Source organism: Amblyraja radiata, chromosome 5, assembly GCF_010909765.2.
Source record: "Amblyraja radiata isolate CabotCenter1 chromosome 5, sAmbRad1.1.pri, whole genome shotgun sequence".
Taxonomy (NCBI): domain Eukaryota; kingdom Metazoa; phylum Chordata; class Chondrichthyes; order Rajiformes; family Rajidae; genus Amblyraja; species Amblyraja radiata.
Genome location: NC_045960.1, coordinates 20,884,628 through 20,956,195, shown reverse-complemented (window position 1 = coordinate 20,956,195; position 71,568 = coordinate 20,884,628). Strand labels below are relative to the sequence as shown.

At 48.8% G+C, this 71,568-nt stretch overlaps 2 protein-coding genes across 5 annotated transcripts; one reads left to right on the top strand and one right to left on the bottom strand.

Moving 5' to 3' along the window:
• Window positions 1-20,172: 20,172 nt before the first annotated feature.
• On the top strand, window positions 20,173-49,328 carry LOC116973055 (inositol-trisphosphate 3-kinase B-like). 4 transcript variants are annotated; one of them, XM_033020702.1, is made up of 9 exons: window positions 20,173-21,373; window positions 21,454-22,314; window positions 22,492-22,911; window positions 44,465-44,564; window positions 44,970-45,183; window positions 45,579-45,783; window positions 46,830-46,931; window positions 47,628-47,699; window positions 48,628-49,328. In XM_033020702.1, the coding sequence occupies exons 2-9, from the start codon at window positions 21,955-21,957 to the stop codon at window positions 48,832-48,834; spliced, it is 1,680 nt and encodes a 559-aa protein (XP_032876593.1). In that variant the 5' UTR covers window positions 20,173-21,373; window positions 21,454-21,954; the 3' UTR covers window positions 48,835-49,328. The 4 variants fall into 4 exon arrangements, with proteins under 4 accessions (XP_032876593.1, XP_032876595.1, XP_032876592.1 ...); XM_033020704.1 differs by having other exon boundaries at window positions 20,173-21,446; window positions 21,530-22,314; XM_033020701.1 differs by having other exon boundaries at window positions 20,173-21,446; window positions 21,500-22,314.
• Window positions 49,329-51,765: 2,437 nt separating this feature from the next.
• On the bottom strand, window positions 51,766-59,465 carry stum (stum, mechanosensory transduction mediator homolog). Its single transcript, XM_033020700.1, has 3 exons — window positions 58,317-59,465; window positions 55,674-55,853; window positions 51,766-54,324 (listed from the first exon to the last, which is right to left on the bottom strand). Exons 1-3 carry the CDS (start codon window positions 58,957-58,959, stop codon window positions 54,263-54,265), a joined length of 885 nt encoding a protein of 294 aa, XP_032876591.1. The 5' UTR covers window positions 58,960-59,465; the 3' UTR covers window positions 51,766-54,262.
• Window positions 59,466-71,568: the final 12,103 nt, after the last annotated feature.

Sequence of the window (71,568 nt, the reverse complement as noted above, 5' to 3'; positions counted from 1 at the left end):
ATGCTTTTGGTCTAGAGACATAGCACAGAAACAGGCCCTTCGGCCCACCGAGTCCATCAATCACCCGTCCACACTAGTTCTATGTTATTAAACTTTCTCATCCAGTCCCTACACACTTGGGGAATTTACAGAGGCCAATTATCCTACAAACCCGCATGTGTTTGAGTGTGGGAGAATCAGGAGGAAACCCAAGCGATCACAGAGAGAATGTGCAAACTCCACACAGGCAGCACCCTTGGTCAGGATCAAAAGTTTAAAGAAGATGTGCGGTGCAAGTGCTTTTGCACAGAGAGTAGTGAGATGCTGGAACACGCTGCTGGGGGTGGTGGTGAAGGCATTTAGTGGCATTTCAGAGGCTTTTGGATCGGCACACAGATATGCAGTGAATGGAGGGATATGGATCACGGGCAGGCAGATAAGAGATGGTCTTGACATCATGTTTAGCACAGACATTGTAGGCCGAAGGGCCTCTTCCTGTGCTGTACTGTGGTATGCTCTATGATATAGGCCAGACTCCTAGGATCATACAAAACTGGGACTACATGCCCTGGAATCTAAAGGATCTGATTCAACACATTAAGACAACGACTGCCAACTTCTTTTACTTAACATTGACTCTATTCAAACACAGCAAAATAATTGCAAGGCCAAGAAATGGGGCAACCAACACAAAAGCAACTCATTACAAGTGTGTGACACAGATCTAGTTACACTCCTTGTGTTGTACCTAAGCAGATGAACTTAAAACTATATTCCTTCTTCAGCCTGCACATTCCATGTCTCCTATCTTTATCTCCTAATCTTACATTTGTTGTCTTTCCATCTCTGGCTTTTGTCCAATCATCTACAAATCAAAAAGCCCCCTCACCTGTATCCACCTATCAGTTAAAAAGACACAAAGTGCTGGAGTAACGTAGCGGGTCAGGCACATCTCTGGGGAACACGGATAGGTGATGTTTCGGGACGGGACCCTTCTTCAGACTGTATCCACCTATCACTCGCCACTGAAGAAGTGTCCCAACCCGAAACACATATCATTGTTCTCCAGAGCTGCTGCCTGACCCACTGAGTTACTCTAACACTTTCTTTTTTTGTAAAACACCATCTGCAGTTCCGTGCGTCTCTATCACGTGCCAGGCTTTGTACCGGCTTCTCCTCTCTTCCAGCTTTCCCCCTCCCCATGTATCTCCCCCCCCCCCCTCCCCCCCAGCTCCACCTACTACAATCAGACTGAAAAAAGGTCCCAACCTGAAATGTCACCTGTCCATAAACTTCAGAGATGCTGCTTGACCTGCTGGGTTCCTGGAGCACTTTATGGGGTTTTTTGTGTAAACCAACATCTGCAATTCCTTGTGTCCAACTTAAAACTGGTTGAGTAGTATGCAAGAGCTGTTTTAATGGTGATATCAACTCACCAGCTAAGTCAAACAAATCCACATGAAATCAATGATAGACAGTAACTCAGCAGGTCAGGCAGCCTCTCTGGATAGAAGGAATGGGTGGCATTTTGGGTCAAGGCCCTTCTTCAGACTTCAGACATTCGCACCAGTTCCCACATGAAACCAATGTCGTTCTTTGTACCCCTCATCTCACTGCATGGAGGGGATCTCAAGGTTAAAGCCACTTGCTGTGGTTGGTAGAGGACATGGACCATAAGACATAGGAGCAGAATTGGGCCATTTGGCCTATCAAGTCTGCTCCGTCGAGGCCATGAGAGGGACAGGAATGTCGAGCACCCAGGGCAGTGAGATGGTGTGCTCATGCAGGCATTGTTTCTGTCTGACTCATTGTACGAAGATTTAAAGATGTTTTTGCAGAAGCTGGCAGATGTTGTGAATAGTTTCCATTCTGGTGGAATTTTTATTGCCACAATATCTTTTACTGCCTTTTTCAAGAGTCAAGAGTTCTGGGAACAGAAAAACAAAATTCTTACTTGTTGCAGCGTTAGAGGCAGCTTTAGTTAACGTAACACATATAAATCTACAGTCATCAATAATACTATTAAAGTTTAGTGTTTAGAGATACAGCTTAGAAACAGACCCTTTGACCCACCAAGTCCACGCCAACCAGCAATCACGCAAACATTAATTCTATCCTACACACTAGGGACAATTTTGCAGAAGCTAATTAACCTACAAACCTGAACGTTTTTCGAAATTGGGAGGAAACCGGAGCACCTGGAGAAAACCCACCCGGTCACATGGAGAATGTACAGGCTCTACATAGACAGCACCCGTAGTCAGGATCAAACCCGGGTCTCTAGCAATGTAAGGCAACAACTCTACCGCTGCGCCATTATTCTACCCTATTTGTTAACAGATGGCTGTGGAGGCCAGGTCAATTGATATTTTTAAGGCGGAGATGAACAGATTCTTGGTTGATAAGGGTGTCAGGGGTTATGGGGAGAAGGCAGGAGAATGCGGTTGAAAGGGAAAGAGATATCAGCCATGAAATTGAATGGCGGTGGCCTTGGTGGGCCAAATGGCCTCATTCTGTTCTTACAACTTATGAACCTATAATTAACGGTGGCATGATAATATATATATATCATATCATATATACGTAAATGTGTATATGTGTGTGTGTATATGTGATTGTCTACATCTTCGCAAAAACACTACTCAGTAACGATTACAATTTTACATATTCTGATTGACATTTTTACCCTCGAGGCCAAGAACACCTTCACTGAACATTTTATGCTTTATTTCTTGACTTATTCTCGACTCATTACTGATTAAAAGTCTAAAAAAGTCAAAAGACTTTGAAATTAAAACGACCAGTGATCAGCCTCTGAAGATTTCATCCTATATTTGACATATTTGACATGATTAAAGCTTTAAAAATGCCAACTTTCACAAGAATTTTACATATTCTGATTCACATTTTCCCCTCTAGGCAGAGATCACCTTTACTGAACATTGTATGCTTTATTTCTCGACTTATTACTGATTAAAGTTTAAAAAAATCAAAAGACTTTGAATTTAAAACAACCAGCTTCAACTGATGATGTCACAATGGCTCAGCTAGCAGAGAGAGGGCAAATTCCTATTGCAACACGCAGGGCAAGTGCAATTGGAATTTTATTTAAAGGTCCCTGATGAGGGGAGTGCTAGTATCTTACGTTCGTGAACGGTTTGAGTTGGAGGACCACGCCTCCCGTGGGGGCTACGGGTAGGGAACGGGTGTGTTGGGGGAGCAGACCCAACAGGTCTGCACTTGGTCTAATACTTAGTAAAAGTCTGATCTTGTACATGTTTATCTGTGTATAAATGTGTGTATATGTGTGTGTATATGTGACTGTCTTTACATCTTCGCAAAAACACTACACGGTAACAATTACATTTTTACATATTCTGATTGACATTTTTCCCCTCTAGGCAGCGACCACCTTCACTGAACATTTTATACATAGAAACATAGAAACATAGAAAGTAGGTGCGAGAGTAGACCACCAGGTCCGTCGAGCCCGCACCGCCATTCGCTCATGGCTGAACACTAAACAGACACACTTACCCACAAACAGTAGACACAAGACACAGAACACAAGACACTACCCTCCCCTTTATACCGCTATCACCCCTCTCCACCCCAAGAACCTCGCGATCTCCTGGGGGAGGCAAAAAACCGGATAAAAACCCAGGTCCAATTCGGGAAAAAAATCCGGGAAATTCCTCTCCGACCCCAATCCAGGCGATCGACACTTGTCCAGGAGATCACTCAGGTCTTACTATACTAACCATACCTAGGTCCATATCCCTGCCCTCTCCCCGTAGCCCCTTATCCCCTTGGCAGCTAAAAAAACATCTATTTTAGTCTTAAATATATTTAAAGTTTCTGCTTCCACTGCTCCCTGGGGCAGTGAATTCCATAAATTAACCACCCTCTGGGTGAAGAAGTTCTTCCTCATCTCAGTTTTAAAAGAGCCCCCCCTTATTCTGCAACTATGTCCCCTAGTTCTAGTTTCCCCGATCATTGGGAACATCCTCGGTGCATCCACCCGATCAAGGCCCCTCACGATCTTATATGTTTCAATGAGATCGCCTCTCATTCTTCTAAACTCCAAAGAGTAGAGTTCCAGCCTACTTAACCTTTCCTCATATGTCAATCCCCTCATTGCAGGAATTAATCTTGTAAACCTTCGCTGCACTGCCTCCAGGGCTAGTACATCCTTTCTTAAGTATGGACCCCAGAACTGTACACAGTATTCCAAATGTGGTCTCACTAATACTGTGTACAGCTGCAGCAAGACCTCCGTGTTTTTATACTCAATCCCCCTAGCAATAAAGGCCAAAACTCCATTGGCCTTCCTGATTGCTTGCTGCACCTGCATACTAACTTTTAGTGATTCATGTACTAATACCCCTAGATCCCTTTGCGTTGCATTACAATGCAGCTCCTCCTCATTTAGAAAATAACTTGCCCTATCATTTTTTTTCCCAAAGTGAATGACTTCACATTTATTAGTATTAAATTTCATCTGCCAAGTTGTTGCCCACTCACCTAGCTTATCTATATCCTTTTGCAGACTCTTCCTATCCTCCTCATCCCCTACTTTTCCTCCCATTTTTGTATCGTCCGCAAATTTTGATATATTACACTTGGTTCCCTCCTCCAAATCATTTATATAAATTGTGAACAACTGGGGTCCCAGCACCGACCCTTGCGGAACCCCGCTAGTTACCGGTTGCCATCCCGAGTATGAACCATTTATCCCCACTCTCTGCTTCCTATTTGTTAGCCAATCCTCTACCCATGCTAATATATTACCCCCAATCCCATAATTTTTTATTTTTAGCAATAGTCTCTTATGTGGCACCTTGTCAAAAGCCTTTTGGAAGTCCAAGTATACCACATCCACCGGTTCCCCTTTATCCACCCGGGTTGTTACTTCCTCAAAGAATTCGAGCAGATTCGTTAAACAGGACTTCCCCTTCACAAAACCATGCTGGTTCTGTCCGATGAAGTCATGTTTATCCAAGTGCCCCGTTAGTGTTTCTTTAATAATTGTCTCTAACATTTTACCCACCACCGATGTTAGACTAACCGGTCTATAGTTACCCGCCTTCTGTTTACTTCCTTTTTTAAATATAGGTGTTACATTGGCCATTTTCCAATCCACTGGGACCGTTCCTGCCTCCAGGGAGTTTTGGAAAATTATCACCAATGCATCCACAATCCCCACCGCTATCTCCCTCAAGACCCTTGGATGTAATCCATCAGGCCCAGGGGATTTATCCTCCTTCAGTCTCATTAATTTCCCTAATACCACCTCCTTGGTGATCTTAATAGTATTTAGCTCCTCCATTCCTACCGCCCCCTGTTTATCCAGCGTTGGAATATTTTTTGTGTCTTCTATGGTGAAGACTGATACAAAATACTCGTTTAATGCCTTTGCCATTTCCATGTTCCCCACCAACAACTCTCCAGTCTCACCCTCCAATGGACCAACGTTCACCTTAGCCACCCTTTTTCTTTTTATATAGCTATAAAAACTCTTACTATTAGTTTTTATGTTGTTCGCTAAATTCCTTTCATAGTCTATTTTCCCCGTCTTAATTAATCTCTTAGTTATTTTTTGCTGACCTTTAAATGCTTCCCAATCCTCTACCCTCCCACTATCTCTGGCTACCTTATATGCCCTTGCCTTCAGCCGAATACTATCCTTTATAGTTTTACTGAGCCATGGCTGACTGTTCTTACCCTTACCCCTTTTTTTCTTCATAGGAATAAATTTTTCTTGAAGGTTATACAGTATACCCTTAAACGTACACCACTGCTCATGTACCGTCTTATTCTTGAGTCTGCTATCCCAGTCAACTTTGATCAGCTCAGTCCTCATACCTTCATAATCCCCCTTATTTAGACTAAGCACCCTAGCCTGAGTTTCAACCTGCTCCCCTTCTATTTGAATATGGAATTCGACCATATTGTGGTCACTTGTTCCCAACGAGTCCCTAACTATGACATTTTTAATTAATCCTGCTTCATTACACAGGACCAGATCCAAGATTGCCTCCCCCCTTGTCGGTTCGGTGACATACTGTTCTAGGAACCCGTCTCTAATACATTCTATAAACTCTTCCTCTAGTCTACCCTGCCCAGTTTGGTTTGCCCAATTAATATGAAAATTGAAGTCCCCCATGATTACAGCAGTTCCCTTTTTACATGCGTCAACTATTTGCAGATTTATGTTCTGACTAACAGCGTCACAGCTATTTGGAGGTCTATAAATTACACCCACTAGTGTTTTTTTTCCCCTTATTATTCTCTATCTGTACCCAAGCTGTTTCACTATCCTGATCCTTCAACGCAATATCCTTCCTCTCTATTGCCGTTATTCCCTCCCTTATTAAAAGGGCCACCCCTCCTCCCTTTCTTTCCTGTCTATCTTTCCTAATTGTCGAGTACCCCTCTATATTTAACTCCCAGTCCTGATCTCCTTGCAGCCATGTCTCCGTAATGGCCACGATATCATAACTATATATACTTAATTGCACCGTTAATTCATTTATCTTATTACGAATACTCCGTGCATTTAGATAAAGCACTTTCAGATGATTTTTACTACCCTTCCTTTCCGTTTTTGCCCCTTTTACATCTAGATCTTTATCTTCACAAATTCTGTCTCCTGTCACATTTTGAATTTCCGCTTCCCCACTGATACCCTGCTCTATTTCCTCTACCCCTGCCGTTATTACCCCCCTTGATACCTCCCCCCCGCTACTTAGTTTAAAGACCTCTCTACTGCCCTAGTTATATGATTTGCCAGGACCCCAGTCCCAGCACCGTTCAGGTGAAGTCCGTCCTTACAGAACAGATCCCCCCTGTCCCAGTACTGGTGCCAGTGGCCCAAGAAACCAAACCCATTATTCCCACACCAGTCTTTGAGCCACGCATTTAGCTTTTTAATTTTACGTACCCTCGCCGATTTGGCCCGTGGCTCAGGTAGCAATCCGGAGATCAGTACCCTCGAGGTTCTGCTTTTTAATTTATTCCCTAACTGCTCAAACTCCTTCAGCAGATCCTCCTTCCTCGTCCTTCCTATGTCATTGGTCCCCACATGGACCACGACCACTGGATCCTCCCCCTCCCTCTGCAAATTTCTCTCCAGCATCGCAGAGATATCCTTAACCCTAGCACCGGGTAGGCAACACAGCCTTCGGGACATGTTCTGCTGGCCGCAGAGAACCTTATCTACCCCCCGAATAATACTATCCCCTATCACTACGGCATTTCTTCTAACTCCCCCCTCTTGAATGGCCTCCTGATCCACGGTGCTGCAGCCAGGTTGCTCATCCCTCCCACAGCCCCTGATCCCGTCCTTACATTGAGTAAGAGCCTCGGTCATGCTCGTCAGGGACAAGGGCTGTGGCTCCTGCCGCATCTCCTCCTGGTTCCCCCTACCTGCCTCGCTTATGGCCACACCTTCCTTTCCTTGCTCACTGCCTACTGAATTAGTTAAACTGGTCGGTGTGACCATCCCCTGGCACAAAACATCCAGGTAATACTCCCCCTCCCTGATGTACCGCAGCGTATGAAGTTGGGTCTCCAGCTCATCAATGCGGAGCTGGAGTTCCTCTAGCCTCAAACACTTACTGCAGCTGTAGGGATCTTCTACATCAATGGTGTCGACAAATTCCCACATCTCGCAGTATTGGCACATCTCCTGACCGCCCATCTTATATAGGTAATTAACTGGTCCTGTTTAAGAATCCCCTACTGTATTGATACACCCCTTATTTATATAATCCTACCTCCTATAAATGGGAAAGTACTCACCCCAGCCGTAAATTACCTACTGGTTTGGCTGTCTAGTGGTAATTCCGTCCGCTCTTCCTGTCTGGTCCACTGCTCCCTTGTAGTGCGAGGCAAACCTCTTTGCCTCTGTTAGTCTCTGTTAGTCTCTCGAGCCGCGGCTCCGTCCGTCCTCCCTCGGCGACAGCACCTGTGGCACCGCGGTCGTGACGTCCCTTCCGTTCCTGCAGAGCCTTCCTGTCCTGGGCGGAGTCTGCAGCTAACTGTGTGCTCACGTCCGTTAAATCAAACGAACCTTGCTACTGCACACCCCAGGCGAATGGTGAGAAAGGCCTCAATCAGGAAGTGGTGTGCCTCAATCAGTCTCTGCAAGTGGTGTGCCTCAATCAGTCTCTGCAAGTGGTGTGCCTCAATCAGTCTCTGCAAATTAGATCAGTCTGGCGGAGCAGCTTTATTTCTCGACTTATTCTCGACTTATTACTGATTAAAAGTTTTTAAAAATTGAAAGAATTTGAATTTAAAATGATCAGCTTCAACTGATGACATCACAATGGCTTGGCTAGTAGTAATCAGCTTCACTGAAGATTTCATGATTTGGTCTCCATTTATCGACTCCTTACAAGCATATGGCGCAACATAACCGTAGAAATTAACTGTTTCAGGATCGGGTGAAGGGTGGTCAAGAATAATAAATAGCTATTTCTCCTTCAGTCCCCTGTTTTCTATCTCCTCTTTTTCTCTCTCTATTTTCTCTCTTTTCTTCTTTCCTTCACCTCACTGTTCGACATCACGCACTTCTCTATTTTTCTACTATTCTCTATCTTTTCTTCCATTTACTGCTAAAAAAAAAGAAAAGAAAGTTGTACATAAAATGTAACATGTCAATATATATTAGGTATCTACAAGGTACCTATTATTGTACTTACTTCTAATAAAATTTTTAAAAAAGCCAACTTTCACAAGATTTTTGCTGTTAAAATCATTCCTGCCAGCTTCCAATACACTTCAATACAATGTTGTGCCACAGGAACACTCTGAACTTTTCATCTCACAGGAGGGGAAGGTCGAATAGCTATTGCATCACGCAGGGCAAGTGGAATTTGATTTTTTTTAAGCCTACTGCTGAGAGCGACGGGGGAGTGCTGGAATCTTACGTTCGGGATCAGCCAAAGTTGGAGGACCACGCGTCCCGTGGGGGCTACGGGTAGGGAACGGGTGCATTGAGGGAGCAGACCCAACGGGTCTAGACTTGGTCTAACATATCTATATTACTAAAAGTCTGATCTTGACCACTTCCTGTTGTTCTGTATCTTAAAAGTCTAATCTTGACAACTTCCTGTTTGCGCATTATATTGATTTTAGAATAAATGCTACCACGTACGGTTGTGATTTTTGGCCATGTGACTCAGAGTCCCCCTCCGCTCATCAGGTGCCGAGGACTTTTCCCATCGATGGAAAATAAAAGAGTTATTAGTGTTTCAAAAATGTTGAGATTCTCTCTCCTGTCAATCATGCCATGAAGGCCATGCCCCTTCTGGTGGGAGGGGGGGGACTATAAAACCCAGAAGTGTGGGCATGGCTCAGTCTCTGCAAGATGGAGGAGGGAGAGGTCACGACTCGCTGTCTTTAATGGCCTTGCATCCTGCTTGAAATGGTATGAAACTGCAGTTGAATTTGGTGGCCTTGCACCCTGCTTGGAGTGGTAAGAAACTGCACTTGAATTTGGTGGCCTTGCACCCTGCTTGAAATGGAATTTCAAGGAATAGCCGTGAGTCAACTGCCAGCCCACCAGCCGTGAGTGAGTGAGCTGCCAGGACAACAGGCTTGAGTGAGTGAGCTGCCAGCCCAAGAATCCATTCGGCCCACAATGTCCTTACTAGCCCTGTGGAAACCAGTCCCTTCGGCCCACAACCCATACTAGCGCTCCAGAAAGCCCCCCCCCCCCCCCCCCCCCCAGTGGCCACCAATATTGGAATTGGTGGAGAGGTGGAATATTGTGTTGGGGGACCATTCCTCGCGTGTGATGCTGGGACCCAACGTGTCCCACTTAGTCTAGTATATACAGTGGCTTGCAAAAGTATTAATAGCCCTTGAACTTTTCCACATTTTGTCACGTTACAACCACAAACGTAAATGTATTTTATTGGGATTTTATGTGATAGACCAACACAAAGTGGCGCATAATTGTGAAGTGGAAGGAAAATGATACATGGTTTTCAAATTTTTTTACAAATAAAAAACTGAAAAGTGTGGCGTGCAAAAGTATTCAGCCCCCTTTACTCTGATACCCCTAAATAAAATCCAGTGCAACCAATTGCCTTCACAAGTCACCTAATTAGTAAATTAGAGTCCACTTGTGTGTAATCTAATCTCAGTATAAATACAGCTGTTCTGTGAAGGCCTCAGAGGTTTGTTAGAGAACATTAGTGAACAAACAGCATCATGAAGCCCAAGGAACACACCAGACAGGTCAGGGATAAAGTTGTGGAGAAGTTTAAAGCAGGGTTAGGTATAAAAAAATATCCCAAGCTTTGAACATCTCACGGAGCACTGTTCAATCCATCATCCGAAAATGGAAAGAGTATGGCACAACTGCAAACCTACCAAGACATGGCCGTCCACCTAAACTGACAGGCCGGGCAAGGAGAGCATTGATCAGAGAAGCAGCCAAGAGGCCCATGGTAACTCTGGAGGAGCTGCAGAGATCCACAGCTCAGGTGGGAGAATCTGTCCACAGGACAACTATTAGTCGTGCACTCCACAAATCGGGCCTTTATGGAAGAGTGGCAAGAAGAAAGCCATTGTTGAAAAAAAGCCATAAGAAGTCCCGTTTGCAGTTTGCCACAAGCCAAGTGGGGGACACAGCAGGAGGAAGGTGCTCTGGTCAGATGAGACCAAAATTGAAGTTTTTGGCCTAAATGCAAAACGCTATGTGTGGCGGAAAACTAACACTGCACATCACCCTGAACACACCAGCCCCACTGTGAAACATGGTGGTGGCAGCATCATGCTGTGGGGATGCTTTTCTTCAGCAGGGACAGGGAAGCTGGTCAGAGTTGATGGGAAGATGGATGGAGCCAAATACAGGGCAATCTTGGAAGAAAACCTGTTAGAGTCTGCAAAAGACTTGAGACTGGGGCGGAGGTTCACCTTCCAGCAGGACAACGACCCTAAACATACAGCCAGAGCTACAATGGAATGGTTTAGATCAAAGCATATTCATGTGTTAGAATGGCCCAGTCAAAGTCCAGACCTAAATCCAATTGAGAATCTCTGGCAAGACTTGAAAATTGCTGTTCACAGACGCTCTCCATCCAATTTGACTGAGCTTGAGCTATTTTGCAAAGAAGAATGGGCAAAAATTTCAGTCTCTAGATGTGCAAAGCTGGTAGAGACATACCCCAAAAGACTTGCAGCTGTAATTGCAGCGAAAGGTGGTTCTACAAAGTATTGACTCAGGGGGGCTGAATACTTTTGCACGCCACACTTTTCATTTTTTATTTGTAAAAAAATTTGAAAACCATGTATCATTTTCCTTCCACTTCACAATTATGCACCACTTTGTGTTGGTCTATCACATAAAATCCCAATAAAATACATTTACGTTTGTGGTTGTAACGTGACAAAATGTGGAAAAGTTCAAGGGGTATGAAAACTTTTGCAAGCCACTGTAACTAAAACTCTGATCTTGTTATCTTCTAGTTTGCGTTGTTTTTCCATTTACGCAAAAATGGTACATGATAGCACTATGATTTCTCACCACCTTACTCACCATTCACCTGTGCTGCAAGTACAACAACTTATGTTCAGATTGCTGGTATATTTTAAAAGTTATTAAGGTTTAAAAATATTTTTTAAAGCACATGCGCAAATTGGTCCCCTCCTGTCTGTCACCCCACGCAGATTGGTCTCCTCTCCTGCCATGGCTGGGAAGACGATGCCCCTTCATGCACCATCGGCGCACTGATTGGCCGCGTCCGCTGTCAGTCACCGGCGTTGCATGGCCACAGCCGCTGCCGCCGGAGGACGCGGGCCATAGCGAGGAAAATATTCCAACGTGTAAGGGAAAGGCTGCGTCCACCTTGCCCGGCGCCTGAGTCGGCCATCAGCATCCGGAGGAATGGTCACAATTGTCGGAGGGCACGGCCACAGCCGCAGCCCGCATCGATGAGAGGTGAGGGAGGGATTGGGGGAGGAGAGGGGAAAGAAGAGGGAGGGCGAAGAGGGAGAGGGGGGGAGTGAGGTATAGAGGGATAGGAGGGGGTACAGAGGGGAGGGGTTATGGAGGGAGGGAAGGAGGGAGTGACTGAGGGTAGGGGAAAGGAGAAGGAGGGAGAGGTGAGGGAGGGATTGGGGGAGGGGAGGGGAAGAAGAGGGAGAGTGAATAGGAGGGGGAGGGAGTGCTGGGGAGGAGGGGGAATAGAGGGAGAGGAGTGGGCGAGGTAGGGGGTGGGGAATAGAGGGACAGGAGGGAAGTGGGGGGGTTTAGGAAGGATAGTGGGGGGAGGTGAAGGGTGGGGGATAGAGGGATAGGAGGGGGTAGGGAGAGGAGGGAGGGAGGTAGTGACTGAGGGTAGGGAAAGGAGAAGTGAGGGAGGTATTGGGAGAGGGGAGGAGGAAGAGGAGGGGAGGGAATGCTGGGGGATGAGGGGAAATGAGCCGCGCCTGCGCAGTTGCGGGCTATTGTTGAGTGGTGGAATAATGCGTTGGGGGAACGGGTTGCGTTGGGGGAACGGGTGAGTGGTGGAATATTGCGTTGAATAACGGGTTGCGTTGGGGGACCAGGCCTCCCGTGTGAGGGACCCAATGGGTCCCACTTAGTCTAGTAAATTAATAATCAGTACTAGGAGGTAGCCAGACCACAATAGTGCAAAACAAGTGTGTAGTGCAACCAAAACAAAGTCCTGAGGTCAGTAGTGGTTTGTGTTGTGTAGTGTTCATGCGCTTGATGGTTGCTGGGAAGATGCTGTTTTTGAACCTAAAGTGCTGGAGTAATTCAGCAAGTCAGGCAGCATCTCCGGAAGACATGGATAGGCAACATTTCGAGCATGACCCACTGGGTTACTCCAGCGCTTTGTGCTCTACACAAGATTCGAGCACCTGCAGTTCCTTGTGTTTGTTCTTGAACCTGGAGGACATGGTTCACATGCTCCTGTACTTCCTTGCCAATGGTAATAATGAGTTGAGAACCTGGCCAGGGTGGTGTTGTTCTATGATGGTATTAGCTGTCATTGTGAGGCAGCGCCTCTGGTGGATCCCTTCAACAGTAGGGAGGTCAATACCCATGATGGATTGGGCAATATCTACCACATTCTGTGGTAGCCCCCTTCATTCCTAAGTGTCAGTATTATCGAACCAGGCTGTGCTGCAACCAGTCAGAATGCTCTCTATTGTACACCTGTAGACCTGTACACCTCTACTGTACACCTGTAGACGTTCGATAGAGTTTTTGGCAACATACCAAATCTCCTCAAGCTTCTAAGTAAGTAGAGGCATTGTTTAGTTTTCTGTCTGATCTTCAGAAATATGCATGCTCAGGAATTTGACTCACTCCACTGTCGACCTGTCGATGAAGACTGCTTTGCGGATCTCCACTCCCTGGAAGTCAACAAGGAGCTCTTTGGTCTGTCGACCGTTGAGAGCAAGATTGTTCTGGCGCCATTCAATCAGATTATGGATCTCCCTCCTGTACTCTTTGTCAAGGGAGTTGGAGCTGTGTCCTGCTGCACAGTCATGAGTATAGAGTGAGCAGAACAGGGGCTGAACACGCAGCCTTGAGGTGCCCCTGTGCTGATGGTTATCGAGGTAGAGGTTTTGTTGCCAATTGGTACCAATTGTGGTCTGGTGATGAGGAAGTTGAGGATCCAGTTGCAGAGGGATGCGTAGAGACCCAATTTTGTGAGTTTAGTAATCAGTTTGGAGCAGATGATGGTGTTGAACGCCGAGCTGTAGTCTATGAACAATAACCTGACGTGTGTTTTTATTGTCCAAGTGTCCAGTGCAGAGTGGAGAGTCAGTGAGGTCGCATCCTCCATTGACCTATTGTGGCGGTTGGCCAGTTGTAGTGGGTCCAGGTTCTTGTGACGGTAGCAGTTGATATGCACTGTAACCAACCTCTCATTGCACGACATCACCACCGACATTAGTGCCACCGGTCAGTATTCATTGAAGCACATCACCTTACTCTTCTTGGGCACTGGTATTATTGATGCCCTTTTAATGCAAGTGGGGACCTCTGACAATAGACAATAGGTGCAGGAGTAGGCCATTCGGCCCTTCGAGCCAGCACTGCCATTCACTGTGATCATGGCTGATCATCCACAATCAGTACCCCGTTCCTACCTTCTCCCCATATCCCGTGACTCTGCTACCTTTAAGAGTTCTATCTAACTCTCTCTTGAAAGCATCCAGAGAACCGGCTTCCACTGCCTTCTGAGACAGAGAATTCCACAGATTCACAACTCTCTGGGTGAGAACGTTTTTCCTCATCTCCGTTCTAAATGGCCTACCCCTTATTCTTAAACTGTGGTCCTGGTTCTGGACTCCTCCAACATCGGGAACATGTTTCCCGCCTCTAGTGTGTCCAATCCTTTAATAATCATATATGTTTCAATAAGATACCCTTTCATCCTTCTAAATTCCAGTGTATACCATCCCAGTCGCTCGATTCTATCAACATATGATAATCCCGCCATCCCGGGAATTAACCTTGTGAACCTACGCTGCACTCCCTCAATAGCAAGAATGTCCTTCCTCAAATTTGGAGACCAATACTGCGCACAATACTCCAGGTGTGGTCTCACTAGGACCCTGTACAACTGCAGAAGGACCTCTTTGCTCCTATACTCAGCTCCTCTTGTTATGAAGGCCAACATGCCATTAGCTTTCTTCACAACCTGCTGTACCTGCATACTTACTTTCAGATACTTACCCCCAGATCCCATTGTACTTCCACTTTTCACAACTTGACACTATTTAGATAATAATCTGCCTTCCTGTTTTTTGCCACCAAAGTGGATAAGCTCACATTTATCCACATTAAACTGCATCTGCCATGCATCTGCCCACTCACCCAACCTGTCCACGTCACCCTGCATCCTCATACCATCCTCCTCACAGTTCACACTGCCACCCAGCTTTGTGTCATCTGCAAATTTGCCAATGTTACTTTTAATCCCTTCATCTAAATCATTAATGTATATTGTAAACAGCTACTGTCTCAGACCCGAGCATTGCGGTACCCCACTCGTCACTGCCTGACATTCTGAAAGAGACACGTTAATCCCTACTCTTTGTTTCCTGTCTGCCAACCAATTTGTCAGTATCCTACCCCCAATACCATGTGCTCTAATTTTGCCCAATAACCTCCTACTAGACTAAGTGGGACCCGTTGGCCAGTGGGAAGGGGGGGGGGGGGGGGGGGGGGGGGGGGCTTTCTGGAGCGCTAGCATGGGTGTTGTGGGTCAAGTCAAGTCAAGCACAGTGAGTGCAGGGCTAACAATCCATTTCAAGTCAAGTCAATCCATTTCAAGTCAATTCAAGTCAATCCATTTCAAGTCAAGCCAATCCATTTCAAGTTAAGTCAAGTCAATCAATTTCAAGTCTAGTCAATCCACTTCAGGCATTATCATTTCATTTTCAATTTTGCATTGCAGTTTCAAGCACAGGCAGGGCAGGCCAAACAACTCATGGCATTGTCATTTCATTTCCAATTTTGCATTGCAGTTTCAAGCACGGGCAGGGCAGGCCAAACAACTCATGGCATTGTCATTTCATTTCCAATTTTGCATTGCAGTTTCAAGCACGGGCAGGGCAGGCCAAACAACTCATGGCAAATCATTTATTGCAAGTACATTGCAGACTCACAGTTCAGTTGAATCACAGCTTAGAATCACAGTTGTGGCCTCTCCCTCGCGATCTTCCAGAGTGACTGACTCACGTCCAGGCATCCGGGGTTTTATAGACCTGACAGAGGGGTTCAGGCACAGTCAACTGGGAGAGTTTGCAGTGTAGTAGCTCTGGCACATGGGGTTGAATGCAGAGCTAAAATCAACAAACAAAATCCTTACATAGGTCCCCTGGTGGTCTAGATGCTGGAGGATGAAGTGCAGGCCTAGGTTGACTGTGTCATACACTGATCTATTTGCCTGGTATGCAATCCGCAGAGGGTCCAGCAGGGGGTTTGTGATATGTTTCAGGTGGGCCAGCACAAGTCTTTCAAGGGTCTTCATGATTACAGTGGCCAGTGCGACAGACCTGTAGTCATTAAGACCAGTAATCCTTGCCTTTTTGGGTACAGGGACAATATTGAAGACTTTGAAGCAGGCAGGGACAGTACAGGTTTGCAGGGACTGGTTGAAAATGTCTGTGAAGACCGGTGCTAGTTGTTCGGCACAGAGCTTGAGAGTAGAGGGGGAATCATTGTCCGGTCCTGGAGATTTCCGGCTTTTCTGTCTCCTGTTTCCACCTCCTCAATTGCTATTGTTAGTGATGGAGAAGTGGCCAGACTGATGTCGGGCAGCAAGGAGGGGGTGGGTAATGGACGAGGGCCCAGTCTTTGCAGACTGGAGTCAGGCTGTAAATGGGTGTTAAGTGGTGATTGGAGAGGGGTAGGTGAGAAAGGGTCCAGTCTTTGCAGGGGTTATGTTTCAGTCTATGTGTCTATTGTTGGGGCATGGGAGGGGGGGGGGGGGGGGGGGGGGGGGTTCAAAGAGGTACATTGATGTTCTCCCTATCAAAGTGAGTGTAGAAAGCATGGCGATCCCTCCAATCGCATTGGCGACGTGCCTCAGTACCTGCGTTGCATGGGCAGAGCAAGAGCCAAGTTGCTGCCATGTGCTCTAGTTCTATCCTACACACTAGGGACAATGTGCAGAAGCCAATTAGCCTACAATCCTGCACATCTTTGCGTCTTTGGGATGTAGAAGGAAACTGGAGCACACGGAGAAAACCCACACGGTCACAGGGACAATGTACAAACTCTGTACAGACAGCACCCAGAGTGAGTCAGGATCGATCGAAGAAAGTGCCTCCCACCTTACACATGACCAAACACAAACAAGTTGGACTGGTTTAAATGGGGCATCTCGGTTGACATGGACGAGTTGGGCTGAAGGGCCTGTTTCCGTGCTGTATAACTCTGTGACCACAGGGCGGTGCTCTGACGCAGTGGTAGAGTTGCTGCCTTACAGCGCCAGAGGCTCGGGATCAATCTGACTGCGAGTGCTGTCCATACAGAGTTTGTAATTTCTCCCTGTGACCGCGTGGGTTTTGTCCAGGTGCTCCGGTTTCCTCCTAGATTCCAAAGACGTATAGGTTTGTAGGTTAATTGGCTTCGGAAAAATTGTCCCTAGTGTGTAGGATATTGTAAGTGTACAGGGAGATCGCTTATCGGAGCGGACTCAGTGGGCCGAAGGGCCTGTTTCCACACTGTATGTCTAAAGTCTAAAGTCATGTAAAAGACCACATTACAGCCACAAGATTCTCCAGATAACCTATGGTCACAGTCTGGACCAGGGTCATTCACATCTGCTGTCTGTGGGATTGGCTCAGACCTCCCTCTCGACTCGAATCATGTGACTTGTCCACTGGTCAACTTGCAACACATTGGTGGGACCACGTTTGGAGTATTGTGTGCAGTTCTGGGCACCCAGCCACAGCAAGGATGTTATCGAAGTGGTAATGGTGTGGAGTAGGGCCTGAAAACCCGGGGGGGGGGGGGCAGAGGGGACACGTCCCCCTCATGTTTTGAGAGGTGGGGGACATCCCCCCCAAGTTTTTGTGATCCCTGCTTTCTGCGAGGCAGTGGGGGTGGGGCTGAGGATAGAGCGCGGTGATTGGAGGAGGGAGACGTGGCACAGACCTGCAGCCAGGATCGATCCCGGCCGGGTCTCCGGCGCTGTCCTGTCCCCTCCCGAGTGCCCCCCCACGGGTGGTTAGAGAGGTCAGCAGTCACACGGGAGCTGTACCACCCAAGGCCCCCACAGACAGCTGCAGAGAAACAGCACTAAACCCAAGCTAACTCTGCTGTACCTGCCAGGTTAACCTCCCTGGACTTGCGGGAAATAGGCCAGCGCGGAGAAGCAGCGCTGGTGTCCCGTCAGTCCAGACAGGGCTGTAGTTAACCCGGTGAGACAGGCAGAGTGAGATTGAGCCTCCGAAGCCTCGCACACGTGTGTGTGAGTGGTGTGGGTGTGTGTGTGTGTGTGTGTGGTGTGTGGTGTGGTGTGTGCGGGTGTGTGTGGTGGTGTGTGGTGTGTGCGTGTGGGTGCGTGTGTGAGTGTGTGGAGGTGTGGTGTGGTGTGTGTGTGTGTTGTCGTGTGTGTGGGTGGTGTGTGTGTGCGTGTGTGTGTGTGTGGTCGTGAGTGTGTGTGTGTGTGTGTGTGGTGCGTGCGTGTGTGTGGTGCGTGTGTGTGTGTGCGCGTGTGTGTGTATGTGCGTGCGTGCGTGTGTGTGTGCGCGTGTGTGCGTGCGTGTGTGTGTGTGCGTGTGTGCGTGCGTGCGTGTATGTGTGTGCGCGTGTGTGTGTGTGCGTGTGCGTGCGTGTGCGTGTGTGTGTGTGCGCGTGCGTGCGTGCGCGTGTGTGCGTGCGTGTGTGCGTGCGCGGCCGCCAAAAAATTGTGTCCCCCATCCCCTCCATGTTTTGATAGCGAGTTCCGCTCTTGGTGCGGAGGAGATTCACTAGAATGTTACCTGGGCTTGAGTTAGGCTAGGCTGGATAGGCTGGGACCTCTTTTCTGAGGTGGACCTGTTGTGGCAGTGGCCAAATTGTAGTGGATTAAGGCTAGAGTTAATGTGCTCCATCATAGAGTCATAATGCATGGAAACAGGCACTTTGGCCCAACACGTCCATGCTAACCAAGATGCCCTGCCTGCCCGCCCGTGTTTGGCATTTGTCCTTCTAAACCTTTCCTATCCATGTACCTGTCCAAATGTCATTTAAACAGTGTTATAGTACCTGCCTCAACTACCTCCTCTGGCAGCTTGTTCCATATACCCACCACCCTCTGAGTGAAAAAGTTGTTCCTCAGGTTCCTGTTAAATCTTTCCCTTCTCACATCATATATCCTCTGGTTCTGATTCCCCCACTCTGGGTAAAGGACTCTGTGCATTCATCCTATCTATTCCCCTCATGATTTTGTACACCTCTATAAGATTGCCCTTTGGGTCCTAGCAACATCCTCATAGATCCTCTCTACAGGTTTCCAGCATCTGAATAATGGTGGATGTCAGACCACTGGACTGTACATTGAGGCATAATGCCTTATTTTATCTGGATCAAGGAAGATAGAACAACACTGGAATATTTCCTGCAGTGACTTGTGAGGAATCGCAACACCAAATGATGAAATCACAGGGTGTCAGGCAAGATTTGTGATTAATTATTTAGCTTCAATGTTTACAGGGATGGATGTAACACCAGAAGCTGGGATTAGAAATGCACCTAAAATAAAAAGCCCACTTTAAACAAGTTAATCCAACTCGGAAGGTAAACACAGCGGATCCTGGAAGTGTTGAGGAAAGCTGCTAGGTCAGTGTAATCATTTGTCAGTTTGCGGTTTCAGGGGCTGGAGGAAGATGGAAGCACATAGGAGGAGGTTTGTGCAGGGATGTCAGTAGAGCCCCTGTCAGGCCGAATGGTCTTTGGACACCAGAAAGAAGCAGAGGTTCAGGTCTTCTGGCCTGCTGTCCTGTACAGTGGCGCAGCTGGTCATGCCACTGCCTCAACCCCCCCGCCTCCCCCCCTCCCAATCACAGTGACAACAGTGACGAAATTGACTCTCCCTTCAAATCAAATTGAAATCAAACGTTTTCAAAATTAAACAAGTTTGTGTGCAATTGTGCTATGTAGGTGTGTATGTGTAGGAATGTGTGTGTGTGAGTGCATGCATGTGTAGGGATGTGTGAGTGTGCAGGAATGTGTGTGGGAGTGTGCAAGAGTGTGTGTGGGAATGTACGTAGGATTGTGTGTGTGTGGGAGTGTGGAAGTGAGCATGTGTGTGAATGTGTGTAAGAGTGTGTGGTGTGTGTAAGAGTGTATGTGTATGTAGGAGAGTGTGTAAGAATATATGTGTGTAAGCGAGATCGTGTGCTTGTGTGTAGGAATGTGTGTGGGAGAGTGTGGGATGTGTTTGTCTTGTGTATGGGAGGGAATATGTGTGTTTGGGAATGAGTGTGTGTATCTGTGTTGTGTGCGTGGGAGTGAGCGTGTAGCGATGTATGAGTGTGATGGGGAAGGCGTGCGCTATGTGGGTTTTGCTCTGTGTGTGTGGGGGGGAATGTGTGTTTGGCTTGTGTGCGTGGGAGTGAGTGAGTGAGTGAGTGAGTGAGTGAGTGAGTGAGTGAGTGAGTGAGTGCGTGCGTGTATGTGTGTGAAGATGTGTGTGCGTTGCTGAGTGTGTATGGGAGGGAGTGTGTGGTGTGTTGTGTGTGGGAGGGAATGTGAGTGGAAACAGTCGCTCTGCATCACACACACTGACTTCTCAGCCAAGTCACTTCCTTCCTGCTCCAAGACACTCAAGTTTCAGCTGAGAACTACCAGTCAGAGAGCAGAGAGAGAGAGAGAGAGAGAGAGAGAGGGATCGGCGGAGTCAGGGTGAGCAGTGCAGAGAGAGGAGTCCGGGGAGAGGAGAGAGGAGTCCGGGGAGAGGAGAGAGGAGCCCGGTGAGGCAGCGACGCCGGCCAGCTCAGGTCCCAGTGCTCCGGAGGCTGGCGGTCTGTGGGATGTGAGCAAGGATCGGCGCTGTCTCTGTCTCCGACTCCGGCTGCCGATCGGGAGCGGGGACCTCCCCACCCACCGGGAACTCGCTCTGGGCAACGGGGGTAAGTGTGCAGAGAGAGACTGCTCGCTGCTCACACGGAGACAGACACACACAGAGCCACGCACTCAGGCAGGGACAGAGGGACGCACACCTAAAGAGGTAAATACACAAGGAGACACACATTCTGACTCGGGCAGAGAGAGACACACACAGACAGACAGACAGACAGACAGACACACTCAGATAGAGAAAGAGAGACAGGCACTCAGACAAACACATGCAGAAACAAACATACACCTAGACTAGAGACTCAGAGACACACACAGACACAGATAGACACAAATAAAGACACATATAGAAACATACACAAATAAACGTTCAGACACACATACAGACACATACAGAGAGAGAAATAGAGTCACACATTCAGACACAGAGACACACAGAGACCCTCACTCGAACACAAATAGATAGGGAGACAGACCCACAGACTACACATAGAAACATACAGATACATAGAGATAAATACACAGACAACGAAACACACAGACACACATAAGCAAATACACACACAAACAAGCAAGTTGGCCTTCAAGCACACAAACAGACACAGCAAGACAGACAAACACACACACAGGCAAACACTCAGACAGATAGGCACAGGAACACACACACACACACACCAGCGTAAACAGAGACAGTCCTCCACCGCTGCATCACGTAGCCTCAACCCAGCAGTGGGTCTGCTCGATGTTGGCAGCTCCTCGCTCTCACCACACAGCCCTGGCGGGCGGGCACTGAGCTGGCAGCGGCACACGGAAACCACGACGACACCGGGAACATTCCAGGCCGGAGTCAGAGACCGGGAGTAACCGAGGCTGGTCAGAGACCGGGAGTAACCAAGGTCGGAGACTGGGAGTGACCGAGGTCGGAGGTCAGAGACTGGGAGTAACCAAGGTCAGAGACTGGGAGTGACCGAGGTCGGAGGTCAGAGACCGGGAGTGTCGGAGGTCGGAGGCGAAGACTGCTCGAGATAAGTCAGAGACTGGGAGTGACCGTGGTCGAAGGTCGGAGACCGAGAGTGTCTGAGGTCGGAGCTTGGAGACTGAGAGTGTCGGAGGCCGGAGGTCAGAGGCCAGGAGTGACTGAGGTTGGAGGTCGGAAACTGGGACAGTCTGAGTGTGTGGGGGGGAGAGGGCCGGATGCTGCTGGGACCCCACTTCCCTGGACTTGCCCGAAGTTGGGGGCCACTGTAGGAGAGAGAGAGAGATTGGCACCAGCCTCCCTCCCGGCGCCCCTTGACCCCGTCCACCCTGGGGCAGCCGGGCCTGGCCAGGGGGCCGACCATGAGGATGCAGCATTTGTAGGAGTGTCCGGCCGTAGCCGAGAGCTGCCCCGTCCCCCCCTCACATCCGGCCCATCGTCCCCGGAGGCCATGGCTGCCTGCACACTGGGCAGTCCGGCTACGGCCGAGGGTCATCCTCCCGCGAGGCACACGTCCTGCTGCCAACTGTGGCTGGGCTGCCCGGCTCGAACAAGCGGCTCCAGGGTGGAGCCGGGGATGGAGGAGGCAATGTCGGCGGTGTCACTGAATGAGATGGAGCCCCTGGCCTTGGAGGAACAGCCAGTGTTGGAGACGGATCCACTGGCCTTGGACGCAGGGCCAGTGTTGGAGGCGGGGCCACTGGCATTGGAGGTGGGGCCACTGGCCTTGGACGCAGAGCCAGTGTTGGAGGCGGATCCACTGGCCTTGGACGCAGAGCCAGTGTTGGAGGCGGGGCCACTGGCATTGGAGGTGGGGCCACTGGCCTTGGACGCAGAGCCAGTGTTGGAGGCGGATCCACTGGCCTTGGACGCAGAGCCAGTGTTGGAGGCGGATCCACTGGCCTTGGACGCAGAGCCAGTGTTGGAGGCGGGGCCACTGGCATTGGAGGTGGGGCCAGTGTTGGAGGCGGATCCGCTGGCATTGGAGGTGGGGCCACTGTCATTGGAGGAGTCACTGGCCTTGGAGGCAGGACCACTGGCGTTGGAGTCGGAGCCAGTGTTGGAGGAGGTGGATCCAGTGGCATTGGAGGTGGACCTTGATGCAGTGGGGAGCGGCAGTAGGATGGCCAGTGGTGATCCGGAATGGCTGCGGGGATCCCTGTTGGAGCCGGTGATGCCGGGGATCCCACGTGTGGTGGTGACGGAGCACGGGGGCGGTGGTTGCCCGGAGTTTGGGGAGGAGGGGACTGCCAGCCCCCGCAGACTGTCCTCGTCCTCGGCCTCCTCGGCCGGCTGCTCCTCGTCCTGGGACGAGTCGTCGGAGGAGGTGTCCAGTGACCCCGAGGCTGCCGGTCGGCACGGCAACGACCTGCTGCAGGCCGAGGAACAGGGCGCCCGGCCCCGCGTGGTGAGTGCCGACGACGGGGGTACATACACCCCACGCGACTGCACCCACACACTGTGCCGTAACACTCCGCGGCAACTGTACCCACACACCGTGCTGTAACACCCTGCAGCAACTGTACCCACACACTGTGCCGTAACACCCTGGGGTGACTGTACCCACACACTGTGCCAAGACATTGTTCGGTGACTGCACCATGACATCCTGGGGGCAACTGTACCATCAGACTGTAACGTTCCACCCCGCAGCGACTGTACCCACACACTGGACCGTAACACCCGGTGGCGACTGCACCATGACACTGTAGCATCATAGCCCTCGGCAACAGGCAAACTTAATGCCCCGCCACAACTGTACCGCCACACACCGCAGCCACTACACCGTAACACCCCACGGTGAATGTACATAACATTGTACTGCAACGCTATATCGTAATGATGGACCGTAACACCCCCGCAGTGACTGTACGGTAACACCCTGGGATGACAATGCCATTACACACGACCATAACAGTGTACCGTGACAAACCTCTATGACTGTACCGTAACACTGTACCGTAACACCCTGCAGCGACCAGACCAAAAGATCATACGTCTTTTACATGTTGTTATAGTAACTGGAGGCATAGACGTTAGAGTCTGTCGAAAAGTCTTTTGAAAATCCTTGGAGCACAGGAGGCTGGTGGGGTGATCTTATAGAGGTGTGTAAAGTCATGAGAGCAACAGATAAGGTGAATACACAGAGTCTTTTACCCAGAGTAGTGGAATCAAGAACCAGGTGACATAGATATATGGTGAGAAGGGAAAGATTTAATAGGGACCTGAGGGGCAAATTTTTCACTAACAGCTTTGTTGGTATATGGAATAACCTGCCAGAGGAGGTAGTTGAGGCAGATACTCTAGCAACCTTTTGACAGACATTTGGATAGGTACACGGATAGGAAATGTTTACAGTGATATGGGCCGAACGCGGGCAAACGGGACTAGCTTAGATGGGGCACCTTGGTCGGCGTGGACGAATTGGGCTGAAGGGCCTGTTTCCCCTGTGTATGTCTGTAGAGTGGTACAGTCATACAGCATGAAACAGGCCCTTCAGCCCAGGTTGTCCATGCCACCATGATGCCCCAACCACGCTCATTGTATCCTTCTACAGCTTCCTCTGGCAGCTCATTCCAGATACGGGCTACTCTCTGAGTGAAAAAGTTGTCCCTGAGTTCCCTCTCTCCCCTCTCGCCTGAAGCCTACGTCCTCTAGTTTTGGAACCCGCCACCCAGGGACAGGGCAAAGAGCACGTCAAGGGCAGGTTTGCCATGGTGATACACTGTTTGTGAAGCTATCTGGTTGGCAAGTTGATAAAGGCAGTTTAGAGTTTAGAGATCCAGCGTGGAAACAGGCCCTTCGGCCCACTGAGTCCACGCTGTCCAGCAATCACCCATTCACACTAGTTCGATGATATTCCATTTTCTCATCCACTCCCTACATATTTGGGAATTTAACAGGGCCCAATTAACCTGCAAACTCGCACGTCTTTGGGATGTAGGAGGGAACCGGAGCACCCGGAGGAAACCCATGCGGTCACAGGGAGAACATGCAAACTCCACACAAACAGCACGTGGTCAGGATCAAAACAGGGTCTCTAGTGCTGTGAGATAGCGGCTCTACCCGCTGCACCGCTGTGCCGTTAATAACAAAACAAAGGGTTATGTCAAAGCTGTGAGAGGCTGATCATGGCTACCCCTTGTTTGCTTAAAGTGCGCTAGGAGATGGGGCTGCACTTGTGAAGATTAAAGACCGTGGTCAGGTTTCCCTGTGTTGCAGCATCTTGAAGCGTCATTGTGGCTTCTTGCACAAGCCACTCCACACTGCTCCACTTGTTGCAAACTCTTGCAGTTCAAGTCATAGAGCCATTAACCACGGAAAAAGGCCCTTCAGCCAAATGGACTCATGCCGGTCAATTTGCAAAATGGGAAGAAGTTTGTTTTCAATTACTTTCCCTACCACAAACAATAAAACCCCCAAGATCACGTGAAAAATAAAACTTCAGAGACTCATAGGGTCACACGGCAGGGAAATAGGCCCTTCGGCCCAACTTGTCCATGCCAACCAAGATGCCCCATCTAAGCTAGTCCTCAGCTGCCTACATTTGGCCAAGATCCATCTAAACCTTTCCTATCCATGTACCTGTCCAAATGTCTTTCAAAGGTCGTTGTACTGCCTGCCTCAACTACCTGCTCTGGCACCTCATTCCATACACCCACCATCCTCTGTGAAAAAGTTACTCCTCAGGGTCCTATTAAATCTTTCCCCTCTCAGCGTATGTCCTCTGGTTCTTGATTCCCCAACTCTGCGTAGAAGGTGCATGAACCCTGTCTGTTCCTCTCACAAACGTGTACATCTCTATAAGATCGCCCCTCAGCCTCCTGCGCTCCAAGGTATAAAGTCCCAGCCTGCCCTACCACTCCTCGTAGCTCAGATGCTAGAGTCCTGGCAACGTAAAAATGTCATGCATCATGGAAACGGGCCCTTCCGCCCAACTTGCACACACACTGACCAAAATGTCCCATCTACACCAGTCTCACCTGCTCACGGTTGGCCCATATCCCTCTAAATATCCTATCCATGTAGCTGTCCAAATGTTTCTTAAATGGTGCAATAGCACCTGCCTCAACTACCTTCTCCGCCAGTTTGTGGTGTACTGTACACCCACCACCCTTTGTGTTAAAAAGGTACCCCTCAGTCAGGTTCCTATTAAATCTTTCCCCCTCCACCTTAAACCCATGTTCTCTGGTTCTTGAATTCCCTACCCTGGGAAAAAGACTGTACCTTCACCCTATCCATGATCTTATACACCTCTGTAAGATCACCTCTCAGGCTCTAAGGAATAAAGTCCCGGCCTGCCCAACCTCTCCCCAGAGCTCAGGCCCTCGAGTCCTGGCGACACTCTCGTTAAACATGTCCTCTCTGAAAGAGAGTAGAGAGTGTATGTGTCCCTTTAAATAGTCGAGCTTCACCAGAAAGCGAATAAAACAGCTTGTGTGAGTAACTAAGACAGTGGTATCCGGCCTATGAGGCTGAAAGTCTCACTTCAGGCGCATGCTGTGTTTTTGCACTCATGTTGACCTTATTTGGGTGAGTTTAGTGCTGAGAATAAAAGGTGTTTGGCCACAAGAACATTCTTCCTAATTACTGGCTGAAGCAGTGTTAACTGGTAACTGTACACCAGCGGCTGATTATATTGAGGGTCCAGGTTGTAGATTGTTTCAATTATATTTCTAAATAAGCAGCTTGACATTTAAATTGTGAAAGGTTCCAGGTTAAAGTTAATTTCAGGTTAACTTCTAAATAGCTCCATTTTGGATTGCAATCTCTCATTCACTGATTCCCACCAGATCTCTGATCCTACCCTTCTCATGAAGTTGCCCTGACTTGAAGCTGTTCTCCCTCTGAAGAGTAAAGGGAGTCAAAACTCTGCAGAGGCAGTTAGTAGAACATAGATCACTGCAGCCACAAAGTGCTGCAGACACTGCAGTAACTCAGTGGGTAAGGCAGCATCTCTGGAGAACGTGGGGCGGGACAGTGACACAGCGGTAGAGCTGCTGCCTCAAGGTGCCAGAGACCTGGGTTCCATCCTGACCTCGGGTGCTGTCTGAACGGAGTTTGCACGTTCTCCTTGTGACCGCGTGGGTTTTCCCCAGGTGCTCTGATTTTCTCTCACACTCCAAAGACATGCAGGTTTGTAGGCTAATTGGCCTCTGTAAACTCTCCCTAGTGTGTAGGGTAGTGCTAGTGTACTGGTGATTGCTGGTCGGTGCGGACTCGGCAGGCCAAAGGGCCTGTTTCCACGCTGTGTCTCTAAACTAAATGAAACTAAGCTGAACTAAACTAAACATGTATAGAATACATTTTGCGTTGGAAATCTTCTTGAGACTGATTCAGCAGGTCAGTCCTGACTCTTACAATCAGTTTCAAGAACGGTCCTAACCCGAAACGTCACCTATCTATGTTCTCCAGAGATGCTGCCTGATCCGCTGAGCTACTGCAGCACATTGTGTCTTTTTTTGTAAACCAGCATCTGCAGTTCTTTGTTTCTACATAGAACAGTACAGTACAGGAACAGGCCCTTCAGCCCACAATGACCATGCTGAACATGATGCCAAGCTAAACGAATCTCCTGTGCCAGTGCGTGATCCATATCCCTCCATTCCTTGCATATCTATGTGCCTATCTAAAAACATCTTAAACCTGCCGATGGTATCTGCCGCCTCCACCACCCCTGGCAGCAAGTTCCAGGCAACTCCTCACCTGCCTCAATGTAAAGGCTGTCCTTTAAACTTTGCCCCTTCCCACCACAAGCTATGGCCTCTAGTCTTTAACATATAAACACACTTGGACAGGACAAAAGGGCGGCACAATGGCGTACAGGTAGAGTTGCTGCCTTACACTGCCAGAGACCCGGGTTCAATCCTGACCAGGGGTGCTGTCTGCATGGACTTTGTACGTTATCCCTGTGGGTTTTGTCCAGGTGCTCCGGTTTCCTCCTACATACCAAAGATGTGCAAGTTTGTCGGCTATTTGGCTTCGGTCAAAATAAATTGTATAATTGTCTCTAGTGTGTAAGATAGTGCTAGTGTGTGGGGTGATCGCTGATCGACGCAGACTCAGTGGGCCGAAGGGCCTGTTTCCGTGCTGCATGTCTAAATTGTAAAGTGTAAACGTACATGGATAGGAAAGGTTCAGAGAGATATGGGCCAATTGCGGGCAGATGGGATTTGCATAGATGGGGCATCTTGGTGACCACGGACGAGTTGGGCTGAAGGGCCTGTTTCCGTGCTCTTTGACTATGACATTTCCACCCTGGCGAAATAGGTTCTGCTCCTCGTAATGTTTTATACTTCTATTCGGTCACCCCTCAGCCTGTGGTACCCTCGAGCCAAGTATCTGAAACAAAAGCAAGGAATTCTGAAAACCCTCAGCAACCCAAGCAGCATCAATGGAGAGAGAGAAAAACAGAGAACGTTTCAGGTTGAAACCCTGTCCTCAGAATTGGGAGAAAATTCTGACTTGATACGTTAGCTGATTCTCCCTCCCTGCAGATGTTGCCTGACCTGCCAGGTTTTCCCAGAGTTCTGTTTTCAAGTTTGTGTCATCAAAATCACTTGGCAAAACACAAAGTGCTGGAGGACCTCGGTGGGTCAGCAGCATCTGGGGAGCGAATGGCTATTTGGGTCTTCAGATGCTGCCTGACCCACTGCTGCTGATCTCATCCATGTTACGCTCCAGATTCCAGCATCGGCAGAGATCTCTCTCCCCCTCTCTATCCCCCCTCTCTCTCTCCCCAATTCTCTCTTCCCACCCCCCCCCCCACTCTCTCTCCCCACTCTCTCTCCCCCCTCTCTCCCTCCCCCTACCCCTCTCTCTCCTCCTCCCCCTCTCTCTCCTCCTCCCCCTCTCTCCCTCCCCCTCTCTGTGGGCCTCACACTCTCTCTTTCTCTCGATCGCTCACTCTCTTGCTCTCTCTCTCGTTCTCCCTGTCCTTCTCTCATTCTCTCCCCTCACTCTCACACTCTCTCTCTCTCATACACACATATATATACACTCACATACACAATATCACACACACACACACACACACGTGCATGCACACATACACTCACGTACACACACACGTATACGTACACTCACATGCATGCACACGTACACTCACGCACACATACACACATAGAAACATAGAAATTAGGTGCAGGAGTAGGCCATTCGGCCCTTCGAGCCACACGTACGCACACACGTACACACACAGACTACACAAACATGCACACACATGTACACACACATACACGCACACGTACACATATACACACACGTACACACTCACACGTTGAAACACACGTACGTACACACACACACGTACACACACACGTACGCACACACACGTACGCACACACACGTACACACACACGTACACATATCCACACACACGTACACATATACACACACACGTACGCACACACACACGTACACACACGAATGCACACACACGTACACACACGCACACACACACATACACGTACGCACACACGCACAAGCACACATGCACACACACACGTACACACACACACGCACACACACACACACACGTACACAGAGACACACACACACACACGCACACACACGTACACACAAACATACACACACAGACACACACGTACACACACTGGATTGGCATGGACATGTTGGGCTGAAGGGCCTGTACCTGTGATGTGTGGCCCTGTCACGCTCTGAGACAGGGCCCACTGTTGCAAGTTGCCTTGTTGAGCAGCTACTGCTGTCAAAATTGTTTTCTTTTGAAAAGGCAACTCTTTAATAATGTGGTTTTGACAGGAAAGGCAAGGTGAGGCTTTCTGCCAGCTCCACCAGAGAGTGCGCTGGTCGGTACATCCGGTGACACAGATAGCTGTCGGCGGGCGGTGGGATCACCCCAGGCCGGGCCAGGGGTGTGGAGGAGAGGGAGCGATCAGACTGGGCAGTCAACGCAGGAAACATGCTGCACACAGGCAACACGGGGGAGACAGTCACTGTACCCCTCTACCCCCCTCCTCCACAACCTCCTCTCGCACCCTCCTCTCCCCCCCCCCCCCTCAACCTCCCTCCTCTCCCCCTCAACCCCCCTCCTCTCCCCAACCTCCTCTAGCCCCCTCCTCTTTGAGATATGGGACGAAACCGGAGCACCCGGAGAAAACCCCCACGGTCACAGGGAGAACGTGCAAACTCCACATTAAGATAGCACCCGAGCTCAGGATCGAACCCAGGTCTTTGGAGCTGTGAGGCAGCGGCTGAGCAACCATTGGAGAGATCCGGCACTCCTGGTTTTATTTGGGATTTGCAGCGGAGATGTTGGGAAGAGCAGGTACTGGCTGATTGTCACTGGCAGGAATGTCGGGGAGCTCCCAAACAGAAACATCCCAGGCGCACAGCTGGCTGTGTTATTCCCCACGCACACCTCGGCCACAGAGCTGCCGGAAGCTTCTTCTCCCAGCCCCTGGAATGTTCTATTTTGGGCGCTGGATCTCAGCTGGAAGCGGCAGCTCTGTGTTGTACAGTGCACTCGATGCTGCAGGAGGCTGAGGGGTGATCTTATAGAGGAGTGGAAAATCATCAGGGGAGATGCACAGAGTAGGGGAATCAGGAACCACAGCGTGTACAGTGTAGGTTTAAGGTGAGAGGGGAAAGATTGAATAAGAATGTATCAGAGGCGGCACAGCGGTGGAGTTGCTGCCTCACAGCGCCAGAGACCGGGTTTCAATCCTGACTACGGGTGCTGTCTGTATGGAGCTTGTATGTTCTCCCTGTGACTGCGTGGGTTTCCTCTGGGTGCTCCGCTTGCTCCCTCACTCCAAAGACGTGCAGGTTTGTAGGTTAATTGGTTTCTGCAAAATTGTAAATTGTCCTAGTGTGTAGGATAGTGCTAGTGTACAGGGATCGCTGGTCGGCGAGGACTCGATGGGCCAAAGCACCAGTTTCCACGCTGTATTTCTAAAGTCTCAAATAAAGTCTAACCTGATGGTGGTGGGTATGCTGTACGAGCTGCCAGAGAAAGTAGTTGAGGCAGGTTTAAAAGACACTTGTACATGTACATGGATGGGAAATGGTGTGTAGGGATATGGGCCAAACAGGAGTAGGTTGGACTAATGTGGATGGGGCATTTTGATCGGCATGGACTAGTTGGGCCAAAGGGCCTGTTTCCGCGTGGTATGACTCTATGAAACAAGACATGGTGAGGACTGAGACTGGGAACAAGGGTCAACATCTTCCATTAACTCTTAAGGTTGCGTCCCAAGCCACAGGGTACCCCATGAATGAATTAGAGGGCATTAGCTGCAAGGTGACTGCACTGGAGGGGGAGAAGCAGAGGCAATTGGAAGGGGTTTGAGAGACAACAGCCACAATTGGGGTATTGTGTGCAGTTCTGATCGCCCCATTCCAGGAAGGATGTGGAGGCTTTGGAGAAGATACAGAGGAGGTTTACCAGAACGCTGCCTGGATTAGAGTGTGTGAGCTACAATGAGAGGTTGGACAAACTTGGATTGTTTTTACTGGGACACCAGAGGATGGGGTGTGAGCTTGGCTGAAGGACCTGAAGGACCTGTTTCCGTGATGTATGATTCTGTGATGCAGAGCGCACTGATGCATGGAACTTGCAAACCCTGTTGTTATTGGGAGCATTGGTAAATGTGCAAAATGCAAAATGTCTTGCTGCAGTGCCTGCCTGCCTCCAGCCAGAGATGAGCACTCATTTCCATGAGTAAACACACCTGTGGCCGACAGCCACAAACAAAATGTTTGTTAGTTCTGCGGTGCCCGCCCAAAAATACTCGACCTCCAAGATTCGGTGCGGGCAGGAGAGTCACCAGAGGGATCGTCACAGTGACGTTGGTGGGGAAACACGATAAACATTGGCCAGGGCAATGGGAGCCTCAGTCACAGAGTCACACAGCACGGAAACAGGCCCTTCAGCCCAACTTGCCCATGCTGACCCGGATGTCCCATCTGCACATATCACACCTGCCTGCATTTGGCCCATATCCCTCACGTCTAAGCTTTTCCAAGTATAGTTTAGTTTATTGTCTCATGTATCGAGGTACAGTGAAAAGTGCCTGTTATCCAGTCAGCGAATAGACTGCAATTTTTAAAAATATCAAAATATACTTTATTCGAGAAATAAATATATACAATACATAATCCTTACAAAATTCCATCTGACATTCTCGGAGGCTATACATACATTCAATACTGTTTACACAATTTTATCCCCCACCCTTGCCACTCATGTGGCCCACTGGCGTGGAATCCCTTCCCTTATTTTGAGGGGCGTCCCCACCACACCCTGCCCCCCCATGTCCAGCAGTGGAAGGACCCTAGACTGTGGTCCTCCCCCACCGAGCCTTGGCGTTGGCTGCACCAAGCTTCAGTGCGTCCCTCAGCACGTACTCCTGCAGTCTGCAGCGGGCCAGTCTGCAACATACCCAGATAGACATCTCGCTGCGCTGGGTGGTCACCAACGTTCGGGCAGACCAAAGAACCGAGTTGATGACCTTCCAGCAGCACTCGATATCAGTCTCTGAATGCGTCCCTGGGAACAGTCCGTAAATCACAGAGTCCTCTGTGACGGAGCTGTTCGGAATAAACCGTGACAGGGACCCTTGCTGACCTCTCCAGACTCTCTTTGCGAATCCACATTCTGCAAAGAGGTGGGCAACCGTCTCCTCTCCATAGCAGCCATCCCGAGGGCAGCGTGCGCTGGTAGTGAGGTTCCGACGGTGCAGGAAAGATCTGACTGGGAAGGCTCCCCTCACCGCCAGCCAAGCCAGGTCTTGGTGCTTGTTGGTGAGTTCTGGCGATGAGGCATTTCACCGGACAAGCTGAGCAGTCTGATCTGGGAACCACGCCACAGGATCCATGGAGTCATTTCCATACAGTGCCTGCAGGATGTTCCGTGCAGACCACTGCCCGATGGACTTGTGGTCAAAGGTGTCCGTCCGGAAGAACCTTTCCACGATCGACAGATGGCGCGGCAATGTCCAGCTGACTGGCACATTGCGTGGCATCTGCGCCAGGCCCATTCTTCGCAACACCGGGAACAGGTAGAACCTCAGCAGGTAGTGACACTTGGTGCCCACGTGCCTTGGTCCTTCATGCTCACTCGCAGGGTATTGCAGTTACCCTGTCCTCCCGCTCCATTTGCTGCCGCCATTCTGATTGGATGAGGTGTTAAGTTGGTTACTCAACCAGCATGGATCCAGCAACTGACGGACTCCTGGTCACCGACGTCACCTCTAATTTCGATCCTCGTCCTCGACTAATAAGAACAGATACTACACTCGATCTTAGCCAAAAGGCTGATTATACATGATTAAATCAAATTGTCCACCGTGTACAGATACAAGATAAAGGAGATAACGTTTAGTACAAGATGAAGTCCAGTAAAGTCCCATTAAAGATAGTCCAAGGGTCTCCAATGAGGTAGATGGATGGTCAGAACTGCTCTCTGGTTGTTGGTAGGATGGTTCAGTTGCCTGATAACAGCCGGAAAAAAACTGTCCCTGAATCTGGAGGTGTGCGTTTTCACACTGTACCTCTTGCCTGATGGGAGAGGGGAGAAGAGGGAGTGGCCGGGGTGAGACTCATCCTTGATTATGCTGCTGGCCTTGCCGGGGTAGCGTGAAGTGTAGATGGAGTCAAAGTCTGGTGATGCGTGTTTCCAAGGTTATGCACCTTTTTCTCAACAGGGAGGGAGGAACGACCAGAGGGAGGTCTTTGATTATGTAGAAACAAACTGCAGATGCTGGTTAATACACAAAATACACAAAGTGCAGGAGTAACTCAACAGGTCAGGCAGTATCTCTGAAGAAGGGTCCCAACCTGAAACGTCACCTATCCATGTTCTCCAGAAATGCTGCCTGACATGCTTTCCTGTGTAGTGTAGATGGAGTCGATGGTGGGGAGTCTGGTCTGTGTGATGGACTGCGCTACATCCACAACTCTGCAATTTCTTGCGGTCTTGGGCAGAGCTGTTCCTAAACCAAGCTGTGGTGCAACCGACAGTATGTTTCCCTTTGTACACACTGATACACACACACACACACACTGATACACTACGCACACACTGAAACACCACACACACATTTACATATCGACTATATGTGCTCTCCCTTATCAATGGCCTCTACATATCCTTACAGGCCCTAATTGAGACACAGGTTCCTCTCTGTGTACTGAAGATAGTGATAATTACAACAGTCAGGTCAGCCCCTATTTGCATCAGCACAGACCCGGTCAATTTGCAAAATGGGAAGACGTTTGTTTTCAATTACTTTCCCTACCATGAACAATAAAAACGCCCAGGGTTAAAGACCAAGTGAAAAATAAGACTCCAAAGACTCATTGTCAGATAGCACGTTTTGCCGGTATCCCTCCAACCCCTTCCTACCCATGTAACTGTCTAAATGTTCTTTAAATGTGGTTATAGTTCCTGCCTCAACTACCTCCTCCGGCAGCTCGTTCCATACTCCTACTACCATTTATGTGAAAAAGTTTCCCCTCAGGTTGCTATTAAATCTTTCCCCTCTCACCTTATTCTTGATTCCCCCATTCTGGGTAAAGGACTGTGCATTCACCCTATCTATTCCCCTCATGATTTTATACACCTCTATAAGATCACCCCTCAGCCTCCTCCCCAATAGCTCAGCCCCTCTCTGCAGTTTTTCCAGTTTATTGTTAAACATTCCTACTGCGCTGATTGTTCACCAGTCTGTTGGCTGTCGGAAACACTGTGCTGGGTGCAGTGGTGTTATTGCCACAGTGGCTGCTCTTCAGAGATGCACAGAGTTGTTGGGTCACCAGATGGATAACATAGAACAGTGCTGCACAGGATCAGGCCCTTTGGCCCACATTGACCTTGCTCAACATGATGCCAACTTAAACTAATCTCCTCTGCCTGCACGTGATCCATATCCCTCCATTCGCTGCATATCATGCGTATCTGTAAAAGCCTCTTAAACTGCACTATCGCATCTGCAGCCTCCACTAACACCTCTGGCAGCATGTTCCAGGCACCCACCATTCTTGCCCCACACATTTTTAAACTCTGCCCCTCTCACACAAAAGTGATGCCCTCTTGTGTGAGATATCTTCATCCTTGGAAAAAGATTCCGACTGTCTACCCTATCTATGCCTCTCATAATTTTATATACTTCTATAAAATCTTCCCTCAACCTCTGGTGTTCTAGAGAAAACAATCCAAGTCTGTCCAGCCTCTCCCTGTAGCTGAATCCCCCTAATTCAGGCAGCATTCTGGCAAACCGCCTCTGCACCCTTTCCAAAGCTTTCACTTCTTTCCTGTAATGGGACAACCAGAACTGCACATATACTACAAATGGCCAAAGTCATACGAAGCTGCATCATGGATGTTGGGTGAACAAGAGTTTGTTGGACAACCTCTCTCAGTAGCATTGAGCGCAGACCCAGTTTGTCTCACCAACACTCAGTCAGGTCAGTTACAAATTCAACCGAAACATCACAGTTTCGCACACTGTCGGGTTGCATCACAGCTCTGCCCAAGACCACAAGAAACTGCAGAGAGTTGTGGATGTAGCCCAGTCCAGACTCCCCACCATCGACTCCATCTACACTTCACGCTGCCTCGGGAAAGCAGCCGACATAATCAATGACTTGTCCCACCCCGGTCATTCCCTCTTCTCCCTGCTCCCGTCCAGCTAACCAAAGAGAGAAACAAGGAACTGCAGATGCTGGTTTACAGAAATAGACACAAAGTACTGGAGTTATTCAGCGTGTCAAGCAGCATCTCTGGAGAACACGGATAGGTGCTTTGTGCCCTTTTTTTTACTAGAAAGTTGCCTGAATTAGAGGGGATTAGCTACAGGCAGAGGTTGGAGTAACTCAGCGGGTCAGGCAGCATCTCTGGTGAAAGGAAATAGGTTATTTTCTGAGAGGGAATAAGCTGCCACCACTTCCGCACTCTGCGACGGCTCTTCCTGTTCACCCGAGAGTGTCCCTCCACTACTGCACACGGCCACGTGACCACTGTTTACACTGACACCGACGTGAGGAAGTCCCTCTCTTGAGTAATTCTGTTTACCACACGTCAGCTCTGAGTCACACAGCCTCTCTTGCTTTGAGGAAATTCTCCTCTCGACAGCAGGGCCTCCCTCGGCCACTAGCATCTAGTCAGAGGCCCTCCGCAGAGGCTTGGAGTGAAGGCTTTGGAGAGGGAGAGAAGAGGTTCACCAGAATGCTGACACAAGGAACCACAGCTGCTGGTGCACCAGAATAAGACACAAACTGCTGGAGGAACTCAGTGGGTCAGGCAGCATCTTGATTAGATTTGATTAGACACACAGATTAGATAGATTCATGATTGTTACGGGTGTCAGGGGTTATGGTGCAAAGGCAGGAGATTAGGGTTAAGAGGGAAAGATAGATCAGCCATGATTGAATGGCGGAGTGGATATGATGGGCCGAATGGCCGAATTCTGCTCCTATAACCTATGAACACTTCAGAGCATCTCTGGAGAACATGGATATGTGACGTTTCGGTTCAAGATCTGAGTTCAAGTCTGAAGAAGTATCCAACCAAAAACGTTGCCTATCCATGGGCACCAAATATGCCGTCTAACCCGCTGAGTTACTCCAGTGCTTTGTGTCCTTTTTTTACTAGAAAGTTGCCTGAATTAGAGGGGATTAGCTACAGGCAGAGGTTGGACAGACTTGGATTGTTTTCTCTGGAGTGTAGGAAGTTGAGGGGACCTGATAGAAATATATAATATTATGAGAGGCATAAATGGTGTAGACAATCAGAACCTTCCTCCCAGTGTGGAAATGTCAAAGATGGGTGAGAGGGCAAAGCCATGGGGTGAGAGGGCAATGGAGGAGGCCTAGGACAGAAAGGTCACAGTATGGGAAGGGGGAGGTGAAATGGTTAGCAACCGGGAGATCCAGCAGGCCTTGGCGGATGTGATGTATTATTTTTCCTAATCATGTATTGGCTTTCCGCTGACTGGTTAGCACGCAACAAAAGCTTTTCACTGTACCTCGGTACACGTGACAATAACCGAAACTGAACTGAAACTGGACCGAGCGTAAATGTTTGGCCAAATAATCGCCGAGCCTACGCTTGGTCTCGCCGATGTGCAGGAGCCCACATTAAGCATCCCGGATACAGTGCATGAGATTAGAGGAGGTGCACGTAGACCTCTGTCTCAGTCAGTCAGAGATGCTGCCTGACCCGCTGAGTTACTCCAGCACTCTGTGTATTTTACTTGTAAATCAGCAGTCAAAGAACATTTAGTTTAGTTTAATTTGTTATTGTCACATGGAAAGGTACAGTGAAAAGCTTTTGTTTGTGTGCTGTCCAGTCGGAGAAAATTCTATACATTATTATAATCAAGCCGTCCACAGATAAAGGATAAATGGTACATCATCTTGTGCAAAGATATAACAACGAAGTCCAAATAGAGACAGTTCAAATGTCTCCAATGAGGTAAATAGGTCAGGACTGCACTCTAGCTGAACAGAACAGAATAGGAACAGGCCCTTCGGCCCACAATGTCCGTGCCGAATATGAAGCTGTTAAACTAATCTAATCTGGCTGCACGTGATCCATATCCCTCCGACCCTTCCTGTGTTGACATCAGCGGAAGGATAACAACAGGGTCAGTGCTTCAGATCAGGGCCAGGAGAGGAAGAAATCGAGTTAGGTTTAGTTTGCTTTAGTTGATTATTATTGTCACGTGTACAGTGAAAAGTTTTTTATTCTGTGCCATCCAGCCAAAGAAAATACTTTGGTTACAATCAAGTTGTCCACAGTGCACACATATAGGATAATGAGTATAAGATTAAGTGCATGATAACGCCCGATTAAAGACAGTGTAAAGGTTGATGGGAGGTCAGGACCGCACTCAAACTGGAGAAAGAACGGTTTAGTTGCCAGGTAACAGCTGGGAAGAAACTGTTCCTGAATCTGGATATATTCTGTACATCTTGCCCGATGGGAGAGGGGAGAAGAGGGAGTGCCCGGGGTGAAGCTGGTTCTTGATTATGCTGCTGGCCTTGCCGAGGCAACTTGAAGTGTAGATGAAGTCCATTGAAGGGAGGTTGGTTTGCGTGATGGCCTAGGGCCTAGGCTACATCCACAACTAATGTAATTGATTGTGGTCTTGGATGGAGTTGTTCCCAAACCATGCTGTGATCCCGATAAAATGCTTTTTACAGCGCATCTGTAGAAGTTGGTGAGGTTTGTTGGGGACATGACAAACGTCCAAAGCTTTTTAAGGATGTAGAGGCGATGGTGTGCTTTCTTGACCAATGCTTCGATGTAGCTGGACAAACTGCTAGTCGTATGTAGATATTTATTCCTAAGAATTTGAAACATCTCAACTTTGGTGCCATTCGGTGTATGGCGGGGTATGCGTACTGCTTTGCTTCCTGAAGTGGTGCTGACATAGAGTGAGTGAGGGAGACGTTAATCTGCAGGTCAGGTGGGAGAGGGATGGAGAGAGAACGGATGCCCCATGATCAGGATCAACACAGACCAGGATTCTCACAGAATGTGGTTGCAAGTTCTAGTCCACATCTTATCACTGACGAGAAGGGAAACAGAAACCACAGAGGAATTCCTGCTTGGAGAGAATTCCATCGCCTTGGCATTCCTGGAATCCAGCTTTGGGATTGCAAGCGGCATGAGTTTAGTTTAGTTTAGTTTAGTTTAGAGATACAGTGCGAAATCAGGCCCTTCGGCCCACCGAGTCCGTACCAACCAGCAATCCCCATACACTAACACTATCCTACACACCAAGGACAATTTACAATTTTTACCGAAGCGAAGTTTACCGACAAACTGGCAAGTCTTTGGAGTGTCGGAAGAAAGCGGGGAACCCGGAGAAAACCCACGCAGTCACAGGGAGAACGTACAAACTCCGCACAGACAACACCCATAGTCATGATCAAACCCGGGTCTCAGGCGCTGCAAGGTAGCAACTCTACCGTCTCGCCACCGTGCCGCCCGCAGTTGGGGAGTGGGTCCCGGGAGAGGCGAATGACAAGGTGACCACTATTTACACTCACAGACCCAGGGGAGGGTTAAGGATACTCAGATGACTAAGAATGTGGTTGGCACTGCTGCCTCACAGGGCCAGAGACACGGGTTTGATCCTGACCTCGGGTGCTGTCTATGTGTGGAGTTTGCACGTTCTCCCTGTGACCGCGTGGGTTTTCTCCAGGTGCTCCGCTTTCCTCCCACGTCCCAAAGATGTGCGGGTTTGTATGTTAATTGGCCACTGTAAATTGTCCCTAGTGTGTAGGGAGTGGATGGGAAAGTGGGATAACATCCCCATTCCTGCAGTTAAACTTCCAGTCTAGGAATGATTAAGAGGTGGACCACGGCCCCACTCCCGGGGCCATCCCTCCTCCTTCCTCGGCAAGGCCAGCAGCATAAATCAAGGACAAGTCTCAGCCCCGCTCACTCCCTCTTCTCCCCTCTCCCATCAGGCAAGAGGTGCAGAAGTGTGAAAGTGTGAATGTCTCCAGATTCAGGGATAGCTTCTTCCCAGCTGTTAACAGTTGGGTTCAGTTTAGTTTATTGTCAAATGTACCGAGGTCCAGTGAAAAGCTTTTGTTGCGTGCTAACCAGTCAGCGGGAAGACAATACATGATTACAATCGAGCTATTAATAGTGTACAGATACAGGAGAAGAGAATTACGTTTAGGGAAAGCCAGCAAGTCTGATCAAAGATAGGCTGAGGATCACCAATGAGGTAGATAGTAGTTCAGGACTGCTCTCTGGTTGTTGGTAGGATGGTTCAATTGGCAGATAACAGCTGGTAAGAGACTGTCCCTGAATCCAAAGGTGTGCATTTTCATGCTTCCATACCTTCTGTCGAAATGGGAGAGGGGAGGAGAGGGGAGGAGAGGGAGTGGCCAGGGAGTGATTCGTCCTTGATTGTGCTGCTGGCCTTGCCGAGGCAGCATGAGGTATAAATGGAGTCAATGGAAGGGAGGTTGGTTTGTTTGATGATCTGGGCTGCGTCCACAATTCACTGCAATTTGTTGTGGTCTTGGATGGAGCTTTTCCTAAACCATGCTGTGATGCATCCCGATAAACTGCTTTCCTAAGGCGCATCTGTAGAAGTTGGTGAGAGTTGTTGAGGTTATCAGGCAACTGAACCATCCTACCAGCAACTAGAGAGCGGTCCTGAGCTACTATCTACCTCAATGGAGACCCTCTAATGTACTTTGATTGGACTTTACTGGATGTCATCTTGCACTAAACGCATTTACCGGATTTACGTATAAGCTAGACAAGCTTAAGCTTAGGGCCTCGAGATCTAGGGGGGCCTACTCACCTCGCTGCCTCACCAGACCCGTCGAACCTCGCTGCCCCACTGACCATCCGCGCACCAGGACCTCCTACTCTTTGCCCGCTGACCCTGGCCACTCCGCCGCCTTCCAGCAGCCCGCAGCCGTCGCCTTACCTGCAGCCTGGACTCAGCACCGGGCCTGAAGTTTCCACGCTGCAGACTCCCACTCCCCTGGGTTTGACTGCGCTGGGTCCTAGTGCTAGTCCACCAACCCTGGTAATCTCAGTGGCTATTCCACTGGGTCTTCCCCATTCCCCTCAAACCATGTGACCCCAGCTCTTCCCCACCCACACTACAGTCCTCATACCCCCCTACCCTCTGACCACCCACCACCCCTCCACCAGACATCGCCTTGGCCTCAGTCCACTCACCTGCCTTCCTCTGGCCCCAACCTCCATCCCTGCCATGTGTTCACCTGACCTCCCCCTCTCAGATACCGAACCGCTCTATGATCTTTGCTCAGCAGAGGCCTCACCCAGGGCCGGCCTTAGGAGGTGCGGGGCCCAATTGGGAACAATTTTGGTGAACCAAGGTCTGTAGATTCATAGAAATATAATTAATGTCTATTATAGACGTTATATCTTTATGGTAGATAGGAAAATAATCAAAATGTGTGCTTAACAAGTGCATGCGACTAAAAGTGTCACACTGTCACTGTCGGGTGGTCATGGTCCTCTAGTCGTGGGGGTGGGGGATTGGGAGTGGGGGGGCCTCACAAGTGAAATAGCTTAGGGCCTCTCTTCATCTAAATCCGGTCCTGACTAAACGCTATTCACATTATTCCTTTCATCCTGTATCTGTACACGGTGGGTGGATCGATTGTAATCATGTACAGTCTTTCTTCTGACTGGTTAGCACGCAACAAAAGGCTTTCACTGTACCTTGGTACACGTGACAATAAAATAAACTCAAACTTAAACCTCTCCCCACCCCCTGCGACCCCTTTCTAACGTAGAGTCCCGTGCCTGCAGCGTGGGCTGCGGTTCTCCCTGTCAGGCACTGCCCAACCCGCAGCGAGTTCCCAGCTTTGTGTGCTCTTGTTTGTGACTTGGCAGCCTTGTGTGATCCTGGGGGCCTGTCACTTGTTGCCTGGTCCCGGGACCTGTTCCATCTTGCCTGACCTTTAACGAGTTGCTTCCCCGCGCCCTCTTTGATGAGATTAAATCTCTCAGCAGCTCCAGTTTCAATGCACATTGCCAGCGGCTGCTCCTCCCCCTCACTCTCTCCCATGGAGGGTGCTGAGGCATGAGCCCTGCGCACTCTCACTCACCCCCACACTCACCCTCACACTGTTCCTCACCTCTCCCCCTCACTGTCTGCCAGGCAGGCTGCTGAGGTTTGAGCCCTGCACTCACACTCGCATTCAAACTGACCTGGACCCCTCCCAGCTACCCAAGGAAGGCTGCTGAGATATGAGCGTGTGCACTCACACTCACCCGCACACTCACCCGCAAACACCCCCACGCTGACTCTCACACTCACATTGACCCTCACACATCCTCACACTCACCCACATATACCCCACACACCCTCACAATCACCCTGGACCTGACGCTCGCCCTGACAATGACCCCTGACCCTCACAATGGCCCCTGAACCTCACCCTGACAATGACCCTGACCCTCACCCTAACCCCGGGGCTGACTGTGACCCTGCTCCTGGACCTGGAGAGGACCCACAATGACGCAACCACAGGCTGTCGTGCACACATACACACCAACACACTGACACATTCACACAGACACACCAAGGTCACAAAGACCCACAAGTGCCCACCATCTTCTTTTCGTGTCCATCTTGTTACAAATCGCTGTCATCGTCCAGCAAGCTTCCGGCGACAATCAGTGGGGGCCATCACTTGTCACAGTCGATGCTGGTGGTAGCAGAATTAGCTCAGGATACTTCCAGTTCCCAGCCCTGCGACGTGGACACTTCTGCTATGGGGCCAGGCCCACCATAGGACCATACCAGCAGAATGGAGGGATGTAGATCACGTTGCAAACAGAGATTAGTTTAATCTGGCATCAAGTTTGTGGGCCGAAGGGCCTGTTGCTGTGCTGTGCTGTACTGTTCTATGTTCTATAGACACTTGCCCAAACAGATATACACACTCTCACACAAACACACATGTACATTCTCTCTCTCTCTCTCTCCCTCTCTCATACACAGGCATACGAACAAACGCACACATCCTCACACAGACACACATGTACCATAGTCTCCCTCTCTCTTTTTAGCAAACTCCCCCGAATCCAGGCTGCTTGCAAGCAGGGTGAGAAGAGCGAGGAGAATGGGCAGCAAAGGGTTAATGGATCTTGTCAGCGCTGGGCTGTTGTTAAGGGGAACTGCGTAATAAGTGGGGGCTCCCACAGCAGGGAGACTGGGGCAGTGGAGCTCACGTGTGAGATAACCATGGGCTATTAAACTGCGCCCCCTCCCCCTCCCATCCGTACTCCCTCGCTCACCAACCCTGCTCCCCTCCCCGTCACCCAGCTGGCCCAAGTCTAGGGATAAAAATAACCCAAGCTCAGGAATTCCGGAGAGACAGAGCCAGGAATTACAGCAGGAAGTGCTGGACTGGGTCACAACCCAGCACTCTGACCCCAGACCTCACCCGTCCTGCTCCCCATCCTGACCCTTGACCCTCCTTGACCTCATCCTCCCTCTCATATCCACCCTCCCTATCCTTTTTCTCTTCCTCTCTGTCTCCCTCACCCCCCCCCCCTTCCCCCTCCATTACCTTCATTCTCCCTCCCTCGTCCTCAATCCTCTATCTCCTTCACCCTCCCTCATCCCTTTCCCTCCCTCTCCCTCAATCCTTTCCCTCTCTCTACCTCCTTCTCCTTCCCTCCCCCCCCCCCTCACCTCCTGCTCCCTCAATCCTTTGACAAAGAATCAGTCATACAGCATGGAAACAGGCTCTTTAGTCCAACCCGCCCATGCCGACCAAAATGCCCATCCACCAGTCCTGCTTGCCCCATATACCTCTAAACTTTTCCTATCCACGTACCTGTCCAAGGCTCCCTAATTGTCCTGTCTAAATCCTTCCCTATCCTAGACCCTGCTGAAAATTCTCATGGAAATGCCAGAGGAGGTAGTTGAGGCAGGTACCATATAAAATATGTACAAGGCACTTGGACATGGGATGGGAAAGGGTCAGAGGGACATGGGCCAAACAGGGGCAGGTGAGAGTAGTGTAGATGGGACATGTTGGTGGCCATGGACATGTTGGGCCGACGGCCTGTTTCCGTGCTGAGTCTGTGTCTCTGCTTCTCATGGTGTGTTCCAGATCACAGCGTGCACAGATTGCTTTCACTCCGTGCCTCAGGCCTAAAAACCCCTCCCTGCTGAATCAGTGTCACACCATTAAACTCTGTAGTTGTAGCGCCACATATTAAATCTCCCTCACCGTGCCCTCCTCCCCCGGGCAGGAGAGGCCACAGCCTCTCATCCTGCACTGCTCCTGTCCGTCACACCCTCTAACTGCCCGCCCGCCTGCCTGCCTGCTGGTTTGTGTGGGCAGAGAGTTGGGGGACTGGGTCACCGTGACCCACTCTCTACAGTCCAAACATCTCCCACTCAATGGGCCAAACACTTTCCCTCCCAGCTACCTGTCTCGTAAATCTCTGCATCGGAGTGCACCCTTTGTGCGTGTGTGTGTGTTTGAGTGAGTGAGTGTGGTGTGCAGAGTATGTTGGAGTGCGTACACTTGTGTGTGTGCGAATGTAGGCACATGCGTGTGTGATGTGTATGTATGGGTGAATGAAAGATACAGCAGGATTCAGGTCTTTCGGCCCGCGGGGTCCGTACCCAAATGCCCGTCGGATTCTTCCCCTCGCCAACACGCCAACAACCATTTAGCCTTCAATCCCCCACGTCTTCGGGATGTGGGAGGAAGCCGGAGGAAACCCACGCGGTCACAGGGAGAACGTGCAAACTCCACATAGACAGCAGTACCCGGAGTCAGGATCAAGCCCGGGCCTCTGGTGCTGTGAGGCCGCAGCTCTACAGTGGGCAGGTGGGCTTTGGCGAGTAATTGTGTGAGAGTCCGAGGGATTGTATATGTGGGCTTTGTGTGTGAGCGCACACATGAATATCTGTGAGTGTGTTTCGTTCAAAGACTCACACCACCCTGGCCACGTTCCCAACTCACTGCTACCATCGGGAAGAAGGTAGAGGAGTCTGAAAACTGTGAACACCAGGTTCAAGAACAGCTTCCTCCCAACAACCATCAGCCTTTTGCTAGAGGTAGGATGTCATTAAACAGGAGAGTGCAGAGAAGATAGACGGGGATGTTGCCAGGAGTCAAGGGAGAGGTTGGGCAGGCTAGGACTTTATTCCTTGGATTGCAGGAGGCTGAGGGGTGTACAAATTCATGAAGGGAACAGACAGGGTGAGCGCACAGAGTTTTGTAAAGAATACAAAATGCTGGAGTAACTCAGCAGGTCAGGCAGCATCTCTGGAGAATATTGTTAGGTGATGTTTAAATCAGGACCATTCTCCAGAGATGCCGCCTGACTCGCTCTTATTCCAGCACTTTGTGTCCTTTTGCGTATAAACCAGCATTTGCAGTTCCTTGCGCTTATCCTCTTGGAACAGTCCTAGTTACCCCCTCTCTCTCTGGTCCAGAGTAAATCGTGGAGGAAGATCAAAAACATGGTGCACTGGTCTCCCTTTGTGATGTCCTTCAAGAAGCGGTATCCATGGATCCAGCTGGCAGGACACGCAGGTAGGGACGAGCGGGACCGGGAGAATGGGCTGGGAGATCGGGGAATGGGCTGGGAGATCGGGGAATGGGCTGGGAGATCGGGGAATGGGCTGGGAGATCGGGGAATGGGCTGGGAGATCGGGGAATGGGCTGGGAGAGGGATACCGCTAGAATGGGAGGGAGGGCTTGAGGGATGGGACAGGATCTCGATGGTCGGCAGGTGGTGGGAGGGAGGGGAGAGTGGGGTCGGAGAGAGGATGAGGAGGGGGATTGGGAAAGGGGCGGCGGAGGGTGAGGAGGGTGGACGGAGATGGAGGGGGTTGGGGAGGGGGCGGGGAGAGTGCGGGAGGATGGGGAAGTTGTGATCACTGCTGCCCCCCTACCTGAGTCACACACCTTCCCCCGTCCCCCCCCCCCCCCTTGCAGGCAGCTTTGAGCCTGGGGGTGCAGGTGTGGTGTTGAAGCGACACAGTGTGTGTGAGGAGCACTGCCTGCAGCGGCTGATGGGCGACGTGCTGCGACCCTTCGTGCCCGAGTACCACGGGCCGCTGGAGCGGGCAGGACTCCGCTTCATCCGCATGGACGATCTACTCGCTCCCTTCCTCCGGCCTAGCGTCATGGATTGCAAGATGGGTGTCAGGTGAGATCAGCCCCTAGATACTAGACCCTGAGACATAGGGCTCATGCATGGGACCCCTAGACCCTGGATCTCAGACCCCCCCGATCCCAAAACCCCGCCAGACCCCGGGACCCCCTGAAATCGTGAGCACCCCAACACCACATCCCCAGACACCGGGGGTGGGATGGGATGATGGCGTCTCTGACTCTCCCACCCCCCCCCCCCCAGACTTACCTTTAGTTTAGTTTAGGGATACAACGCAGAAACAGGCCCTTCAGCCCACACTGACCAGCTCTCATCCCGCACACTAGCTCTACCCTGCACTATCCTAAACGCTAGGGACGGGGAGGGGGGTGACGGGGTGAGGCTGGGGGAGTGTGGTGCAGAGGGGGTGACAGTGTCTCTCCCTACACCAGGACGTACTTGGAGGAGGAGCTGGGCCGGGCGCGGGCTCAGCCCAGTCTGCGGAGGGACATGTACCTGAAGATGGTGGAGGTGGACCCAGCGGCCCCCACCCCACACGAGCACACACTGCACGCTGTACTCAAGCCCCGCTACATGCAGTGGCGCGAACACTGCAGCTCCAGCGCATCCCTGGGATTCCGCATCGAGGGCATCAAGGTAGGAGCAGCAAGGGAGGCGGGAGGGAGAGGGTGGGAAGAGTGGAAGATGAAGGAGGAGAGAGAGGGAGGAGGAGGGAGGATGCCAGAGGGGGAGGTGAGGGGGTGGCGAGGGAGAGGGGAGAGGGAGGGTGAGAGGAGTGGGAGATGGAGGCGGAAATGGGCGAGATAGGGAGGAGTGGGGAGAGGAAGAGGGGAGGAGAGGGGACGGAGGGAGGGTAACTAACCCAGTAATGTAACCTCTGTACCAGCTGGAGTGGGTGTCTCCCCATGAGATGGGTGGCACAATGGATAGAGCCTCTGCCTCACCTCTCCATACAAGCCAGACAAACACGGCACTTTGGCCAAAAGGTTATTGAGTATAGATGTTGGGAGGTTATGTCAGAGTTGTACAAGACGTTTGTGAGGCCGTATTTGGAGTATTGTGATCACCCTGCTATAGGAAGGATTTCATTAAAGCTGGAAAGGATGCACTGAGGATTTGTGAGGACACGAGGGCCTGAGCTATAGGGAGAGGTTGGGCAAGGACACTATTTCCTGAAGCGCAGGAGGCTGAAGGGTGATCTTACAGAGGTGATCTTACAAAATCATGAGGGGAATAGATAAAGTGAATGCACCCGAGTAGGGGAATAAAGAACCAAAGGTTTAAGGTGAGGGGGGAAAGATTTAATGGGAACCAGAGGCGTCACTTTTTCACACAAAGGGTGATGGATATATAGAACGAGCTGTCAGAGGATGTAGTTGTGGTAGGTACTATAACAGCATTTAAAATACATTTATATACATAGATAGGAAAAGTTTAGAGGGATATGGGCCAAACACAGGCAGGTGGGAGTAGTGTAGATGGGACATGTTGGGCCGAAGGGCCTGTTTCTGAATCTCTGAACTCAAAGACCTGGGTAACTGTGGCCGTGTGAATGTCCCTGGTGTGTGGGTGAGGGGCTGGGGGGGGTGTAATCTGGGATGCTTGGACGGGGAGGGGGTAACAGCACGGGGACCGCGGTGGAAGATGGCACTGCAGCCGCTGACTCGTGACCTCTCCTGCAGAACGAGGACGGGAGTGTGAACCGTGACTTCAAGCGGACCAAGACTCAGGGGCAGGTGATGGAGGTATTCTGGGAGTTCAGCCGACGGAGCAAGGTGGTGCTGGTGAGTGGAGGAGAGGAGAGGGGTGGTGGATGGAGGGGAGGAGGTTGGGGAAATGGTGGGCAGTGGAGGGGTGGGGGAGAAGGAGGCGAGGGGGTAGGGGAGGGGATGGTAGTGATGGGGTGGGGAGAGGGGGAGTGTGTGAATGGTGAGGGGCTGGGGGAGTGTGTGAATGGTGAGGGGCTTGGGGAGTGTGTGGGATGCTGGGGGAGTGTGTGAATGGTGAGGGGCTGGGGGAGTGCGTGGGATGGGGAGGGGCTGGGGGAGTGTGTGAATGGTGAGGGGCTGGGGGAGTGTGTGAATGGTGAGGGGCTGGGGGAGTGTGTGGGATGGGGAGGGGCTGGGGGAGTGTGTGAATGGTGAGGGGCTTGGGGAGTGCGTGGGATGGGGAGGGGCTGGGGGAGTGTGTGGGATGGTGAGGGGCTGGGGGAGTGTGTGAGGGGCTGGGGGAGTGTGTGAATGGTGAGGGGCTGGGGGAGTGTGTGGATGGTGAGGGGCTGGGGGAGTGCGTGGGACGGGGAGGGTGTGCGGGTCTCCAGTGAAGGCAGAGGTGAGGAATAGAGGGAGAGTGAGTGAGGGAGTGTGGGACACACGTAGAGATGTCTGCTAGCGTGTCGATCCTCGCTGACCTCTGCTGACCCCCCACCAACCCCTCCCCATCTAGTCCCCCTGACCCCACTGACCTGCGGTGTGTTGCAGGGCCGTTACCGGGAGCGTCTGACTCTGATGCGTGACGTGCTGGAGCGTTCGCCTTTCTTCCAGACACACGAGGTGAGTCCGTCACACGCATGACGCGACATGACACGCAACGCTGCCTCATCGACAGGCACTGCTTCACACGCACCCACAGAGTCAAACACGCAATCTGCACAGTGACACCTGCAAATGCACACGGAGACACCTACAAATGCACACGGAGACACGCGTGTGGTCGTGCAGTTGGCAGGGTAGGGTGGCAAGGCAGTGGGCAGGGCAGGGCGTCAAGGTGATGCAGCAGTAGAGCTGCTGCCTCACAGCGCCAGAGATCCGGGTTCAATCCTAATCAGAGGATTCTACCTGTGACCGCGTGGGTTTTCTCCGGGTGCTCCCGTTTCCTCCCTCACTCCAAAGACATACCTGCACAGGTTTGTAGGTTAATTGGCTTCAGTAAGATTGTAAATTGCCCCTAGTGTGTCGGATAGTTTTAGTGTACGGGATGATCGCTGGACTGTGTGTGGTCTCAGTGGGCTGAAGGGCCCGTTCCCACGCTGTATCTCTGAACTAAACTGAACTATGGTCACACACGCAGGGACACGTGCGCTGATAGACATAGAGATAAAATAAATGTGTGGCTGAAGCAGTCACACACACACACATGACCACAATGTTACATGCAATGACACTCAGTCACACGTATGAATGCACAGATATGAACATACAGCGTCACACACACGCACACATATAGTCATGTGTGCACAGGGAGATACACATGTGACTATACTCAAGAGTTCCAGAATTACAATCACACGCACAGAAACACACGTGTGGACGTACAGAACGTTAACACGTGGACACACAAGGTCATGCGTGTGGATAGACGGAAGGTCGCCACTACCCCCGCAAGCACAACACGCCTGCAGCTGCCGGCCGGTGCACTCACATGTGACCTCTCTCTCCCCCTTCCTCTCTCCCTCCCTCTCCCTGTCTCCCCCTCCCCCAGGTGATCGGGAGCTCCCTCCTCTTTGTCCACGACAGTGACCAGGCCAAGGTTTGGATGATAGATTTTGGGAAGACCACACCTCTGCCGGCCGGCCAAACCCTGACCCACCGCCAGCCGTGGGTGGAGGGCAACCGGGAGGACGGCTACCTGTTGGGGTTGGACAACCTCATCTCCATCCTGGCCCACATGCTGGATGCTCAGGACTGAGCCAGTACTGCCAGGCCCGGCCTGGCCCAGCACAGAACCCTCCAGAAATGGCTCAGTCCCTCCCCGAGCACGGAGCCGGGAACGGGCATGATCAACGGGGAGTGAACCTCCGTATGCGATTCTCCCGGCCCTAATCCCACAGGCCGGGCTCTATTAATACTGGCTGAGCCTTATTCCCACAGGTTGGGTGCCTACTCCCACAGGCAAAGGCATGGAATTTCCAAGTTCTCCTTGTGACCACGTGGGTTTCCTCCGGGTGCTCCGGCTTCTACCCACATTGCAAAGACGTGCGGTTTTTTGGTTAATTGGCCCTCTGCAAACTGCCCCCCAGTGTGTAGGCAGTGCATGAGACAGTGGGATAACAGAACTAGTGTGAACACGTGATTGATGGTCGGTGTGGACTGGGTGGGCCAAAGGGTCGGTTTCCATGCCATGTGTCTAAGCTAAACTAAAGATTGTACACAGACTGTGCATTAAATCTGATCTGTATAAAACTCTTGTGTCGCCTCGTCCTCCCCACCAGACACCGCGGCGCAGTCATGGAGACAGGCCAGGGGAGTGAACAAGGCAGAGGGATCCCAGAGTAGGGCAATCAGAACCAGAGGTCATGGGTCTGCAGTGAGAGGGGAAAGGTTTACGAGCAACCTGAGGGGCAACTTTTTCACACAGAGGGTGGTGGGTATATGGAACGGGCCACGATGATCAGGGAAATGTAGAATGGATCATTGTTAGCTGAGGGAAAGGTGACTATTCTAGTTTCACTGTCCTCCTTACATTTTACTGATTGTATGTCTCGTTGTCACCTTCTCCTTGGGTCTCGACCCGAAACCTCACCTATTTCCCTCACTCCATTGATGCTGCCTCACCCGCTGAGTTTCTCCAGCATTTTTGTCTACCTTCGATTTTCCAGCATCTGCAGTTCCTTCTTAAACAGATCTCAGCTATGGTCTGCAGAGACACCTGGTGGACAATGGCCATTGTGTGATTACCTCGCCGTTAAACCCAAGGTAAGACATCAAAAGCTGGAGTAACTCAGCGGGACAGGCAGCATCTTCCTACACACCTCGCAGTTCAAGGCAGGACCATGAGTCAACAGTGTTTAATTGTCATATGCACCGAAAAACAAAACATTGAAATTGTTACTTGCCTCTACTACCTCTTATGGCAGCTCGTTCCATATATTCACCACCCTCTGTGTGGAAAAAGTTGCTCCTCAGATTCCCAATAAACACTTCCCATCTCACCTGAAACCTATGAACCTGGTTCTTGATTCCCCCACCCTAGGTAAGACCAACCATTCGCCTTATTCCACCTCCTTCTCCCTGCTCCCGTCCGGCAGAAGGTACAGAAGCTTGAAAGCGCGCACCACCAGACTCAGGAACAGCTTCTTCCCCTCTGTTTTCAGATTTCTGGACGGTCCTTCCATAAGCTAGGGTACTGTCCGATTCACCTCTACCCCATTGCGGACATTGGACTTTGTCTATGGTACTGATGCACTACAATGCCGAGAACTATATTCTGCACTCTGTATCTTCTCCTTTGCTATACTTGAGTTTAGCTTGATTGTATTAATGTACAGAATCTGATCTCATTGAACATGCAATACAACTAATTTCACTGTACCTTTGCACACGTGACAAAAATAAACCTATTCCCCTTGTGATTTTATTAACCTCTATACAGTCACCCATCCAACTCCACTCCAGGGAAAACACCTCATTTCTTATCAATCTCTTGCCCAGCCTCAACAAGATCGAGGAACATGGTTGGTGGGGATCCATGACCATAGATGCCACCTTCTTGAGGCAGCTCCTTTAGTAGATGTAGAAGCAAAGAACTACATAAGCTGGTTAATACTCAAAAAGACACAAAGTACTTGAGTAACTCAGCAGGTCAGGCAGTGTCTCTAGAGGACATGTGTAGATGTTTCCAGTTGGGACCCTTCTTAGAAATATAGAAAATAGGTGCGGGAGTAGGCCATTCGACCCTTCGAGCCTGCACCGCCATTCAATATGGTCATGGCTGATCATCCAACTCAGTATCCTGTACCTGCTTTCTCTCCATACCCACTGATCCCATTAGCCACAAGGGCCACATCCAACTCCCTCTTAAATATAGCCAATGAACTGGCCTCAACTACATTCTGTGGCAGAGAATTCCAGAGATTCACCATTCTCTGTGTAAAAAATGATTTTCTCATCTCGGTCCTAAAGGATTTCCCCATTGTCCTTAAAACTTATCGGGAACAATCTTCCTGCATCTAGCCTGTCCAACCCATGAAGAATTTTGTAAGTTTCTATAAGATCCCCCCTCAATCTTCTAAATTCTAGCGAGTACAAGCCGAGTCTATCCAGTCTTTCTTCATATGAAAGTCCTGACATCCCAGGAATCAGTCTGGTGAACCTTCTCTGTACTCCCTCTATGGCAAGAATGTCCTTCCTCAGATTAGGGTGTAGATGTAGGCAGGTGTAGATGCTGTCGATGATGGGGAGGACTATGCCGTGATGGACCGGGCTGTCCACCACTCTGCAGCCTCTTTTGTTCCTGTACATTGGAAGTGCCGTACCAGGCCGTGATGCAACATGTCAGGATACTTTCTACAGTGCTTCTAGTGCAGCACAGTGGCACAGCGGGTAGAGTTGCTGCCTCACAGCGCCAGAGACCCGGGTTCGATCCTGACTATGGCTGCTGCCTATATGGAGTTTGTATGTTCACCCCGTAACCGCATGGGTTTTCTCTGGGTGCTCTGGTTTCCTCCCACACGCCAAAGACATGCAGTATTGTAGGTTAATTGGCTTCTGTAAAATTGTAAATTGTCCCTAGTGTGTAGGATAGTGCGAGTGCACGAGGTGACAAAAGATGGAGGTTGGAGTGGAAATATGTCCCAGAGCCCCGCCCTAACCGAACAAATTTAGTGATGCAGGTCAAAGGTGACTTTTTTGATATTTATTCGTTACAAGAACATTTTGTACTTTTACTTTACAACGGATTGGGATACATTGAAACAAATCTCCCTGCTAAAAAACTCCAATAACAATCACCTCCGTGGAGTTAATATCCTTAATGCAGGTCGTGGTAAACTGGAGATTTCACATCGAAAGCACAAACACGGATTTCATAGAAAACATTTCACTAATCCAGAGGCAGTGAGAGACGGGAATGTTTAGCGAAGTCCTCAAATCCAGGGGGAGTTGATGGGAATGAGGGGAGAATTTAAAAGGATTAGGGTGGTGATTAGTTTGGTCGGTTGGTCGGCCTGTTTTCCTGCTCTTATGATTCGCTGATTGACATGGATAGGGTTGAATTTTATTTGGAGTATTGTGTGCAGTTCTATTCGCCTCATTACAGGAAGGATTTGGAGGTTTTGGAGAGGGTACAGATGAGGTTTACCAGAACGCTGCCTGGATTAGAGGAGAGAGAGGTTGGACGAACTTGGCATCATTCTTTGGGAGTGTACATTGAGGGCCGAAGGGCCTGTTCCTGTGCTGTACTGTTCTATGACTCGAGGGGGATGTAGTTGGGTGTACAGAACAAATTGAGGATGCGGCTTATCCTAACCCAACACAGGAGTTGTTCACTCCATTAATCGGACACTCCATTAATGCCAAAGCAGACCCTCTCTCACACATGCTCATCAATTCTCCCATGCCAACACACTGCTCCCAGAGTTAATTTTCCTCACCCAAATAACCCATCTTTGGGATGTGGGAAGGATGTCGTTAAGCTGGAAAGGGTGCAGAGACGATTTACGAGGATGTTGCTGGGACTCGAGGGTCTGAGCTATTGGGAGAGTTTGGGCAGGCTGGGACTCTATTCCCTGGAGCGCAGGAGGATGCAGGGTGATCTTATAAAGGTGCATAAAATCATGATGGGAATAGATCGGGTAATTTAGCCAGAGTGGAGGAATCAAGAACCAGAGGACGTAGTTTAAGGTGAGAGAGGACAGATTTAACATTGTCACTCAGAGCGTGGTGGGTTAATGGAACAAGCTGCCAGAGGAGGAAGTTGAAGCAGGTACTCCCTTGGTCTAGTAACATTCAAAAGTCACTTGAAAGAACACATAAAAGAACAGGTACACGGATAGGAAAGGTTTAGGGGGATATGGGCCAAATGTGGACAGGTGGGACTACTGTAGATGGGACAGGGAACAGAGGGAGGGGAATAAAGGAAATAAGAGACACGAGAGATGAGCATACAGAGGAGGCGGAAGGAGCAGGATAACTGGGATGGTGGGGGACAGGTGTGCACCAGGGTGGGGTGGGGGAGTCGGGAAAAGGGGGAGGTGTGTATTACTTGAAATTGGAACATTTCAATTGGAGAGTGGGAGCTCTGCTCTCCCTGAGCAATCGAGGACATCCGGGCATAGTTCCACGTCACATCTTGCGTTGCCCTAACCACTCCTAGCTTCGGTCAGAGAGTCATACAGCAGGGAAACAGGCCCTTCAGCCCATCACGCCCATGCTGACCAAGATGCCCCATCTATACTAATCCCACCTGCCCGTGTTTGGCCCATATCCCTCTAAACCTTTCCTATTCATGCGCCTGTCGAAATGTCATTTTAAATGTTGTTCTAAATTACTCCCACAGTACAGAAACCAGTACGTCCATGCCTTTCATCCAAGCACACATTAAATGGAGACACAAGAAACTGTAGAGGCTGGTAACCTGAGCAAAACACAACGTGTTGGAGGAACTCAGCAGGTCAAGCAGCATCTGTGGAGGGAATGGACAGGCGACGTTTCAGGTCGGGACCTTTCTTCCACCTGTTCCCTCCGGAGATGCTGCCTGACCTGTAGCCTTCCTTCATCGCTTTGTGTTTAACCATTCAATTGATCTTTGTTGGGTTAATCTCTCCTTCCATCCGATAGGAACAATCGCTCTTTTGGGACAAGAAACCTCCACTTAAAATGTCCGTAGAGGCAGGTAGACAACATCACATCTTCCACTCCATCTGCACCAGGGACTCCATTAATTCTGAACCATTTTATTATTCTGGGAAGAAGGCGTACATCCCAATGGATTTTGTTGCTCCCACGTATGTCTTAGTTTGGAACCAGGAAAAGCAATTTGGGAATTACAGGCAATGGGCTTTGGAATCTTTTTTCTGCTCCACTTTAATTATTTATCCTGTTGCAAAAGTCTTGGGGTGGGGGAGAATCCCAGATTCCGTGAGGACAGAATTGCTTCCGGTGCTGGAATTTTCCAGAGTGGCCTAGCTCACCTGTATCTAGGTTCCTGGGATCCGATCTTCTCGAGGGAATGGTGAGCAGTGTTAGCCGGGAGACCAAGAGAGATCAGCTGGGCAATAGGGAGGCCATACAGCCTAGGCCCACCTTACTTGAAGCCTTGTCCAGGTTGGGGAGGAATATGGAACTTCGGGGTCTTCCACAGTGAGGGGCAGCAGGGAAAGGCGGTGACGTAGTTGACCCTACAATGGCTCCAGCATGGTTAGATGCTCTGTACGGTCCTTTGCTTCTTGCGCTCTGTAGGCTGTCAATAGAAAACGAGAGGGAGATTTCAAGAGGATGAACTTCCCGCCACTTCCCCCATCGCGGACTCCTGGCGCACGTGGAGAAACGGGGGCAGGAGCAGGACCTTCGGCTCCTCAATCCTGCCTCACTCAATACCACAAATGATCTATTCTTCCATCAACCTCCTCTGCCTTCCCCATCGCGCTCAACATCTTGGTAAAGTTGGGGGAAGGGAAAGGGGGGAGGGGGCGATAAGTGTGGGGAAATTACTTCAGATTATCACGTGGGAGTTGCAAAGAAAGCAAGGAACAACGCGGCCATTTCAGATCAATGAAGGAAGACTGGGTAGGTCGGCCATTTTATAACATATAACGGTGGGGGGGGGGGGGGGTAGGGGGAGCATAGGTAAGGTGGCCATTTTAGATCAGGAGCCTGGAACTGGGCGAAATGTTTAAAAAAGAACTGCAGATGCTGGTTAAATCAAAGGTAGACACAAAATGCTAGAGCGTCTCAGCTGGTGAGGCAGCATCTATGGAGAGAAGGAATTGGCGATGTTTTAGACTGTCTGAAGAAGGGTCTCAACCCAAAACGTCGCCAATTTCCTTCTCTTCATAGATGCTGCCTCACCCGCTGAGTTTCTCTGCATTTTGTGTCTGCCTGGAACTGGGTGGTCTTTTTAGAACATTGCAGGGGCCAGAGATGGGACAAGCATTTTAAAACAGAGGGGAGGTGGAGGAAGGAGCAGAGTGGCCATTTTGGAATGGTGGGGAGATGGGGGGGAAGGTATCAGCATGGCCATTATGAACAAGGGGAGAGAGGGGAAGGAACAGGGTGGACATTTTCAACTGGGGTAAGGAACAGGATGGACACTTTAGAACATTAGAGGAGCCTGAGGTAGGACCGCCATTTTAAAACAAATGCAGGGTAAAACAGAGGTTTTACCCTGCATTTGTATCAGTTAAGGGAACCAGGAACAACGTATCATTTTAGAACAGTGGAGGAACCCAAGGTAGATTGGCCATTTTACATCAGTCAGGGTAGTTTGGGGAAGGACGGCCTTTTTAGAACAGGGGGAATAGAAGAGATTAGAGCCTGAGGTAGGACAGCTATTTTAAGACAAGAGAAGGATAAAGCAGAGATAGGGTGGATATTTTAGATCAGTCAGAGTAGCCAGCAGAAGGACGTCCATTATGACATGGTGGGAGAGGGTACAGGGTGGCCATTTTAGAACAGAGTGGCCATTTCAGAACAGGAGGGATGGAGGATGGGACCAGGTGGCCATTTTAGTTTAGTCAGAGGGGGCCAGGGAAACGGCGGCCATTACAGCACAGTGGGGAATAACGGAGAGCTAATTTTGGGTCCACTCACTGGCTAGGATGACCATGTCCATGCCCCAGAAGATGCTCATGATCCAGCCAACTATCAGCACCGCCGTGAGCAACTGAATGAGGGCGGACGCCACATTGAGCAGGAAGACCACGCAGACGTGGTGGTGATGTTGATCCGTCAGCGCGCCACACAGCACTGCGAAGGCCGACACGAAGGTCCCTGCGGCACAATGACACGGAGAGGTGAGGGAAACCGGCCGAACCCCCTCCCCTCCCCCGCCACCAGCACTGTTCAACGCACAGAAACAGGCCCAACCCATCCATGCTGACCAGGAGTTTGTAGGTTAGTCTGCCTCTGTAAATTGTCCCTAGTGTGTATAGACTGGATATGAAAGTGGAATAACATAGAACTAGTGTGAACGGGTGATTGATGGTCGACTATCTTTCAATTAACCAAAATGCCCCATCTAAGGTAATCCCACCTGCCTGTATTAGGCCCTTAGCCCTATATCCTTTTCTATCCATGTTTCTGTCCAAGTGTCTTTTAAATGTTGTTATAATACCTGCCTCAACTTCCTCCTCCGGCAGCTCGTTTATACACCCTCTATGTGGAAATGTTGGCCCTGCGGTTCCTATTAAACAGGTGAGCGAGTGAAGGGTTGATTCCCAACCTGGGGCCATACAGCCCCAAAGGGGCCATGGCAAATTTCAGGGGGGCCACAGAAACATTTGGGGATTTAGGGGGCCACAGGTTCAATGAAGGGGGCTACTTTTTCTCCGCTAATAAAGTCAGGGGGGGGGCCACAGAAAAATTAAAGAGCCCAAGGGGGCCATGAACTAAAAAAGGTTGGGGACCACTGGGTTAGAAGATGGGTGGAGTAAGTGACAAAGGCTGGAGATGAAAAGGAGACATTCAGATATAGAGAGGAGCGAGATACAAGGAACTGTAGATACTGGTTTACCCAAAGTGCTGGAGTAACTCAGCGGCCGGGTCAGGCAGCGTCTCTGGAGTAGGTGGGTCGGGGCCCTTCTTCGGTCTGATGGAATGTGGGGGGGGGGGGAGGTTGAAGAGAGGTGGAGGTGGGGGATTACACAGAGAGTTTGCATCTTGTTGCATCCTAGGTTTGTTGCAATTGTGAGAAGCCACTGTAGTTTTGTACTTTAAGGCACAATAAAGATTGCGAAGCTCACCGCCGGTTTGTTTAATCACAGATTAAATAGGCAATGATGGGGTTTGTGGGGCTGGGGCAGTACTGGCTTGTGGTGGGCACGTTTATGTGCTGAGTTGAAGAGACGACTAGAGCCTTTGACATTGGCCGAGATTGCCTCTGACAGGGATCTCTCTCCCCCTCCCTCTTGTGGGACATTCCCTCACATTCCTTGTCTCTCCAAGCGGCTGAGACTGACCATACTTGGGCAAAAGGCAAAAGGGGAGGCGAGAAAGAGAGAGAGTGGGAGAAGGAGGGAGATTGAGAGAGAGAGAGAGAGAGAGAGAGAGAGTGGGGGGGGGGAGATTAAGAGAGAGTGGGGGGAGAGGTGGAGGGAGATTGAGAGGGATGGCAGAGAATAAGAGGGGGAAGAAAGAGAGGGGAGGGAGAGTAAAAAAGTGAGGAAAGAGGAGGGAGAGAGCGATGAGGGAAAGAGAGAGAGAGGAGGGGGAGTCAGGGAGAGGGGGCAAGAGCAGGGGAAAAGGGGAGGTGGAGGGCGAGTAAGAGAGAGAAAGGAGAGAATGAGTGAAGGGGAGAGAAAGAAGGGAAGAGAGAGAGAGAGAGAGGCATAAGAGCGGGGGAGAGTGAGTGGGGGGGAGTGAAAACAGAAAGAGGTGGATGAGAGAAAATAAGAGATAGTGGGAGAGAGGAGTGAGGTGGGGTGGAAGAGAGAGGAGGGAGAATAAGTGATAGGGAAAGAGAGAAGAGAGGTATCAAGCCAACTTGGTCCCTTCACACCGCAGTCAGTGATCAAGAAGGTGTGTTTACTTTCTGGGGCGTCTGAGAATTAATTATTCAACTTGTCTACGAGCATTCTCTTGAACGTCTAGAGGATGTGCTTTAGAAAATGTTCTGGCAGGATACATCTCAGCCTGATGTGGCAACTGCTCAGCTCTTGACCACCTGAACCCACAGAGCGGTGAATACAACCCAGTCTATCATGCTTGCCACTTCCTTCCATCCACTTCATCTTTGCAGTGTGTTGCATCAGGAAAGCTGGATGTATCGTCAAGGATACCTGCCGCCCACCTTGGCCATCTCTTGCACTATAATGGATGTTTCCTATATATTTTTTGCACTCATGCCATGTCTTTTTATTTACAGTACAACTTATAATTGCTGTTTCAGTGTGTTATCAGAGTCTATGTGCCTGTGGTGGAGATGCAGGGAATGGAGGGATATGGATCATGTGTAGGCAGAAGAGATTAGTTTAACGGCATCATGTTGGGCATGGACATTGTGGGCCGAAGGGCCAGTTCTTGTGCTGGACTGTACTATGTGTGTTGTGTTGCTGCTAATGCAATGTGCACTAGAATTTTTGCTGGATGCCAACTCAACCTCTGACCAACGTCCACCCAATACCAAACGCTCAACACCCACCCAATACCAGACATCCACCCAACAGCCAATGCCACCTGTGCCCACCCCCACCCAATGTCCACCCGACATCATTGGGTGCATTTAAAAGTGCTTACCCATTCCCGGCAGGAAGGTGTTTAAGACGAGGCAGAAGACGGCAAGAGGGAAGGGCATGGTGGGGATTGCGGATCGCAGCACGCCCCTCTTCTCCCGCACCTCCACTATCACCCCCATGCTGCTGGTCCTGGACGTCCACCTTGACTCCCCCCGGCAGCATCCCGCCTCCGCTCCGCCCTTGTGCTTCTCATGGACATGTCTTGGACCCTTCCTCACTGATACTGTACTGCCCGGCATCGCCACCATTGACCTCTGCATCGCCCCGGTCTCATCCTGGTCTGTACCTGGATCTGTCACTTCTACCCTGATCCCAGACATTTCATGGTCTGATCTGGGATCGCTTGCTCCTCCGCTGATCCCGTACTGATCTTGGTTTAATCCCGGAGTTGTCACATTTACCGTCATTCCAGGCGCATCTCGGTCTGATGCCGGACCCGGCGCGTTTGCCCTGATCCTGGACTCATCCTGGTCTGATCTGGGATCCTTTGCTGTGCTGATATCAGCCTGATCCTGGTTTAACTCCGGATCTGTCACTTCTATCCTAATCTCAGAAAGACCCTGGTCTAATCCCGGATTCATCGCTGTTGCCCCGATTCCGGACTGACCCTGATCCTGACCCTGGCCTGTTTCACCCGGATTCATTGCTCCTGTCTTGATTCCACTTTAATCTCGGATTTGTTGCTCCTGTCCAGATCCTGGACTGATTCCAAATAGATCCCGGATTCTCCGCTCTTGTACTGATCCCAATTTAATCCCAGATCTGTCACTCCGGCCCTGATGCTCGTTTAAACCGGGTTTGTTCCCGGATCCCTTGCTCCTGACCCGATCCCAATCTGATCTCAGATCCCTTATTCCTGACCCGATCCCGGTTTAATCCCGGATCTCTTACTCTGTCTCTTTGCTGGTCTGATCCCAACTTAATCCCGGTCCCGTCGCTCCCCTAACCTGCTCCCAGTCAGCACCCAGATTGATCCCGGACCCGGGAGTCCGGGGCTGCAGCGGGTCCGGGTCCCGGAGCCACCTCTCCCGGTGCAGCTGCTCCCGAGCCTGGATCAACCGCGGAACTGGGGCTCAGTCCCGGCGCCGCTGCTCCCGCCCGGACGCGGTCCCAGCCAAAGATTATAGAGCAGATCTTTGGTCCCAGCCCCGGCTGCAAGGGCGGCGGCGCTGCCTTAAATGGGCAACGGCGTGCAAATCCCCACTCCCAGGCAGGGAGTGTGCAGATGCACCCATTGCAGCCCCAGCCAGACAGGGAGCAAACACACCTCAAATAGATGGAGTGTGCAGGTGCAACTTCATACAGACAGGGGCCGCGTAAATACAGCCAATGCACCGTTATAAAAGTGGACAGCGCGCAGATTCACCTTCAAATAGACGGCGAGCGTGTAAAAATGGAATGGAACAGGGAATGTGCAATTGGAAAACCAGACTCAGGGACTGCAAATATAGCCTGAGACAGACATGGGTGTGCGTAAATACAGCCAATGCACCGTTATAGAGGTGGCAGCGTGCAAATACACCCCCGGACACTGTGTGAATATATCGTTTAACAGACAAGGAATATGCAAATGCTACTTCAGACAGATATACATAGGCCGTGCAAATACACTCAATGCAGTTATAGCAGTGGCCAGCGTGCAAATACACCCCCAAACAAGCAGTGAGTGTGTAAATGTACAATTAAACACTGGGAATGGCAAGCATGCAAAGTGGCAAACATTCTGTAAAAACACCGTTGAATAACTAGGGAGTTTGCAAACGCACCCCCAAAGCGACAGGCAGTGCGCAAACATGCACTTTAATAGTAAGATTAAACGAGAACTTACCAGTTTTAAGTTTGATCTTTATTTTATGAGGAGTTACGATGAGCGATTACGTGAAGAAGTCCGTCAGCCCGCATGCGCGTCAATCTTCAAAGCAGCGGTGTGAAATCACAGATAACAGTTGTTGAACTGAACATATTAAGATTAGAGAGGACTAGAACTACCAGATGATCTTTATAATATGAGGGTTGGGAGCGGAGGGCATGTAATCGCTCATCGTAACTCATAAAATAAAGATCAAACCTCAAACTGGTAAATTCTCGTTTAATCTTACTATTTTACTTCGGAGTCACGTGAGTGACTACGTGAAGATTTTAAAGCTCTATGATTTCATGCCGTGGATACGAGTCCATGCGTCACACACTGCATCAGTTGACCAGGATGAATGAACATAATTAATGCATTCAGACATGACATAGATTTAAATATGCTGATTCTTTAATAATCAAAGAAAATAATAGTGACCCCTCTCATCCAGGGGGAAACTATAAAACAGAATCTAAAATGGAATTGGCAAAAGCCCCCGGTCTGGCAATAGGTTTATTATAAAACCTTTGGAACGTCAGATCATTAGACCATCCTGCAGCCGCTAGGATGTGGTCGAGAGGGACGTCCATTTCCCTCGCTGCTGACGTAGATGCAGCCCTGGTGGAGTGAGATTTTAAAATGTCAGTATTCACACCTGCACATGCCAGAACCTGTTTTAACCATCTTGAAATGGTCTGCACTGTAACCTTATTATGAGGTTTTGTGTAGCTGATGAATACAGATAATTCGGAGCCTCTGAGGCTCTTGGTGACCTTGATGTATTGTAGTATGTGTGTAACTACACACAACTGAAGGTCCATGGGGTATGCCATAAAAACTAATTTGAGCCCCGACACCCCTGGTCTGCTCTGCTTAATTAAATCATAAACAAAAAAGGTTATATTAACAACAGATGAAAACATGCTGTCCAGTCGCAGTTTAGGTAACGTCTGGACCCGTTGCGCTGAAACCAGCGCCATGAGCATGACCACCTTGAGAGTGAGTTTGGGCAAAGACAGAGATGAAGCTGGAGCCCACTGGCGAAGCAGCGTGAGCACCATGCTCACATCCCATATCTGTGAATACCGGGGCCTTGGGGGAGTAGAGTTGAAAATGCCCTTCATGAATCTAGTTATCAAGGGGTGAGACCCAACAGTGTGGTGTCCCGATCCCAGCAATAAGTAAGATGATAATGCGCTCCTGGCACTATTTATGGCACTATAACTTAGTTTCTGATCGAAAAATAGTGTTGAAAGGAATTCCAACACATCCGTAATGTGTGCCGTGTCATATGATATGTTCGAGAGTGAGCAGTACATCTCCCATTTCCTGATATGAGAGATGTACTGTTCCTGGGTACTCTCCCTCCATGCCGCAGTGATCACATCCACCGTACAATCTGATAGTCTGAGCCCCAGGTATGGCCTCCTCAGAATCTGCAAACCAATAAATTGATTCGGTCATGTAGTGGATGGTTCTCCCCAGTCACAGGGTGAACCAGCAGATTTCTGCTTTTGGGGACAGCCATAAAAGGCTGTGTTATCAGTCCCAGGACGAGTGGGAATCAAGGCTGTGTAGGCCAGTCTGGTACTACTAAAATGTCAGAGCCGAAGTCTTGCTTGATCTTGGCCAAGCACCAACTGATGAGGCAAAATGGTGGAAATGCATACAAAAACATTCCACCCCAGTGTAGCGAGAATGCATCTACCGCCACTGCCCCTGGGTCTGGTTCCCATGAAACGTATTTAGGTAACTGGTGATTTAGTCTGGATGCAAACAAATCGATTTCCGGTACGCCATACCGGCGACTATGTCGTTAAACACTTCAAGATTCAACATCCATTCTGTGTTGTCAGTGAATTTCCGTGACCTGGTGTCCGCCACCATGTTGTACCTACCTGGTAAGTAGATAGCTGAAACCCAGATGTTTCTCATAATACACCAGTGCCAAATAAGGTTAACCAATTTATCACAGGATACAGACTTGATTCCACCCATGTGATTAACGTATGCCACCGCTGTAGTGTTGTCAATCTGAAGTTGAACATGCACATGATGCATATTGCCACAATAAGCCTTCATCCCATACAGTGCTTCCAACAACTCTAAGTAGTTAATACCATGTGACTGAAGAATTAATGACTCCTGCATATTCCATCTGCCACCACAGCTAGAGATGGTATTAGTAGCTCCCCATCCTAGAGCACTAGCATCAGTTTGTAAAATAACTGATGATGTATTGACCAAAATTGCACTGGAGCAATGCCGAATATTCGTCACCCACCATTGTAACTCTGCAATGGCTTCAGCTGGCAACCGCATGGGTCTACCGAAGTGACCTGCATGGAATTTGAGTGCCTGCTCCTTTGCATGTTGTAAATTTTGATAGTGCAAAGGCCCGAACTGTGCAGCTGGAAAAGCAGCAACTAGTTTGCCAATTATACCAGCTACATGTCTAATAGAAGGTTGGTCCTTAACAATGAGATTGTTACAGGCTTCTATTAAGGGATTTAGATTCTTAGACCACTGAGATCTGTTTGGGAGTAAGGGGGAGCTGTACAAAAGGGATGGGGGGGGGGGGGGTGGGGGGGGGGGGGGGGTATGCCACAGCAACATGAGTGGTTTTAAACTAAATAAGGGTGAGGGGTGGGTGTCAAATGGGATAGTCAAGGACGGAGTTAAAGGGAAAGAGAGTAAAGGGATAGTTAATGACCCTCAGAATTAACGGATAAGAAAGCTCACAAAGGGATAGGAGCGCATGGCCAAGTGTAATAGGGATCGATGTGAAAGGTGAGATGCGTAAGGAATTGAAAGTATTGTACATGAATGCGCGAAGTATAAGAAGTAAAGTAGATGAGCTTGAGGCTCAGTTAGAGGTTGGTAAATATGACATTGTTGGGGATTACTGAGACGTGGCAGCAGGAGGATCGGGCCTGGGAACTTAATATTCAAGGTTATACATCCTATAGAAAGGACAGGTAAAGGAGGGGGGTAGCTCTGCTGGTGAGGGATGGAATTCAGTCCCTTGCGAAGGTACACATAGGGACTGACGAGGTAGAGTCACTGTGAATTGAGTTGAGGAATTGTAAAGGCAAGAAGACACTAATTGGTGTTATCTACAGACCCCCAAATAGTAGCCCGGATGTAGGATGTAAGTTGCAGCAGGAGTTAAAACTGGCATGTAACAAAGGAAATGCCACTGTGGTGATGGGGGATTTCAATATGCAGGTAGATTGGGAAAATCAGGTTGATTCAGGACCCCAAGAAAAAGAGTTTGTACATTGCCTCTGAGATGGATTCTTAGAGCAGCTTGTAATGGAGCCGACCAGAGAAAAGGCAATTCTGGATTTAGTGTTGTCCAATGAACCAGATTTGATAAGAGAACTCGAGGTAAAGGAACCGCTTGGAGGTAGTGATCATAATATGATTAGTTTTAATCTGCAATTTGAGAAGGTTAAATTGGAAGTGGCAGTGATGCAGTTGAACAAAGGGGACTATGAAGGCATGAGAGAGGAGCTGGCCAAGGTAGACTGGAAAGGGATCCAAGCAGGAATGACGGTAGAACAGCAATGGCAGGAATTTCTGGGCATAATCTGGAAGACGCAGGATCATTTCATTCCAAAAATAAAGAAAGATTCTAAGGGGAGTAGGAGGCAACTGTGGCTAACAAGAGAAATTGGGGATAGAATAAAACTAAAAGAAAAGATGTATAACACAGCAAAGAGTAGCCGGAAGCCAGAGGATTGGGAAACTTTCATAGGACAACAGAAGGAAACAAAACAGGCAATACAGGCTGAAAAGATGAAGTACAAGGGGAAGCTGGCCAGGAATATAAAGAAGGACAGTAAAAGCTTCTTTAGATGTGTTAAGGGAAAAAGAGTAGCAAAGTTAAATGTGGGTCCCTTGAAGGCAGACATGGGTAAAATTATTATGGGTAACAAGGAAATGGCAGAAGAGTTGAACAGGTACTTCGGATCTATCTTCACTAAGGAAGACACAAACAATCTCCTAAATGTACTGGAGGACAGAGGATCTAAGGGAGTAGAGGAACTGAAATAAAATTTCATTAGACGAGAAATAGTATTGGGTAGGCTAATGGGACTGAAGGATGATAAATCCCCTGGGCTGGATGGTCTGCATCCCAGGGTCCTCAGGGAGGTGGCTCTAGAAATAGTGGAAGCATTGGTGATCATTTCTCCAATGTTCAATAGATTCAGGATCAGTTCCTGTGGATTGGAGGATAGCTATTTTTGCCTCCATCACAGTGAGGAGGTGTTTGGTGGACTCACTGTGGTGGATGTTAATTTGTGTTTACAGTCTGTTCTCTTGTTTATTATTGTATGTATGGCTGCAGGTAACGACATTTCGTTCAGACCGTAAGGTCTGAATGACAAATAAAGGATCTGATCTAATCTAATGTTATCCCACTTTTCAAGAAAGGAGCGAGAGAGAAAATGAGGAATTACAGACCAGTTAGCTTGACTTCGGTGGTGGGAAAGATGCTGGAGTCAATTATTAAAGAGGTAATAATGGGGCATTTGGATAGCAGTAAAAGGATTAGTCCAAGTCAACATGGATTTATGAAAGGGAAATCATGCTTGACTAATCTTCTGGAATTTTTTGAGGATGTGACAAGTAAAATGGATGAAGGGGAGCCAGTGGATGTAGTGTATCTAGACTTTCAGAAAGCCTTTGATAAGGTCCCGCACGGGAGACTGGTGACTAGAATTAGAGCACATGGTATTGGGGGTAGGGTGTTGACGTGGATAGAAAATTGGTTGGCAGACAGGAAGCAAAGAGTAGGAGTGAACAGGTCCTTTTCAGAATGGCAGGCAGTGGCGAGTGGAGTGCCGCAAGGCTCGGTGTTGGGGCCGCAACTGTTTACCATATATATTAATGATATGGAAGAGGGGATTATGAGCAACACTAGCAAGTTTGTGGATGACACAAAGCTGGTGGCAGTGTGAACTGTGAAGAGGATGTTAGAAGGTTGCAGGGTGACCTGGACAGGTTGAGTGAGTGGGCAGATGCGTGGCAGATGCAGTATAATATAGATATATGTGAGGTTATCCACTTTGGCGGCAAAAACAAGGGGGCAGATTATTATCTCAATGGGGTTAGGTTAGGTAAGGGGGAGGTGCAGCGAGACCTGGGTGTCCTTGTCCACCAGTCACTGAAAGTTGGCATGCAGGTACAGCAGGCAGTGAAGAAAGCTAATGGAATGTTGGCCTTCATAACAAGAGGATTTCAGTATAGGAGTAAAGAGGCTCTTCTGCAGTTGTATAGGGCTCTGATAAGACCACATCTGGAGTATTGTGTACAGTTTTGGTCTCCTAATTTGCATCATCAACAATAAAAATAGAGGATGTGGAGAGGTTTTTCAGACGACAGAAAAGCTGGAAATCTCCAGGACCGGACAATATTTCCCCCTCTACTCTCAAGCTCTGTGCCGAACAACTGGCACGATCTACACACACATTTCAACCAGTCTCTGGAAACCTGTACTATCCCTGCCTGTTTCAAAGTCTCCACTATTGTCCCTGTACCCAAAAAGGTAAGGATTACTGGTCTTAATGACTACAGGCCTGTCGCACTGGCCTCTGTAGGCATGAAGACCCTTGAAAGGCTTGTGCTGGCCAAGCTGAAAATATCACAAACCCTCTGCTGGACCCTCTGCAATTTGCATATCGGGCCAATAGATCTGTGGATGACGCAGTCAACCTGAGCCTGCACTTCATCCTCCAGCACCTAGACCGCCAGGAGACCTATGCGAGGATTTTGTTTGTTGATTTTAGCTCTGCATTCAACACCATTGTGCCGGAGCTACTACACTCCAAACTTTCCGAGTTGACTGTGCCTGAACCCCTCTGTCGATGAATCACCAGCTTACTGACAGACAGGAAGCAGCATGTGAGGCTGGGAAAGCACATCTCGGACCCGCAAATCCTCAGCATAGCAGCCCCGCAAGGCTGCGTACTCTTCCCACTCCTCTACTCTCTCTACACCAATGACTGCACCTCCACTGACTCCTCTGTCAAGCTTCTCAAGTTTGCGGACGACATAACCCTGATTGGACTGATCCAGGATGGGGAGGAATCTGCCTACAGACAGGAAGTGTCACAGCTGGTGTCCTGGTGCCATCGCAACAACCTGGAGCTCAATTCTCTTAAGACAGTGGAATTGATTGTAGACTTTAGGAGAGTTCCCTCTCCCCTCACCTCACTCACCATCAACAACACCACAGTCACATCTGTGGAGTCTTCTAAGTTCCTGGGAACCATTATCTCCAAGGACCTTAAGTGGGGGGCTACCATCGACTCCTCAGTCAAAAAGGCACAACAGCGAATGTACTTCCTGCGGCAGCTGAGGAAGCACAATCTACCACAGGCAATGATGGTCCAATTCTATACTGCCATCGTAGAGTCTGTCCTCACCTTCTCCATCATGATCTGATTTAGCTCAGCCACCAAGCACGACACCCGGAGGCTGCAGCGAATCGTCCGATCAGCTGAGATGGTTATTGGCTGCAACCTTCCCTCCATTGATGAACTGTACACTGCAAGGACCAGGAAGCGGGTAAGATCATCACTGACCCCTCTCAACCTGGCCACAAACTCTTTGAATCACTTCCCTCTGTAAGGCGACTCCGGGCTGTCAAAGCTGCCATAGCCAGACATAAAAACAGCTTTTTTTCCACGAGTAGTAGCTTTACTCAATAACTAAAAATCTGTAGCCTCCCTTTGCTCTGGTATTTTATTTAATTCACATGTTTAATCAATAATGTTTTATTATTAATGTTTAAAGTTTTATGTATCATTCGTAACTGTCTCTGTATGTCATGTTGTCATTTGCGGGCGGCGCACCAAGGCAAATTCCTTGTATGTGAATACTTGGCCAATAAACTTATTCGTTCATTCATAGAACCTCGCCCTATATCTCAGGCCTTCGGGTCCTAACAACATCCTCATAAAACCTCTCTGCACCCTTTCCAGCTTGACAATGTCTTTCCTATAACAATTTTCCCAAAACTGAACACAAATGGTCTAAATGCGGCCTCACCAACATCATATACAATTGCAACATGACCTCCCAACTTCTATACTCAATATTCTTGCTGATGAAACCCAATGTGCCAAAAGCTTTTTTGACCACCCTATCTACCTTAGATGCCACTTTCAACAAACTATGTATCTGTACTCCTAGATCCCTCTGCTCTCTAACACTCCACAGAGCCCCACCATTCACTGTGTAGGTTCTGACCATGGTATAGCTCCCAAAATGTAACACCTCACATTTCTCTGGATAAATTCCATCAACCATTCCTCAGCCCACCTGGCTAGACTATCAAGATACTGCTGTAATTTTTGACAACCATCTTCACTATCTACAATATCTGCAATATTGCAAATCTTGCCATGTACGTTCTCATAAAAATCATTGACCTTGATGACAAACAGTAATGGGCCCAGCACAGAACTCTGAGGCACACCACTAGTCACAGGCCTCTATTCCAAAAAACAATCTTCCACCATCACCCTCTGCTTTCATCCATATAGCCAATTTCTATCTGTTCAGTTATCTCTCCTTGAAACCCTAGGGATCTAACCTTCCAGAGCAGCCTACCATGTAGAACCTTGTTAAATTCCTTACCTAAACCTTCTTTAATAGAGGCACAATATTTGCCTCCTTCGTCTTCTTGCACCTCATCTGTATTCAACGACGACTCATAAATCTCCGCAAGGGCTCCTGCAATTTCCTCTCTAGCTTCCCAGTGTCCACGAATATACTGTATCTGATCGGGCCCAGGAGATGTGTCTATCTTCATACTCGGCAGGTCCTTCAGCACTTCTGCGAGCGTAATACTGACTGCTCTCAAGACACTTCCTCAAGATGCCCCATCCTTCTGTCTTTCTCCACAGTAAAAACAGGATAAATGCACATCTCCTGTGGCTCCACAAAGAGGTGAGCGCTTTGATTCCTGAGGCATCCCACTCTCTCCCTGATTATCCTTTATCCTTCTATGTGCTTATGAAATCTCTTGGGATCATCCTTAATGCTACCTGCCAAAGCTATCTCCTGTCATAGCCTCAGAATTAAAAGACACTCTTTTAAAACGGTGAGGAAGAATTTCTTTAATCAGAGGGTAGTTAATCTGTGGAACTCATTGCCACAGAGGGCTGTGGAGGCCAAGTTAGTGGATACTTTTAAGGCAGAGATAGACATATTCTTGATCAGAATGGGTGCCAAGGGTTATGGGGAGAAGGCAGGAAATTGGGATTAAGAGGCAGAATAGACTCGATGGGCCGAATGTGCCTAGTTCTTGTGCCCTTTTGCCCTTCTGATTTCCTTTTTTTAAAATTTATTTTTAAATTATATTTATTAGAAGCAAGTGTACAAGAATAAAACATTCGGCATATAAAATTACACAATTTTTGTACAGCTTCAATTTTAACCTTTTAACTTGAAAATAAAGGAAAAGGAAAGAGAAAGAACAAGAAAGAGAAAAAGTGAAAGGTGAAAAGATCGGACCCCTAGACGACCAACGTAGTGTGGCCAAAGAGTGAATAAAGATGTAAGAGAGGAAAAGTAAAAAAAAGAAAAAAGTGGAAACCTGCCTCTCGTCCCCACCCGCCCACCTGTCCCAACCCATAGTTGGATTTAAATCCAAATTTGTGTTGCGCCATGCTATCCTTGTAAGAATTCGGTAAAGGGTGTCCATGTCTTGAAAAATTGATCTGGTTTTTCTGCCAAGACAAGCCTAATATTTTCCAAATGTAGTGTCTTGGACATGTTTGTAATCCACATCTTAACAGTAGGGACTGATGTGTGTTTCCAAAATGTAACTATTAGTTTTTTCGCTGTTATCAGGCCATAATTAAGGCAACGTCTTTGAAATAATGTTAGCTCAGAACAGGCTTCTGACAGACATACCTAGAGTGATCAGTTCTGTGTCGGGGTTCAATTCTATTTTAAGTATTTTAGAAAAAATTTCAAAAATTCCCCTCCAGAAATTATGTAACTTTATACAAGAGGCAAAAGAATGGGTTATAGTTGCTTCCTGAAGGAGACATTTATCACAAATAGGAGAAACATTTGGGAAGATCTTATTCAGTTTAGACTTTGAATAATTAAAGTCTGTGCAGTATTTTAAATTGTATTAGCGAATGCCTAACGTTAAGAGAACAGTTGTGTATATATAGAAGACTTTCCTCCCATCTATCTTTTAAAATTGTTAGGCCGAGTTCATCTTCCCAAGCTCGTCTAATTACTTCCGACGATAGGGTTTGTATATTTAAAAGGGTATTATAAAGGTACGATATTAACTTATTAGAATCCGAGTTTCTATTCATGCATTCGTCTAGTATGTCTGGAACCATATATTGACAGTCTTGGGTATATGATTTCAAATAGTCTCGTATTTGAAGATATCTAAAGTATTGGCTACCTTTCAGATGATATTTCGATTGTAATTCTTGAAATGAGAGAAGAGTCCCCATCTCATAAAGATCTCCCAGTATTTTAATTCCTAATCTTTCCCAGTATGTGAACGCCTTGTCTAAAATAGACGACTTAAACAAGGGATTATTGGCAATTGGTGAGAGAAGCGATAAATTTCTCAGTTTAAGGGTTGACCACTTGTTTCCAGATTCGTAAGGTACTATGGGTAATCGGATTTTTCTCATATACTGTTTTCTTCAGATTTATTAGAGAGAGAAGAATAGCGCCTATATTAAAAGGCAATCTTCTCTCTCCATTATTAACCAGTTTACCTGTTGGCATGTGTTGTCCATCCAATAGATTAAGTTTTTAATATTCGTTGCCCAGTAATAGTACAGAAAATTAGGGCGAGCCAGTCCACCAATTTCCTTCGGTTTACATAGTTGTCGTTTATGAATTCTGTGTGTTTTATAATCCCAAATAAAGTTTGTGATCACAGAATCGAGTTAAAAAAAAATTTTTAGGGAGAAAAATCGGTATTGATTGAAATAGGTACAGGATTTGTGGAAGGAAGATCATCTTTATGGCATTTATTCTACCTATGAGGGAAATCGGAAGCGTTTTGCAAAATTGAATAAGGGCATTTAGTTTGGTAATTAATGGTGGAAAGTTTGCTTGAAATGGAGAAGTATATTTTCTAGTTACGTAAACTCCAAGATATTTAAATTTTTCCGTAGCAATTCTAAAAGGAAATTTTAGAAGGTGTGTCGGATCTTGAGGCTTTATTGACATAATTTCACTATTGTTCCAGTTTATTCTATATCCTGAAAAGAAACCAAATTCCTCTATAAGATTTAGTATGTTTGGAATACTAACTTGGGAATTGGTAATATATAGTAGTACATCATCTGCATACAGCGATATTTTATTGATAGAATATTTAGTATTATACCCATGAATATTCGGATGTACTCTTATACTTTCTGCTAAAGGTTCAATCGCAAGGGCAAATAATAGAGGTGATAGTGCACACCCCTGTCTATTGCCTCTGGATAGCTGAAATTTAGGTGAGAGTATTTGATTAGTCAGTATTCTGGCAGTCGGCTTGTCATATAGCAACTTTATCCATGAAATAAAGTTTTCTCCTAATTGAAATTTTTGCAATACTGTAAAAAGATATTTCCATTCTACTTGGTCAAATGCTTTTCTGCATCTAATGAAATAATTGATAAGTCTTCTTTTATCGTTCTAGGTGAGTACATTATATTAAACAGATGTCTCAAGTTGTTGAACGAGTGTCTCTTGGGTATAAACCCAGTTTGATCAGAATGTATTAATGTATTTACTTAGTCTTCTTGCCAGGGTTTTAGCTAATAGTTTCTGATCTGTATTTAACAGAGCAATTGCTCTGTATGATCCCGGCTCTTCGAGATCTTTATCTTTTTTGGGTATCAGTGTAATAGTTGATTCGGCTAAAGTTTGTGGTAGCGTCTGTTCTTTAAATGCGTTTATATAAAGGGCTTGTAAACGCGGGGAGATTAAATCATAATTTTTTAAATAAAATTCATTACTAAACCCGTCTGGGCCTGTCGTTTTACCATTCTTCAATGAATTAATAGTCTCTTCAATTTATTTTATTGTGATCTGCGCTCCTAATTCTTCACGTTCCGCCACGTTAAGTGACGGAAGATTACAATTGTCGAGGAAGTTTTTAATTTTTATCGTTTCTACTGAAGTTTTAGATGTATATAAATTTTGATAGAATTGTACAAATCTTTCGGTAATATCTTTAGGGAGTGTAAACAATTCACCTTTTTCTGATCTAATTTTTTGAATAGTATGATCTTTTTCCATTTTTCTCAACTGGCGTGGAAGAAGTTTATTCGGTTTGTCGCCTAACTCAAAATGTTTCTGTTTAGTAATTTGAAATAGCCTGATAACTCTTGCAGAGAGTATTTGATTT

Bases quoted from the DNA above. Each gene is read 5' to 3' on its own strand.
- LOC116973055 (XM_033020702.1), top strand. From the start codon at position 21,955: ATGGCTGCCTGCACACTGGGCAGTCCGGCTACGGCCGAGGGTCATCCT. The intron at 44,565-44,969 runs GTAGGGACGAGC...CCCCCCTTGCAG, and splicing joins CCAGCTGGCAGGACACGCAG to GCAGCTTTGAGCCTGGGGGT. The intron at 45,784-46,829 runs GTAGGAGCAGCA...CCTCTCCTGCAG, and splicing joins TCCGCATCGAGGGCATCAAG to AACGAGGACGGGAGTGTGAA.
- stum (XM_033020700.1), bottom strand. From the start codon at position 58,959: ATGAATCCGGGTGAAACAGGCCAGGGTCAGGATCAGGGTCAGTCCGGA. The intron at 55,854-58,316 runs GTAAGCACTTTT...ATTGTGCCGCAG, and splicing joins CACCTTCCTGCCGGGAATGG to GGACCTTCGTGTCGGCCTTC. The intron at 54,325-55,673 runs GTGAGTGGACCC...TTCTATTGACAG, and splicing joins GGACATGGTCATCCTAGCCA to CCTACAGAGCGCAAGAAGCA.